Below are 71601 nucleotides of genomic sequence, written 5' to 3'. Positions count from 1 at the left end.
AGCCACCACCACTGTACAAGGTAAGGGGGGTGACGAGCCCCCAAAGGATGAGAACACGGGAGAGTGACTCCTCCCAACGGGTAAGAACATTGAACTATTCGGCTCTAAAACCAATAGACATAATTCAAATAAGCACGGGAACGGGAACTGACAATGTTTGGCTAGATTGGTTGGCGAGCGAGGCAAAGGATAAGATCGAAGGGGAATGCATTGCATGCGCGGCAGGGCGGCCACATTTGTTCATTGAGCCAGCTCCTCTCCATTTTGATGACACCTGGGGATGTCAGTGCATGATGGCACTAACCAGAGAGAACACTCCAATAAACTGTACACAACTGGCTACAATTTACCCACCAATTAGCGACAAATCCACTGTAGGACCTTTCAAACCACGGAGGGGTGCACCAAACAGGTATGTGTGCTTTAATTTCACAGGAAGATCGCGGGAATATGGGGAGATTGCGGAGGATTGGTGCAATCAGACAATTAAGGGTGATGCCTCTCAGATAGGGTCGTTAGCTAGAGCAGGACTATTTTGGTACTGTGGGCGTGGGTCACATACCAAGATGCAGGCAGGAGCAAACGGAAGGTGTGCGATGGTGAGGCTGGCGACCCCGGTGACAATGATTGGTAACAGGATGAGTATGAATAGTCCCACAACATCATCAGCTTTAACAGCCCGACGCCGGCGACACATCCAAAGGAAGAGGAGCTCAGCTAGGTTCGACCTGTCTGGAGGATCTCCTACGTATATAGATGCAATAGGAATCCCTAGGGGAGTTCCGGAGGAGTATAAATTGGCTAATCAAGTGGCGGCTGGGTTTGAGAATCTTCCAATTATTGCAGCACTCTTCCCGATTACACCGAATAAGAATGTAGACCGGATAAATTATGTGCACTATAATGTTCAAAGATTGGCAAATCTGACCAGGTATGCGGTAGAACGACTGTCAGCAACCTCTATGGTAGCAATGCAAAATAGAATGGCCTTAGACATGCTGCTGGCTGAGAAGGAGGGTGTGTGTTATATGTTTGGAGAAATGTGTTGCACCTTTATTCCCAAGAATACGGCTCCGGACGGCTCCGTAACTAAAGCCCTAGAAGGACTGAGGTCCCTCTCTTATGAATTGGCAGAAAACTCAGGTGTGGATCATGGACTTGGCTCTTGGATGTTCCAGATGTTTGGCAGATGGAAAGGGTTGATTTTTTCTATACTCACTTCTTTAGCCACTTTTACAGATGCCGTTATGATGTGTGGCTGCTGTTGTATCCCATGTATCCGAACTTTGTGTGTGCGCATGATTACTGTTGCTATAGAAAAGGGATCCACCGATCCCAAGATGATAATGCCTCTCCGGTCGGCCCCTAAGGAAGAGGTGGTGGGGAACCGGAGGCGAGATGGATGGATGTGATCTCTACTTAGAGATCAACAGGGGGACTGTTGTAAAATATCACGAATTGCATTTTATGCTATAGCTATTTTAATGAAAGTAGAGTAGTTTCATGGATAAATGTGAGAAGGGTCAACTGGGGTAAACTGGGAAACTTTATGTGAGCTTGTTTGTGAAGAGAACAGAATAACAATGTGTGATATCTGTTTGGGTTAGGGCTCTCAAGGCTGTGCACCTGTGCGCAGGCTGAGGGCCGCTTCGATATAGCCAAAATATGTGCAACGTGACTGAGCTGATGTAAACTATGTAACCATGGAAACGCCTTTTACTGTGTCTTGTGCTGAGTTTAATAAAAGAACCAACTTGAGTGGGGGAGAGAGACTCTCTCCGGGACAGCGTGATCAGCAGACGTGTCTGTGACGGAGCGGAGCCCCCCTTGTACAAGGTTGAAAAGCAACGTTGGCTTCTGGTCTCAATTTGTGGTGAACTTGGTTCGTGCGCCTGTCTGAGTACACTTCTGAAGATTTCGACGTCAACCGCTACCTTGTTTTACCATTTCATAATTATTAATACACTTTATGCACAAGTATTTTAAATATTAATTGAGCTTGATTCTTTTGTTTCTTTGTTTGTTCAATGATTTTAGACCTTTTAATACAACACTTTCTTCCATCACATTGGTTAGAAATCTAGGCTTTTTTTTCCAGGGCTTCTCTTTCTTTCACATTAACGTGTTTGTTTGCCATGTGTATAAACTGAAAGTTATTAAAAAATGAATTTAAAACTGTCCCAAACCAAATGTTGTGTTTAAGTCCTGGGAGATGATTCAGGTCTCAGCCAATTATAACAGTATGGAAATTTAAGGTGTTAGACATTTGTAATTATGAATTGAGAATTTCATGAATTAATACTGAAACTTAATTAAATCTATTTTTTGAATGACAAACATTTAGAACCAGGGTGGCCAACCAGTCAGAGCCTAAGAGCCACATTTTTTACTGTGTTACCGCAAAGAGCCACATCATACACATGGGCACACGTGAACATCACCTCATCCCTTCCTCACACACACATACCTCTGTTTAGCCAGATTTATTGTAAATGTCACACACCAACATGATAATGACAGAATTTGACTTCTACAGACATTTTCAGCAATGAACATTGCACTGTCTCACACACACAAACTCTCAGTTCAACTAAGTCCACAAACAAAAATATAACAATTACATTTTTTTTTTCTCTTACTATGCATGTTGCTTAGTGGGACTTCTGGCATTCCTTGCTTTGAACAATCCTCTTCAAATCTGGCTTATATTCAGTTGCTGCCACGCGAAGCAATTCTTTCACACGGGTGTCAGTCAGAACAGATCGATGCTTTGGTTTCACGTGTTTCAGGGTAGAAAACACAGACTCGCAGACGTATGTTGACCCAAATATTGACAGTATCTTAAGCGCAGCCCGTTTGACATTGGGGTATTTTTCCATTGGCACACTTTTCCAGAACTCAATGGCCCCTTCCCTTAAAGCAGGTTTTTGGTCCTCCTCACAAAGATCGATAATCTCCAACTCAGCTGCAGCCTCACCTGTGACTAGCGGGGCTTTCCAACAGTGCGTCTCCACATTAAAAGGGGCAACGAGGAATGCAATCTGTGCCCTTTTCAGTTGTAGATCGCGGAACCGAGTCACGAAGCTTTCATGCAGGTTTTCTCGTTTGGCTGTGCATTTTTTCCTGCCATTTTGAAGGCGAACTTGACACTAATTGTTTACTCAAAAGACCGTGTCCCTACTGAGAAGTATTTTCATCTAACGCGCATGCGCGTTTGGCGAAAGCATCGTATTGAACTCAAGCGAAGCGAACGCGCACATTAAAAAAACACATACACAAACTTTGATATGAACGTTAGAGCCGCATGAAACCAGGCAAAGAGCCGCATGCGGCTCGGGAGCCGCGGGTTGGCCAGGCCTGATTTAGAATAATTGATGCTTGACGATTTGTGATTAGCTGTTGTTTTAATTGGGTCATCACCAATGATAAAATCATTGGAAGCACAAATTGCAAATAAATCTACACATACCGTAATTTCTGGACTACAGAGCGCACCTGATTAAAAGCGGCATAATCTAATTTTAGAAAGAAAATTAATTTTGTACAAGCCGCACCGGATTATAAACCGCAGGTATCCCACGTAGTAATATGAAAAATTAGATCGAAAACATTCAGTACCGGTATATGGAGGAACATCTGGACCCAGGACAATGCTCAGTGGGACAAAGGCCGAAGTGGAGACGATCATTGAATGGTTTATTGATAATATGCATGTCTGTTGTAATCTTTGCATCTATATTGATTTATGTGGATGTTTATAGAAGTGAAACGCTAACTCAGAAGAGCAGATCCTTAAGAGAAGGGAACTATCCACGAGCCAAGCGAGACACACCACAAGAGTGCCCCGCATTGATCACATTGGAATACACGATGGGGGCCCCTACCTCTTTTCAATTTGACTTATGTGACGTTATTGACTGTCGTGGGACTTCTACCATGTGGAGAGGGTATGATGTTTACTTATGTTATGAACCGGGTCCTATTCAATTCTCATGCTCGCGCCATGGTTACACCAATGGTAAGTGGTGTTCTGATTGGAATAGTGTCCGAGTACATACAGGAATGGTGGAGCAACCAGCCCCTTTACAATATATGGGAAGCGGCCCCTATGCTAAAGCAGCTCGTAAGAAAGAGCACCTATGGAGGGAGCTAAAGCTCCAACGAGATTTCTCCCCAACAAGCAACCCACTGACGTTATCACTACACTGGGATCAGTCTCCAGTCTGGTGGGGCGCAGCTTCCCCTGTATATCTTGTGTTAGGAGTTGACATAACTGGAGATGATCCTATGGGGTTGATCAAAATACACTTAAAAGCCACCACCACTGTACAGGCTAAGGGGGGTGACGAGCCCCCAAAAGGATGAGAACGAGAGAGAGTGACTCCTCCCAACGGGTAAGAACATTGAACTATTCGGCTCTAAAACCAATAGACATAATTCAAATAAGCACGGGAACGGGAACTGACAATGTTTGGCTAGATTGGTTGGCGAGCGAGGCAAAGGATAAGATCGAAGGGGAATGCATTGCATGCGCGGCAGGGCGGCCACATTTGTTCATTGAGCCAGCTCCTCTCCATTTTGATGACACCTGGGGATGTCAGTGCATGATGGCACTAACCAGAGAGAACACTCCAATAAACTGTACATAACTGGCTACAATTTACCCACCAATTAGCGACAAATCCACTGTAGAACCTTTCAAACCACGGAGGGGTGCACCAAACAGGTATGTGTGCTTTAATTTCACAGGAAGATCGCAGGAATATGGGGAGATTGCGGAGGATTGGTGCAATCAGACAATTAAGGGTGATGCCTCTCAGATAGGGTCGTTAGCTAGAGCAGGACTATTTTGGTACTGTGGGCGGGGGTTACATACCAAGATGCAGGCAGGAGCAAACGGAAGGTGTGTGATGGTGAGGCTGGCGACCCCGGTGACAATGATTGGTAACAGGATGAGTATGAATAGTCCCACAACATCATCAGCTTAACAGCCCGAAGCCGGCGACACATCCAAAGGAAGAGGAGCTCAGCTAGGTTCCACCTGTCTGTAGGATCTTCTACGTATATAGATGCAATAGGAATCCCTAGGGGAGTTCCGGAGGAGTATAAATTGGCTAATCAAGTGGCGGCTGGGTTTGAGAATCTTCTAATTATTGCAGCACTCTTCCCAATTACACCGAATAAGAATGTAGACCGGATAAATGATGTGCACTATAATGTTCAAAGATTGGCAAATCTAACCAGGTATGCGGTAGAACGACTGTCAGCAACCTCTATGGTAGCAATGCAAAATAGAATGGCCTTAGACATGCTGCTGGCTGAGAAGGAGGGTGTGTGTTATATGTTTGGAGAAATGTGTTGCACCTTCATTCCCAAGAATACGGCTCCGGACGGCTCTGTAACTAAGGCCCTAGAAGGACTGAGGTCCCTCTCTTATGAATTGGCAGAAAACTCAGGTGTGGATCATGGACTTGGCTCTTGGATGTTCCAGATGTTTGGCAGATGGAAAGGGTTGATTTTTTCTATACTTACTTCTTTAGCCACTTTTACAGATGCTGTTATGATGTGTGTGCTGCTGTTGTATCCCATGTATCCGAACTTTGTGTGTGCGCATGATTACTGTTGCTATAGAAAAGGGATCCACCGATCCCAAGATGATAATGCCTCTCCGGTCGGCCCCTAAGGAAGAGGTGGTGGGGAACCGGAGGCGAGATGGATGGATGTGATCTCTACTTAGAGATCAACAGGGGGACTGTTGTAAAATATCACGAATTGCCTTTTATGCTATAGCTATTTTAATTAAAGTAGAGTAGTTTCATGGATAAATGTGAGAAGGGTCAACTGGGGTAAACTGGGAAACTTTATGTGAGCTTGTTTGTGAAGAGAACAGAATAACAATGTGTGATATCTGTTTGGGTTAGGGCTCTCAAGGCTGTGCACCTGTGCGCAGGCTGAGGGCCGCTTCGATATAGCCAAAATATGTGCAACGTGACTGAGCTGATGTAAACTATGTAACCATGGAAACGCCTTTTACTGTGTCTTGTGCTGAGTTTAATAAAAGAACCAACTTGAGTGGGGGAGAGAGACTCTCTCCGGGACAGCGCGATCAGCAGACGTGTCTGTGACGGAGCGGAGCCCCCCTTGTACAAGGTTGAAAAGCAACGTTGGCTTCTGGTCTCAATTTGTGGTGAACTTGGTTCGTGCGCCTGTCTGAGTACACTTCTGAAGATTTCGACGTCAACCGCTACCTTGTTTTACCATTTCATAATTATTTAATACACTTTATGCACAAGTACTTTAAATATTAATTGAGCTTGATTCTTTTGTGTCTTTGTTGTTCAATGATTTTAGACCTTTTTAATACAACACTTTCTTCCATCACATTGGTTAGAAATCTAGGCTTTTTTTTCCAGGGCTTCTCTTTCTTTCACATTAACGTGTTTGTTTGCCATGTGTATAAACTGACAGTTATTAAAAAATGAATTTAAAACTGTCCCAAACCAAATGTTGTGTTTAAGTCCTGGGAGATGATTCAGGTCTCAGCCAATTATAACAGTATGGAAATTTAAGGTGTTAGACATTTGTAATTATGAATTGAGAATTTCATGAATTAATACTGAAACTTAATTAAATCTATTTTTTAAATGACAAACATTTAGAACCAGGGTGGCCAACCAGTCAGAGCCTAAGAGCCACATTTTTTACTGTGTTACCGCAAAGAGCCACATCATACACATGGGCACACGTGAACATCACCTCATCCCTTCCTCACACACACATACCTCTGTTTAGCCAGATTTATTGTAAATGTCACACACCAACATGATAATGACAGAATTTGACTTCTACAGACATTTTCAGCAATGAACATTGCACTGTCTCACACACACAAACTCTCAGTTCAACTAAGTCCACAAACAAAAATATAACAATTACATTTTTTTTTCTCTTACTATGCATGTTGCTTAGTGGGACTTCTGGCATTCCTTGCTTTGAACAATCCTCTTCAAATCTGGCTTGTATTCAGTTGCTGCCACGCGAAGCAATTCTTTCACACGGGTGTCAGTCAGAACAGATCGATGCTTTGGTTTCACGTGTTTCAGGGTAGAAAACACAGACTCGCAGACGTATGTTGACCCAAATATTGACAGTATCTTAAGCGCAGCACGTTTGACATTGGGGTATTTTTCCATTGGCACACTTTTCCAGAACTCAATGGCCCCTTCCCTTAAAGCAGGTTTCAGTTGGTCCTCCTCACAAAGATCGATAATCTCCAACTCAGCTGCAGCCTCACCTGTGACTAGCGGGGCTTTCCAACAGTGCGTCTCCACATTAAAAGGGGCAACGAGGAATGCAATCTGTGCCCTTTTCAGTTGTAGATCGCGGAACCGAGTCACGAAGCTTTCGTGCAGGTTTTCTCGTTTGGCTGTGCATTTTTTCCTGCCATTTTGAAGGCGAACTTGACACTAATTGTTTACTCAAAAGACTGTGTCCCTACTGAGAAGTATTTTCATCTAACGCGCATGCGCGTTTGGCGAAAGCATCGTATTGAACTCAAGCGAAGCGAACGCGCACATTAAAAAAACACATACACAAACTTTGATATGAACGTTAGAGCCGCATGAAACCAGGCAAAGAGCCGCATGCGGCTCGGGAGCCGCGGGTTGGCCAGGCCTGATTTAGAATAATTGATGCTTGACGATTTGTGATTAGCTGTTGTTTTAATTGGGTCATCACCAATGATAAAATCATTGGAAGCACAAATTGCAAATAAATCTACACATACCGTAATTTCTGGACTACAGAGCGCACCTGATTAAAAGCGGCATAATCTAATTTTAGAAAGAAAATTAATTTTGTACAAGCCGCACCGGATTATAAACCGCAGGTATCCCACGTAGTAATATGAAAAATTAGATCGAAAACATTCAGTACCGGTATATGTTTTTATTACCGTAAGAGACGAGTGACTGACGAGTGAGAAACAACAGCCACTCTTTTCACTTGTATGTTTATACAGAGACCTTAAATCCAATTTTCATCACGTCAGGATTTTTTACTTTTCTTTTAATTTAATCCGCTACATAAATATATTGTATCGGTAAATGTTTTTTTTTCTAATGGTGACTATAATGCAGCTACCTTGAAATATACGTTTGTATCAGATACACACAAATTACGTTGTTTATGCTTTTTTACTCAAACAATGAACAATCTAAAACTCCCCGATGGCCCACCTCTAAAATCTTCTATTTTCATCGCGGTGGCGGTTGCTTTTGCCTTCCGTCTGATTTGTACAGCGGAAACACCGCAGCTGCCTGCTTTCTGTGTGTTGACCCAGTCTTCCAGAAAGTTTTCAAGCTCGGGTCACCTGCGATGTTTACATCTAAAAGCTTTTGTCGTCTTTTTGCTTTGGATCAGGTCTTCAGGCGGGCGTCTCCACCTTCTCGCCATTGATTACCGTAATGTATGCCAAGATTACGTGCGGCAGCTTGATTTCCTTCTTCAACCGCCAGAGTGATCGCTTTTAACTTAAAAGTCACATCATATGCTTTACTGTGACATCCATCCATTCATCCATCCATCCATTCATTCATTCATTTCATTTATTTACATTTTTATAGTTTTATATTCTATTTTTAATTGATTCTATTTCATTTCTTATTTTACTCTATTTTTATTATCTTTAACAGGTTTAATGGTGTGTAATGGTGGTGGGTCATTTTGTACAGTGCTGTATGTTTTTTTGGGATATGCTAATTTCCCTGATGGACACCCCCTAAAGGGATCAATAAAGTACTCTGATTCTGATTCTGATGATTTTCTTCTAGTATTTTCCATGTTGATGAGGGTAAGTAAAAATTACTGATTCACAATAGTTGTGATAGTGCGCCACGAAAAAAAACATAAATAAGCCGCACCGTAGAATAAGCCGCAGTGTTTAAAGTGTAGGAAAAAAGTAGCGGCTTATAGTCCGGAAATTACGGTAGTAGTTCTTTAATGTCAAAATATATGGGTTAGCTGACAGAAAATGTGATAACTATTTTAGATATGGGATAGTTTAAACACAGTTGTACACATATAGTATGTCGCCTTACCTCCATTGTCTCTCCTAACATGTAGCAAATCCTGAACAAACTCGTCAAAATAAATATTTTACTCCTGCATTCCTGAATCCTCCGGCTCTGTTCACGAATAGAAACAACTGACTGTAGTCGTAACTTATTCTGGTCAAGATTTTTGCAATCTTCATGAAGACTGCTGTAGTTCTGGATGAAAGGATAGAAACAACTGACTGTAGTCGTAACTTAGGGTCTCGTAAATGATCAAAATGTAATTAATGTACACGAAAAGGAATCTATTTAGCATGTCCCAAAGAACATCTTTCAAAAGCGCCTGAAAGACAGAGGGAAAATTTCTTAAACCTAACAGCATGACCAAATGTTCGAAATGCCCCAGGGGAGTGTTGAACACCATCTTCCAATTGTCTCCCTGGCTCCAGACAAGGTAATAGGCATTCCTTAAGTCGAGCTTAATGAAGAACTGGGCTTTGTGAAGAGTACTAAAATCAGCGTCAATTATTCCGAACTGTGATCTTGTTATGGCCCTAGTAATCAATGTATGGCCACAGGGACCTGTCCTTCTGAACAAAGAAAATCCCTGCGTCTATCTAGGAGGAAGAAGGATGGATTGTACAGGTGGATGGAAGGCAGCAGTGCACCAAGAAGCAGGTAGATACCAAAATCAAAGGAGGCAATTGGAAGGCAAGGAGAGGGCTTGCTGCTTGCTCAATGCAAGTTATGATATTCCTCAGGAACTGCTGAAAGAGCCTCTGAGAGGGTGACCACTGAAACGGGATGGGAAAAGAGAGCTGAGTGGAGGCAGTTGAAATGACAGGAGACACTCCAGCGGTTAGCATGTCTTTAGCCCAATTGAACTGAATCACCCACAGCTGTATCTGCTCACGGTGATTTTTAGAAATAATCAGAGTCAAGGGTATGGTTCTGTATGTTATATTAATGAGAGATTTCCTATCAAGGTACAAAATTGTCTCTGGTTCAGGTAATTCTACCAATGGGATGTTGGCCTGCTCTTGGTCAATGAAGCAGCCATCTGCTCTGGCATCCACCAGGAAATGTAAGTGGAGGGAATCATGTTGCCACTGGAGTGTGCCAGGAAAAAAACCCAAAATGCAGACAGAAGACAATATCCCAAAGTGAAAAGGTTTATTTACAAATATTTACAACAGTGCAATTGTGACTTGAACATTCTGTCGTGAATCGTGAGAAACCAACAATGATCCCATTTACACTGATTAGCCGCATGTGTGAAAGCAGCCAGCACAAGCCAGAAGCCAAGTCAACAACTGCTCCTTAGGAAAACACAGAGCACCAACACAGGACACAGGATCATGACACTGTAGTATGTACAACCACAAGTAAGGTACGCTGCTATTACACATTAGACAATGTGAGCGCAATGCTACAGTCTACCACAATGGAATAGCTGAAAATTGATTACTAAAAATATCTCCGATGATGTTCACATGTCAAAGAAAGGGTATTCTTATCCTTCATTATTCATTCGATTGAGATTCTTTTTGAGCATCAGACCACATTCATTTTAGAACAATTCTCCCCCTACAAGAAAATCAAAAATGGGCTCATGCTGGTTCATATTATTTAAATGTGTCTCTGTTTTTTAGTGTTGAGCAGGTGGCAAACGGTCATTTTATTGTCATTTTTAATAACTAGAGTGCAGGAAAGTAATATCAGTGCATCAAACTCAATATAAAGTTCAATAAAGCCTAGTTTAGCTACATATTCATTTGATGTGATAATTATACTATTGTTCAAATGTCATGTGATAAATAGTTTCATAGGAACAGAATTTTTTTGTGTCATATAATGGATTTGCAGACCTTCTTCTTCCAAAAATTAGATTTCAAAAGAGCTTAACAAACATGCATATAGATTTAATATGTGAAGCTCTAGGTTATGAAAAAGGATTATTTAATAACATCTCCTGCCATTATTGATTGGACATCTCAATGACAACCCTATCTTCATAAAAACCACAGATGCTTGCTTTACTAGAACAATTTTTGAAACAGGACAAAACAAGTTTAGTTTTAAGTGTAGTTTTATCCTGTTTGGGTATATCAGAGATACCCACAACAGAGAACACCTAGAATAATATGTAACCATCTGATGGGGGTCAGGCTGAAGCCACTCTAGGCACTAGTGCATCAGTTCGTTTTCTCCCCATCAATATAAATGCAAATCAATCTGCTGTGGCTGTGAGACTTACAAATTATAGCAAAAACACTGTCTGTCTAAATGTCATGAAAGGTCAACAACTCATTCAGTTTGGGTAATCGCAACAGTCCTGAAAAGGGAAAAGGGGTAGAAGATGACTGGCTGGCTGGCTGGATTTAAATAAAACAAATGAAACAAAAATCTTCTAAGAATTCTATTACTATTGTGAATTATGTATTTTCCTCATATTTTAACTAGTCATTTAAACACAACAAAACTGTTTTAGTTTGTGGATTTCAGTTAATAAAATAAAAAGATTTGTATGTAACATGTTGGGGAGATACTGTATATGTCAGTTGTACTGAATATCCCCCTTCTTTTACCCTGGTAGTCTACTTTGAGGAGCTGTAGAAATACGAGCTCTTACAGCTACACACAGCCTCTCTCTGTCTCTCTGTGTGTCTCTCGGGCTCTCCCTCCTCTCTTTGGCTCTCTCTCTTTCTCTCACTGTCCCTCTAGGTGGCTTTCCTCCAACCTCAATCACATACTTTATTCAAATAGCAGACCTTTCTCCACTCCAGGGATAATTACCTTCATTATTCTGATGATGAAGCATCACTAAAACATCCCTTTTATGTTTTATCTTCTTTGTATTTGCAGCAGCTAAAACATCCTTTGTTGCATAATGTATCAAAGTTGTTTTTAATTTTATTGTTCGGCTTCCTCTTCTGAATTACTGCCTGTGTCAAACTGCTATATATACGTCACAGAATTTCCCCCACCTTTTTTTTGGTTTTCAAGATTCAGCATCAGACATTTTCTGTGTTTCCAGGTACAGTTTAGAAATTACCTCTAACATTAGAGAAATGTAAACATTCATTCTGATTGGTGCTTTCTACACTGCCCTCTCACCTCAAGTTTCTGTTGGCCTCGATTGTTTTGTGAACTAATTCAGGACCATCAGCAGCCAGATGAGCAGCCAGGATCAACAAATTATCAAGCAATCTTTAAGATTGCTTTGAAGCCAGAATACTGTATATTGTGTATTTTAACTGTTGCCAGCAATGCACGCTTCTGGTCAGAGATCTCAAATGTTTTTCCAGGGATGTGCTGTAGTAATTTCTCAAAGCCCCAAGTGACCCTCTGCTTTCTGGTGCCTGAGATATTTACTTGGACCCTTGCCTTCTTGGTCTTTACTCTGCCCCCGTGTGTGTAGTTGGAACCTCCATGTGTGTTTCTTAAGGCTGGGCAACCCAGTTAAAGGCCATTTCCCATGCTCAGCACCAGTTTGTTGAGAATCCTAAGTGGTATCAGCTTGGCTCAACCTTGTGAATCTTCGTTAAATTTTGCTCACCCGTCCACAGCTCTGCTGGCGTCATCCGTTCCAGCTCAGCTTTGTTCAAGGATCGTCCTGGGCCAACCCTTTCTTAGTCATCCTTGTTTGGTTCTGAAGACAGCAACACATTTTGTCCAGCCTTCTTTCTTAAGTTATCAAAGAATCTCCCGAGCTAACACCAACATTCTGATGTAGTCACTAAACATATTTCCTCATGGAAAATGGCTCTGACCGTCACGGCCTCTCACTTTTCACTTTGTCTTTTCGTACTATTCTTATTCTTCTTCTGGTGGGAGGAGTGTGAGCGGAAGAGAGAGAGAGAAATTGTGCAAAAGCCTCCTTGCAAGAATTGTTTCATTCAAGGTTTGTTAGTGCGAAAGTGGGTACCCCAGGGGGAGAATTTTGTTGGCGAACCCATTTTTCAGGTGGTAGTTCCAATTAAATTCAGAAATGCAGTTTTGCAGACAGCTCATAATGCAGGGGCTGGACATTTAGGGGTAAGGAAAACATATGATAAAGTGCTCCATTATTTCTACTGGCCCAGACTAAAAAGGGATGTGTCAGCTTACATTAAAACGTGTCATATATGTCAGATCACAGGTAAGCCAAACCAGTCCATCAAGCCATCTCCTTTGTGTCCGGTACAGGCAGACAGTCAGCCTTTTGAACATCTGCTGATTGACTGTGTTGGCCCTCTGCCCAGGTCTAAGGCAGGTAGCATGTATTTGCTAACAGTGATGTGCTTAAGTACACGCTATCCTGCTGCTTACCCTTTGCGCAACATTACCACAAAATCTGTTGTCAAAGCATTGTCCCAATTCATTTCTGTATTCGGCATTCCAAAAGTCATTCAAAGTGATCAAGGGACAAATTTCACTTCACATATGTTTGCTGAAATTTTGAAACAGTTACATGTCAAACATGCTCTGTCTTCTCCATACCAACCTCAAAGCCAGGGAGCTATTGAGCGTTTTCATCAGACCCTGAAGTCCCTGTTACGCTCTTATTGTTCAGAGCTTGACCGAGATTGGGAGGAGGGGTTGCCCTGGTTAATGATGGCTGCAAGAGAGGTTTCTCAAGAAAGTACCGGGTTCAGCCCAAATGATTTGGTGTTTGGACACGCAGTGCGGGGCCCGTTGGCTGTCCTGCATGATGATTGGAAAAAAACTTCTCCACCCACAAATTTGACAGATTACGTAAATGGGTTTAGAAGACGTTTGTATGAAGTGGGAAAATTGGCAAAAGAAAACTTGGAAAGGTCCCAGAGGAAAATGAAAGGGTTATTTGACCGTAGAGTAGAAAAGCGGGTCTTTAGCCCCGGTGACCAGGTGTTGGCACTTCTTCCTCTGGTGGGTTCTCCCTTTCAGGCAAAATTTTCAGGCCCTTATACTGTTTTAAGGCAGATCTCTGATCAGAATTCAACGCCTGATCGTAGGAAGAGGTCACAGCTTTGCCATGTAAACGTGTTGAAACCTTATTACGCCCTGGTACACTGGGGGGAAAGACCAGTGGCAGTGGCAGCCTCAGTGGGAAATTCTGACCCTGTGTCTGTAGTGGTAGGGGGTGAAAAGGAGGATGTGAATGTTCCTGATGATAGTATCATGCAAGGCCATCTTAGGAACTCTGAGTCTCTTAGTACGTTAGATATGTTGTTGGATCATTTGTCTGAGTCTAGGAGGAATCAGCTAATTGAAGTGATACATTCTTTCCCTTCCTTGTTTTCGGACACTCCCTCTCGTACTCACTTAATTGAGCATGACATAGATGTAGGAGATGCTCAACCTATTCGGCAACGTTTTTATCGCGTTTCACCGAAGAAACGTGAACAGCTTGAGTCAGAGGTAAAGTACATTCAATTCAATTTCCCCACGGGGATGAATAAAGTTCATCTTAATCTTAATGTTAGAGCATGACATTGCAGTGCCCTCTAGTTCAAGTTGGGCTTCACTATGTTTGCTGGTGGTTAAACCAGATCATACTTTTAGGCCATGTGCTGATTTTCGCAAAGTGAACAAGATCACTAAACCTGACTCTTTTCCATTACCACGGATGGAGGATTGTGTAGATCAGGTTGGTTCGGCAAAATTTGTACAGTTGCTCAGTCAGGAGGAGCGGAAATGGGTTAAGCCGAGCACAGGAGTGGTGCCATTCTGGACCTTTTCCTTATGGGGGGGGGGGGGGGTGACGGCCCGCCCATGTGTCTTGTTTTGTTTGTGGGTCGTCAGTGAGACTGGTTTCACCTGTGAGCTGGGAGGAGCCAGAGGGCATAAAAGGGGCGGTTCTCCTTAGTCTCTCTCGCTCTGGCTGGGCTGCTGCCACCATACCTCATGGCCATCTCATCATTTTAGTTTGGGTTTGAATCCTTATTTCAGCACTCTTTGGGTTTCTTAATAAACATATCCAGATAATTTGATCTTTCTGTGTGCTGATTCCCTCCTTTTGTTACAACTTTGAGCCAAGTCGTAACAGGCGCCCTACCTAGTTCCATGGCCTCCAAGTGTTCAGTGCTCGAAACCGAGTCCTTCACCACAGGAACCCTAGAAAGAATCTTAGGAAAACCAGGGAATTACTGACTTGTTCTGACCCTGTCCTGCCACCTCTCCCTCAGACGGTTGTCCAGACAGATCAAGAGCAAGATGAGTGACTCAAGGTCCGGGAAGGTATCTCTGGCAGAAAGCTCGTCTCTAAATTGCTCGTTCAACCCTCTCAGAAACGTCCCCCGAGTGCATTTTCATTCCACCCATTCTCTGCTGAATATATACAGAACTAGATAGAATATTCTGTTTACCTACGATGAACCCTAAGCAAAACTAAATAGTCAGGTCTGTGCCTCACAACTCTAAACCGGATGGTCAAAAACTCTAAGCTTGGACACAAACAAGTCGTAAGAAGCCAACGCTGGAGTGCGGTGTTCAATGATTACAGTCATCCATTGTACAGCCCCACCCGGCAAAAGTCACAACAAACACCATCTTTGATTTATCCAAGGCGTAAGTGAGAGGTTGTAAATCAAACACCAATGAAAAGATCTGACGCAGATTGACATGTGTTGCCTGCTTAATAGAACTCCCAATCACCCAGGTAAGCCATAGGCATGGAAACATCCAGCACCAGCCACAAAACGGATCAACATCACCCCCTAGTGGAAAAATGTGACATAACATAATACAACAAGGAAAGCAGAAAATACAGAATCATGACACTGCGCTTAAATTTTCAACCAGGCATAAGGAGGTTCTTGATTTTCTTAAATTGAAAATATATAGGCCGGCCTTGATTGGTAAAGTTGTTTCAGCAGACCTGGAATCCCTTCCTGACCTATGTCAAATTTTATGATAGGCTGAGTATTTATTTTTTTATTATGATAGTTTTTTATTATGATTATGTTTAAACTTTTGGTCGATTTAGATGTCTTTTTTTAAAATTAGCATTGCTATTATTACTGTTAACTTCATTCGATGTTTCTATTTTAAATGTCTACTTCTTTCTCCTAAGAGACTGATCCAGAACCAAGGGTCACAGGGAAAAGGGGACATGGAAAAGCAGGCCAATGAAGCGTGTAGACCCATGCTCGAGACCCATGCATTTTAATCAGTTAATATTTTTAAATAATTATTCCCTTTAGTATCGTCACTCCCGATAGGGTATGGCTACTGATTTGCTCCCGGAACCAGCGTCTTTGATATTAGTGACTATGGCTAGAATGCTACCAGCGAAGTGTGTTGACACAGGAGAAAACCACATCGAGCACTTTTGCAAGCAATAGTGGCTGATGTAGGTTATGCTCTAAATAAAAAAAAACATGTCGGTACCGTAAAGGACTTTATAAATAGAGGAAATAAAGGAGAAACAGAAAACACATCCACAAGAGTTCTATCTACAAGACCCTATGCTGGAGATTCTTACACTCCTGCTGGTGCAGTATGTTCTGCTGAACACACAATAATAAACTAGTTATTATAAATAACTGTAAATAATTTTTATTAACCCACATTTTTTGAAAAATGTATTGATGCAAAACAACAACACCTTCTGTTGCTATTATCTTTTAGTTTTTAAAATTTCTACTTAAATGAGAGAGAGAAAAAGACATAAAAATTATTGCTTACGCTCAGGACTGGATCCATCCAGGTTTGGTCTCTGTCGACAATTTCAATGTATGTGCTTCCCTCTACTGTCTTATCTTAATAATTACAACTAGCCATTATTCATAAACAGGATTTCTTTCCATTTAAAAAAAAATACAATAACATCAACTGAAACAGGAATATGACAGTTTTTCAATCACATAAAGTAATATAACAAGCATAGAAGTCCCACTCGAGTGGCTTTTAAAACCTAACATACAGATCAAAGACTAAAAGCTCAGAGTAGCTCATAGTAACATAAAGTTACAATAAACTGGAGAAATGTTCGGACTGCAAACTGTCAATTTTCTCTGTGAATTTTTAACCTCCCCTGAAGACAAAGGTTGAATAACAGTCACAACACACACCCACACACACATATACACACACACATACACTGACATGACGCAGCGCTGCACTCCCCAAAGCCTCTCCAGAGATAAACAGTGAATAGGAACATAATGAAAAGAGTCAGGCAACAAACATTGGTGACATGTAAGTACATTCTGAAATGTCTTTATTTATGTTTATGTCTTTTTTCTGATTCTGTGAATTTATCTTGGTGCGATAACAATTTACATGTCAGTATCAAGATAGTTTGATACAACTCAGGACTTATCCAAAAGATTGTTCAAAGAATCCAACTGTTTAAACTCGATCGTAAATGTGACTCATATTCGACTCATATTCGGCTTTTATTGACACACTTTGCATGAGGTAATTTCTTACTGACTGGTGCTACAATTGTTTAACAGCAACAGCAAAAGAAAACCAATCTTATTGCTCCATTTGAAAGTCTTTTGAATCTTACGTCTACCCCAACTTCCTGTTCAGTCAAATTGAAACTCTGTGTTTTGCTCCTTTTCTTCTGAGCATTATTCTTTTACCAGGATCCTAACTAGACATTTTTCTGTGATCTTGAAAATTTTCATTGAAAAGTAAACCATAGCAGTTAAATTTTTAACTATTGGTTAGAAATGATGATGTTATAAATTGACTTTGACCATGATCTTAGATATAGCACTGAAATGGAAACAGTCAGCATGATAGTTTCAAGATAGTCACAAGGATGGTATGCTTTTGTTGGTAAATGTACTAGACTAGTACTAGTATGTAGTTCTAAACATGTCAACTACTTGGTGCTCATGTATACTAGTTGAGATTTGTGTGCAAATTTCTCCTCAAATTCTCCCTATCAATTAAGGAGTTGATACGGAAAGTCGCTTAAGTAAATTCAGATTAGAATTATGTCTGGTTTCAAAATTGATCCGAGATGATTTGGGTTAAATTGTGCAAGCATCTAAGAAGAAGCAAAGTAACGGATTTTTTCCCCAGGTCTACTTTTGTGCAGTGCTGCAATACCAGTGATGACACATGCGTCATCACCAGAAACCACATCCATCTTATTAACAACGCTACACAAAGGAAGAGCTACACCAGAGAATAATGTCAGAGCCAACAGCCGAGCTACCACCACTATCTCACAAAATAGGGCTTCATCCAGCAGTATGACCAGCATGCTGGCCAAAGTCTCTTTTGACACCCCCTCCTCTGCTGTACCACCTCCTGCTACCACTCAGAGTATATCATCTACCACAAACACCCCCACCACCACTTTTCAGAACACTAGCAGCAAGTCCAACATCACTGCAATCAAACCCAGTCCCCCCAACAGCACCACAGTTGAGACCACCACTACCAACACCACCAGTCTTAACAATGGCAGCACCACCACCATCAGTCTTAACAATGGCACCACCACCACCACCAGTCTTAACAATGGCAGCACCACCACCATCAGTCTTAACAATGGCACCACCACCACCACCAGTCTTCTCATTGGTACCACCAGCAGTTTCCTAAATTCCACCAACACCACCAGCCCCATGACACCAATCACCTCAACAGCTAGGGGTCCAAAAACCACGCAACTGACGACCATGGGAGAGGGAAGGGAAAAGTCGGAGCCGCTAAGCTCAGGTTATTTCCTTCATTTTCACTTTTTAATCAGGCATTGCTGTCCCAAAAAAATCCAGAATTCAGTCTATGGTTCATGTTTAAAACTGTCTCATATCACATGTTGTCACATGATAAATAAGGCTTCCAAACCTTACTAGTTCTCACTGTACTATGAGTTCTATTAAACTACATTTATGTTTTTTCAGACACGATAAGGCAGACTAGAAGTGCTTTGCTATTAATATGTATTTCAATATGTTCTCTTTAACTTCTCATGATCATATAAACTATTTAGTTGATGTGTTGTAATCTAATCTTATCTGTTTCCCTCCCTGTGTGTGTGACCTTCCCTCACCGCCTGGATTTAAACCCACGTCCTCTTCTTTTCTAATTCAGGTGCTCGGATGTTCTCATCTCTTAATGTTTACGTGTGTGTTTGTCCTGGTGTTAGTGATTTAATCTGCCTCTTCTGACTGATCACTCTTTACAAAATAAAGCCCTTCACAAATCACTGGTATTTTTCTCTTTAGTTTGTATTAATCTCCTTCAAATTGCTCAGTAAATTAAAATGGAAATTATGAAGTGCTGAAGAAATTATGATGGCTGATATATGAAATATTAATGTGGAAACATCTTTTTTAAAAATATCCATCATTCTCTTTCCAGGAAGTATTGCAGCAATTTGTTTCATGTTCATTGTGGTCTTCATCCTGATGTTATCTGGGCTATACACCTACAAGATCAGGTGAGTTTGAGCTCAGATTCTCTCAACATGCAATTACTGAGGTTCAAATGCTGTCCAAAGGTATGAAAGCAATACTAACAAAACATTCCAATCACTGGAATGCCAATCATTAACCCACAAATGAGAAGTCAACTCAGAAGTCAACTCACAATGTGGCTCAGTGGTCAATGTGGTCTCAATGTGCATGCGTGCGCACTTCCTGAAAGCTATGGGCTTTCTTTTGGTCTGACCCTGGACAGTCTTCTGGGAGATTGCCACGTAGACTTGAACTAGGGCATCAGTCAGCTCCTGGACCAGTGCAGCAGTCATGGTCTGACTGGGTTGGGGATATCTTTGGTTACCAAGGATATGTCTTCCCAGACCAGAGTTTGAGCTAACACTCCCAGTCAATGCAACTTTCAGTAGCATTGCTGGAGACAGGCTCCAGATGCAGTACACACAAATGAAATCTTTTAAAGGCAAAACAGTTGGGCAGAGAGTAAATCTGACCAAAAAGTAATCCATAGGGAAATATTGTAACTCTTGGAATCCACAGATTTAGTGAAACCAGGATCTGGGAATTGGGAAACATAACCAGGAGAGGAGCAGGCAGATGGAAGGTCAGTCAGAAAACAATGTAATTACCAGGACAAAGGTGAAACTGGCAGGTCAGGAACAGGCAGTGTCTAACCAGGGAAAAACAGTCTAAAAGAATGCTGGAATTTCAGTCATGGAGCATAAAACAATCTGGCAAGAGGTGTGTGTAAGACAGGGGGTTTAGATACCTGGGAACCACTTATGTTTCCCAATTCCCAGATCCTGGTTTCACTAAATCTGTGGATTCCAAGAGTTACAATATTTCCCTATGGATTACAGGGGTGCAAGACTGAGCTGATAAAGATGGAAGAAGAACTAGGTGTACAAGACTGTGCCAACTGAAATGAAGCCGACTGACAGAAAGTCAGTGGACTCCTGCATGATAGAGACGAGTACAGACCACAATGGGATCAGACGTTATGTGTTCTCTTTACTGTGGAGCCATGTAAAGCCTTTGCTTTTACTTCACTTTTTACAACTTTTCTAATACTTTTCCATGTTCAGATCATAACCTGGAGTTTTGTTTCTTCCTCCTTTCAGACGGGTTACGTATGGGCGTCTTCGGGATGATCACGGCTCTTTTGCTAACTTTACCAACCCCATCTATGACCCTTGAATTTTTTGGAATCCAACCTTGAAAGTGATATGGTAAAATGATCAGCCCGCAGGGATGAACATGTTTATGTTCCTCTGTTAAGTTCAGTACAATCACTAATCAGCAAATTTTGGGGCAACACCAACAGTTGCTTCGGTTGGTTGTGCAAAAACCTCTAACTGGAAAAAACATCTGTCATATTACATTGTTATTACATTTCTATTAATGTGACTATTATCTTTCTAGTAATAAAGCCTCGTACATGTTCTGTGTATATATATTCTTACCAAGGAAAACATTTATCAGCATTTATCTGTTTTCACATCACACACACATGGGTTGACCTTTGAACTCTGGCAATAATTAGATAAAGAGAACCTTTTAGAGAGGAGGCATGAATAAAAAACATATGTTGTCATCAGTCAGATTTAGGTTGACCCTCTAATCCGAATCACACTGGATCACAGAGATTTTGTTGTTGAATAATATTAAAAGAATATTGTCTTTCATATTGCCACACGACTCCAGCAGATCTACCTTTTTCTGATTGTTATTGTCATTGCTGGTATATGTATACTGTTGGTCTGGCTTCCGTGAAGAAATGAGACAGTTGTGATGCTTTGACACAATTTGATGTTTTGATGAGCGAAACTTAAAATTAGATAAAAGTTTTAATAAAATAATGCGATAACACATGAGTTTTTATTCAGTCAAACGTCTATGGTTCTTGAAGGAGTATATCTGTGGTGGTCTGGTCTATTTTCCTTGGTTTTCCTGGTGTTTCCATGCCCTTTGTGTTCTATTTCTCTCTCTGTGTGGAATTTTGGACATTGGCAGCAGACGCCCAATGGAATGACTCAGATCTCAAGGCTTTGTTTTCTAAGGGGCTAAACGAGCGACTAAAGGGTGAATTGGCCACCCAAGATGAATCCGTTGATTTTCACTCCCTCGTTTCCCTTCCAGGTAAGATATACAATCACGTTTGCGAGAGTGCATTCCACCAAGGTATACGATGAGGGCGGAGTCTCGACACAATCGCTAATCGTCCGCCCTAGTTCAGTCAGGTAATTCAGTTCAACCCTCAACTCGGCTTGCTGAGGAGGAGGAGCCAATGCAACTGGGACAAGCTAAACTAAGACCACAGGAGTTACTCTGCAGGATTCGAGCTGGTGAGTGCCCCTACTTTGGGTATTATTGCTACCTGCCCCAGCCACCCCAAAGGGACAGCTTATCAGTGAGCATGTGGGTCCTAACAAGCCAGAAGTTCAGTGATTCATTTTCCCCCTCTGATTCAGGTCTTGGTCAAGGACTCTCTGTGCATACAAAACACAGCTCTTCCCCTGCAATTTATCATCGATTCAGATGCTGAGGACAATTTGATTTAGGACCTTGCAAAACAGCTTGAAAAGGCTTGAAAAGGTGGACAAACTTGTTCTTGCCCTCGCTTTAAATGGCAAGAGCTTCAAATGAGGAACATCACATTTTTCAGAACAAAAGAACAACTTTCTCTGCCACCTATGACTGTGCCATTGTCCTGCTCCCTGGGGCAGGGAGCATCCCACTCTCCTCCAGCCAATTATACAGCCTGTCCTGGCCAGAGCGAGAAGCAATGGAGAAATATATCATGGAGTCCCTTGCTGCAGGAATCGTTTGCCCATATTTCTCACTTCTGGGGGCTGGATTCTGTTTTGTGGTAAAGAAAGACAAGATTCTCAGACTGTTCATTGATTTCCAGGGCCCAAATGACATCATGGTTAAGAATACGCACCCTCTATCTTTAATCAATACTGCGTTTGAGTCTATAGAGGGTGTGGAATACTTACCATATAATGCGGATATGGAAAGATGCTGAGTGGAAGACCACCTTTAATACCCCTTTAGGTCACTTTAAGTCGTGCCTTTTGGCCTCACAAATGCTCCCACTGTCTTCCAAGGCCTGATTACAATGTTCTCTGGGATTTTTTGAACAGATTTGTTTTTGTTTACTTTGATGACATTTTGATTTTCGCTAGATCTCTTGAGAAGCAAATTTCTGATGTCCACCAAGTACTTGCTGGGGAAAAAAAGCTTTTTTAAGGCTAAGAAATGTTAACAAAGACTCATTTTTAGGCTTTATTATTCAGGGCAAGACAGTCATAGTGGACCCAGAGAAGATCCGGACAGTGAAGGAATTCCTGGTGTTTGCCAATTTCTATTGATGCTTTATCCAGGATTACAGTAAGGTTGCCTCACCGCTCGCCAGACTGACTTCTTCCTATGTAGTGTCCTGTTGGTCTCCTGAGGTAGACACTGCTTTTTTGTGTGGTGCTTGTAGTGATTGTATTAACCCAACCCTAGAAATCACTTGATGTTCTGATTCTGGGGTCAGAGTAGTGTTATCACAGTTCAATAAATATTTGCATCCCTGTGCCTTGTCATCTATCCCACACTGAATGGAACTATGATGTGGGCAACTAGGAGCTGTTAGCCATCAAGCTAGCCTTGGAACAGTGGAGGCACTTGCTTGAAGGGATGGAACAGCCGTTCATTGTCTGGATGGACCACAAAAACTAGCCTAAATCTGTTCCGCCAAGAGCCTACTAAGATGATACTTCTGGTGTCCCTCTCTGGATCAGGACTCTCTGGAATATGTGGTGGCCTGTACAACCAGTAAACCCTCTCATAAAGCTTCTCCATCCTCTGCCCATCCCCGGTTGCCCCTGGTCACACATAGATCTGGATTTCGCCACTGATCTCACTGTCACAGCTCCATCCCCCCAGTTCCCTCCTGTTCCTCTGCCTCAGTAATTTTCCGCTCTCCCTGCCTCTGCTCCACTCTACCTGCCAGCCACTGACATCAGCTCAACTCCACTCACCTGCAAGTACAGCTGCAGGTTATTCCCAATCAGCCCTGCTTATAAGCCTCCCCTGCACTCTCACTCTTTGTCAGATTATTCTTCAGCATTTCCATGCAAGACTCTCCAGCACTTCTTACCTGCCTGACCTCCTGTTGCCGAACCTGTTTGCCTCTGACCTGCCTGCACCGCCCGTCTCCCGGTAAACTCACCAGCCTTCTGTCCCTGACCACGACTTCTGATAATTTTATCATTTTTCTTTTAATAAAAAGTGAAAACGGGTCCCACAGACCCGAACACCACACAGTTAAATTTGACCAGGCTGTCCAGATCTGCATATACCTATGAACATTGTGTCAAATAGGGGTCAACAGTTCATCTCCCAGGTGTATAAGGCTTTCTGTAAGGCCTTGGGAGCTACGGCTAGCTTGTCCTCAGAATTTCACCCTCAGAATAATTGTCAAGCTAAGCAGCAAACCAGGGTCTGCATCAGTCTGAATCATCTTCCACAGCCTGCATCTACTCTGGGTGGAATATGCCCTCAAATCTCTCCAGCTCAGCAACAGGGTTATCTCCTTTTGAAGCTTTCCTCAGCTACCATTTGGCAGTCCCTTCCGTGCCGAGTGTTCGGCAAGACTTCTACCTCATCCTTGAATGCACCAGGGAATCCAGTCAGTGATCTGTAGATAAGCTACTTGGCTCTCCCTCTCATTCTCTGCCAGGCGGTCAGTGAATCATTCGTGGCAAATTTGATATCGGCTTCTGCATTCTTCTTTCCAAAAAGTGCTGAAACTGCTGATTTTGAGAAGGGAATGAAATCAGAGTTGTCATTGTTGTCTGACTGTTGATTTAAAGTCTTACACTGGACCAGGCAGGGGAATTTCACATCAGTCAAAGAAAAAATACTTTTGTAGGAACGGTACCATGGTGATCTATCCAGAGTGTATTTCCTATTACATGTACTCCACATTACACTGTGAATTGTTTTCCCTTCATTTGAATCATAATCTCTCAGACTGATGTTGGAGCTGTTTCTCTCTGTATGTGCACCAGCACAGGCAGCAGATTCGACATCTCTCTTCCTAACGAATTCTAACAGGACTTATGAGTTTACAAATCACATTGGGCTCTCGCTCACCTCCAGTCAGCCCCTTTTGATTGATTTGGCAATGTCCTGTTTTGTATGGATGCTTTAATGTAAAAATGGGGGCAGGGAACTGATACTTAATTGTTCCCTGTGTTGTGGTGCAGTTAGAAAGAGCTTGTTTGAAAATGCACTTGGATTCAGCACAATGTCTTTGCCTCTTTACCACAAAAGGCCAGAGAGTGTTTATTAGCAGGAAGCCTTAATAACAGACCCATCATTATTGTCCTCCTGCTGTAACTCCCTCCTTCCTTTTCCTTAAACCTTTATCCATGAAAATCCCCTCCACTGTCCTTGGTCTCTGCATTTATCTCCATTTGTATGTCCCTTTAATAACCTTAACCACAATAAAAAAAAATTAAAAAGAGGTTATTAAGCACACAAGCAATTTGCAACCCCTGCCCTTGTTGCAAATCATGTGACCATTGAGCTGCAAGGCAGCAATGTCTCAAAAATGACTCTTTGTCAATATATTCAGAGCCACTGCTCCATGTTCTCGGCACCCAGACCCCTCAAGGTCATCTTAGTCTGACTCATCACTGTTGCCAAAAGCAAGCTGACTGTTTGAGAAGCTGCTCCCTGTGACTGGTTTCCACAGCCGATGTCATTACTCAACATTATAGCTGCAGTCAGATTTAAAAAAAAAAAAAAAAAAAAACAATTCAGACATTCATTCTGATTTGTACCAAAAAAAAAAAGTATTTACAACTAAGAATGCTGAACAAAAAAATCTATGTCACAAACAGGTCACTCTTAGCAAAAGTTGAAGGTAGTAACTCTAATTTATCCCACCAATATGTTACCTATGGGAGCCTCTATGACAGAGCAGCAGCACTAATAACAGTGTTTAGGCAGTCCAGCTGCAGTATAATTGTGTGTGTGTGTGTGTGTGTGTGTGTGTGTGTGTGTGTGTGTGTGTGTGTGTGTGTGTGTGTGTGTGTAAAATGACTCCCAGAAGGTGAGATCATTTTTCAGACAACCACAGCTCCACATACTGTAGATAACTGCAGTTTACTTTAACTGATGAAGTGAGAAATGTGGCAGAAAAGGATCTGGCAGTGATGCCAAGATAATCCCAGTATAGAAGATGTAAACTGCAGTACAAACACCAGCCTCTTTCCCCACCGAGGTCCGTTTACACGGTGACAGAAAGGAAGCAGCTCTTTCCTCTACGAAGCTCAACAGTTGAAAACCGCAGCCTGATAACATTCAGCACAAACTGACTGAAACACAAAATAATTATAAGAATAAGGATGTACAGCTAATGTGGAGCTATGTGCTGAACTCACTTCTTTAAAACGTGTTTTTTTATGTGCCTACTGGGCAAAATCAAGTTATTGGTTAAATATTCAAGAGCATTTTAATTGACAACATGAAAATAAAAGCTTCTATAATGTCTTTGGTTTTTCATGTATGAACTTTAAGAGACTTTAAGAGTTGATGAGACAGAGAAGGACCGAAACTAAATGACACTACACTGGCTCCAACAGAAAGCCTGCAAAGGTTTCAACCTCTGTTTCACAGAGGCTTTGCAATTTAATTCACACATTTTTATGACTGAAATGCAGAGTGACAAAGTATATTTGAGGGGGGGAAATGGCTTTATACTCTCCTACAGAACTTGACATCATTTCATGGCATTACACTCACAAACTGCATGGATTTATCTAACAATAATTGTTGCTCTAAATTGTAATGCATGTATTTTGATAGCATTACTTACATGATTTTGCAATATCCGTTGGAATTGTGAAAGAATTTGCAAAATGCTCAAGTAACTACATTAATGCTCGTGCGCCAGGGTTCTTATACCAGTAGATGGCACTACAAACAAGGGTTTAATATGTGGTAGTGTGACTTTCTAACCCACTGTCATATCTTCTGATTTGAAAATAAAAGTGGAAAATGATTTATCTCAATTTAGCATAGCAAAAGAATCATAGCAGTGACATTTTGCATGAGTCTATGCATGAGAATATGATTCCTCAACTTGAGAATTTGAGAAGCATGAGAAATTTTCAGACAAAAGTGGTTTCTTCCTTGTTATCTTGATATTCCTCCCTTCACCTCCTTCTCCAGATGTAATGATGTGGGTTTTTTATTCTGGAAACAACTCCTTTTTCCCTTTTTGAATCTTTAATTCGACCACTGATACACTAAGTGATTATTTTTTTTCTTGGACTCAGGGACAGTGAATAACTTATAATATCCAATTTTAAAGCTGTTTAAAGAAAAGAACTGTTAAACTTTCGGGGCCATTTCGGGTTTCTTCAATGGAACCGCAGCAGCGCCCCTGTGTGGTCTAGACGGTCCCTGCATCCTCATTTGGTTTGTTGGTTTGCATGCTTGTTATCATTGTGATTTTCATAAATTTTCTGTGTAGTTCAACAGCAATAAAGGGTCCTTGATGTAGGGACAGGAAGAGGATGGACAGACTGGTAAGGAGGGCCAGCTCTGTCCTGGACTCAGTGGAGGTGGTGGGAAATGGGAGGATGATGGCTAATCTGTCATCCATGTTGAACAACATATCCCACCCCCTACAGGACACCCTGACAGCACTGAGCAGCTCCTTCAGTAAGCAGCTGCTCAACCCTCGCTGTGTGAAGGAGAGGTATCGCAGATCTTTCCTGCCAGCTGCTGTCAGACTGCACAATAAACATAATGCCCGCTAACACAATCTGAATATGATATATTCTGAGATGTATATTGTATTGGTATGTATATCGATGTGTATGTTGTATATTGTATACAGTCTCTGTACCATGTACAGGTATACAAGGGCCAATTATCCATTTATCTTGGATTATTGTATATATACATCCTTTTTTGTATATCTTACCCCAAATTTTTTTAAATTATTTTATGTTACTTTTTCTTTTGCTGTTGCTGTTGCGCTGTAAATTTTCCTGTGTGGGACAAATAAAGGAAATCTGAATCTGAATCGCTGGTCACTGTGGCGCCTTCAAGACCAGTTGTATCTGCAGCTGCCATTAATTGCATCCTCCAGGATGGAACATCCATCCCTGCTGTGGCTTCAGAGCAAGCCTGGCTGGGAACATCATGTGTTGTCCTATTATTATGGCATCACATCTGACTGTTCAGAAGATGACTGTTGCTCAAATCCAGGTCTGAGTGGAGACCTCCATCATCTCAGCAGTAGCATCCTTAGACACCACTGATCCACAGAATTTGGATTATGGTCTGTAATAATTTTTGGTTTTATTTTGTTTTCAATCAATCAATGAAGAACTTCACAGAATGGGGGGGGGGGTATCTCAGTCTGTTGAGGACTATGCTGAGAAGCAGAGGGTTCTTGGTTTGAGACCCAGTTCAGGCAAGAACATGGAAGCTGTTCTGCTATGAGAAGGTGCTACAACACCTTTGGAGCAATGCTGAGGTTCCCAATGCTGAGGTTCCCTACCGAACCCTCAACTGCTGACAGCCCTGTGATGAGCTGGGATGGGCTCCAATCCACCCCCACCCCCACCCCCACCCCACCAAATAAATAAATAAAGCAAATAAAACTTCAGTGAATATTTTTTTTTAAAGTCTTGCTGCTTCTAAGACTTGGAGGAACCTTTTTTTTTTTTCCAGTTTTGGTGTGAGGATGAGTTTCATTTCTTGTCTTGAATTTCTTGTCTCGCCATGCACTAAGATGAGGCCTTGCTCACCTCACCTGTGGTGACTGAGTGGATGTTGATCCTAAGGTTTTGGCATGATTGTCGTCACAAATGTGTGTCATGATTACAGGATGTGGGAGGCTTCAGAGTGAAGTAACACAGCAGTGTAGAAAAACACAGGTCTAATCAGGGTGTTGCTCCACTCTGACTCGCTGTAAAATCCCACAGATTGTTGAGTCCCACCAACCAAGCCTGTATGTTTGTTCACGGCTCTGTTGTGTCAGTCACATTTCTGATGAAGACCTCTCCATTTCCTACACCAGCAAACTCATCTCTTTACCTTTTACTCCATTATGAATATGATTTGCCAATAAAACAATGTAAGAAACTTTTAATTGTGTGCACTGATCTGTGAAGTTGGTTAAATTCTTGCTCCTCCCCACCACTTGGGGAAAACAAGTCTTGCTCAATGCACACCCCCAGGCTCCCATCCTATCAGAGCCCAGCACTTCTGCACTGGGAAACTATATGAGCAGCGTCTAGGTACAGATGGAGGTCAAACATCCTTGTGCACTTTTCCAGAGTGCTCACACAATCCTGCTGACTATATTCACACAGGGATTCGGCACTTGCTGCAGCCTAAATCTGGTAAGATTTAAACTGGAAAGGTAAAAGTGTAAAGTCCCAGATGTGCAGGAGGCAACCTGGAGACTAACGTCTGTATACACATAGATGGACATCTCCGCGTGTATCTTTAAATAATGCAAATGAGGGAAAAATGCCCGGATGTCTTTTTAATCTCAGACTGGTTCCAGCCTGTTTGCAGTATTAATGTGTGAATCTTTCCTCCTGTGAATATTTGTGAAGTGTTTAATGTGTGCTCATAAGACAGGCGGGGATGCTCCGGCCTCTGTCTTGAAACGCTTTGTGATATTTTCAAAGACTTTTCCTGAAATGTAAAACCATTTTTGTGTCTCTTCACTCCCATTCAGTCTGGACCACAGATGGAACTTCTTAAAATAACTTTCTTCGTTGTGTTCCTCACAACAGCGTCAGCTACACCGGTAAGACAACTACAATACATGTTGGTCTCTTTTGATCTGTGTGTGTTTGTGTGTGTCTGTGTGTGTTTGTGTGTGTCTGTGTGTGTGTGTGTGTGCATGTGTATGTGTATGTGTATGTGTGTGCGTATGTGTGTGTGTGTGTATATGTGTATGTGTGTGTGGGGGCACATAAAGCTAACACGGTCCCCATTTTTGCTGTTTATAGAATATTTATGTCAAAATTCCTTTAATTGTGAAACTTCTTTAAATTGCAAATCAAGATAACTAAGAAATAAGTCAAGTTCATTGATTATGTCAAAAATTCAGTCAAAATTCCTTGACTGTTTTGTGTTAGCAGGATTAGGCAGCAGGGAAGCTAAAATCACTATAGCTCCATTTCTCTTGTCATTTTCATTTTAACTGCTGCATTTTAATCTAAACTTCTCCTTAGTCTTTACATTATAATGGGGTGATCTCATTAGAATCGTGGGTCAGGTTAACTTATGACTCATTTCTGATAGATTTTCATAGTTAGCACTATTGAGTATGGGATTTAAGTTGTAGCTCAAGCAGCATCAATGGACAACTGAAAATATCTGATGAGTGTATAGAGGTGTCACACTTATCATTTGGTTCGTTTCCATCCCCAGTGGAGCAGAAGTCACCGTCTAGGTGGGCCCAACAGAGACTGGAGATACTTACTGCAGAAATGGTTGTGGTTGATGAAGTGTGATTCCAGTGACTCCTCAGAGAACTCCTCTGAAGAGGTGACCTCTCCAACCCCAACAGCTGTGACCACCACTCAAATCACATCCACAAGCTCAACAGGCTCCATCAGCACCGTGAGCACCACAGGAATTGGCAGCACTCTCAGCACTGGGCTAGCCTCAATAAGTACAAGTGAGCCCAGTACGACACCAGAGGCACCAATAACCAGCACATCTGCGGCCACGTCGACTTCTACGGCTCTTACTGGGGGAACAACAACAACCCCCAGAGGAGATACTAGATAGCAACATTAATGTCTTAATCAGATGCTGTTCTTCACTAAACAGATTCATATGAAATAATTGGGGATACTTTAAACACACATCTCTGGTGAGAATGTATTACTGTATGACTGGCAAATAAATGAGTTTGCATCTTTATGGAAGAAATGTTCTGATTCTATATGAGACAATAAAGGACAGAAAAATAAAAACATGATTGTTTTAATTAAAGCCCAACTCCACCATGATTAACATGAATCAAAAGGAAGATACCTGAGGATTTTAGCTGCAGAACATTGTGTTGATCGGTTCATGGAACAGGATGAGTACTGGTACAGTTGCTTTGCCCATGTTAATTGTACTGAGGGAACATGTTTTTAGTTCCCAAATAGTCGTGCATATACGAGGGATGGCGATGCAAACCAGATGCCACAGTCACTCAGTATTCATTAATGGATTGCATCATTTCTTTCTTTCACAAACGTCATCACACAATGTCTGTGTACAACACAAACATCAGAAAGCTCAGCAGATGGTATGGATGGTACTTTATAGGCTGCCTTAATGCTTCAAACACCATAAAATAGTGTCCATTTGTTGATCGGCTTTTTAATAAAAAGGTAGAATCTCTGTTTGGGTTTTCTGGAGGAAGCAAGTAATCATTTCTGGGGTTGTCAGAAAAGAATAGAAAAGAAAAAATATATACATATATCATGTATCACAGCTCAGATAACTATACATTGTAATGAATAAATACAATAACATACATGCCACTTGGTTTTACCTTTGGCAGCATCCTTAGCAACCAACATTACAACGGCAGACATAAAAGATTCCAGATCAAATAAAAGAATTGAAAAAAATGTAATGTACTGTATATTTCTGGCTAGAAATATCATTGAAACAGCTTTTTTATGTCCTACATATCTGAAACTAATGCACTTTTCCACTGAGAATGAAAGGAAAGTTTTATTTTGAGAAGCCCACTGCGAGCAGTCAGGTGACCTGCACGGATCAGCATTAAAAAGTGATCAGTTTGCAATTTTCACTCCCTAATTTTGAGACATACATTTTGTATTGTGGACAAATGTAGGTAGGTCACATTTTGACGTGAGGCTGGGATTTATAACCCTTCAAAATTTGCATCAAAATATGAAACCGAAATTTAAATAAGAGAAACATGTTTCAGTTAAAAATAGACAATAGTTTGATTATTTTAAAAACTTTTTGGCCTGGAAAAAAAGATGTGGCTGCTTTTGGAGATATCAGTGCTAGCCACTGCGCCGCCACACCACCCCTGGGCTGACGTTTAAAGTTGTCCTTATGCTTAACTTAGCGCTACCTTGAGGCGCAGTGTGATTATTACAATGTATGTTGCCTGTTGAGGTAACGCACAGGCCGCACTGTGCAACAACGGCATGAAGCATTTAAGCCAGGCCTTCACAGGGTGTCACATTTGGACTTCAATAAGGAACTTTGGCAGGAAAAAAAGCCACTTCCAACATCTGGAGAAAATAAATTCTACAATTATATGTTCCATGGGGTTTCCGGGATGTAATGATACACTTGTGTTGTAAAGTATTTAAGACAAAACACAGAGAGAGAGAGAGAGAGAGTGAGAGAGAGAGAGAGAGAGAGAGAGAGAGAGAGAGAGAGAGAGAGAGAGACCATTCGTGGTGTGACTCAGCTACTATTGCAAAAGTCCCAGGTTTGATAGTTGGTGTTTACATGTTGAAATGCTTTAAAGGAGCTGAAAGCAAGTTAGTGGCTGAAGCTGTTACTGCAACTCACATTCAGTCCAGGAGAAATGAGCAAATTGGGCATTGAACTACAAATTCTTCTTAGGTTTCAGCCTCCTCCATATGTCAAGGGCACACGGATCCAGTTTTTGGGAATCATAACACAGCCAGCCTTTTAGGTTTAGTAAGGTCAGACATTGGTGATCCCACACCTTTGTAGCTGACAATCTGGATGTGGAAGCCCTACTGACTCCTTGATTGGATGGTGGACGGTGGAGCTAGTCAAATCAAATCAAATCAAATCAATCTTTATTTATATAGCATCTTATACAATCAAAATTGTTTCAAGGCGCTTTCCAGAATCCCAGGGCCTAACCCCAGACAGGTAACAGTGGCAAGGAAAAACTCCCCTTTAACAGGAAGAAACCTTGAGCAGGACTCATGTAGGGGGACCCTCCTGCTGATGGCCGGCTGGGTAAAGAGAGAGGAGAGGAGAGGAGAGGAGAGGAGAGGAGAGGAGAGGAGAGGAGAGGAGAGGAGAGGAGAGGAGAGGAGAGGAGAGAAGGAGAAGGAGAAGGAGAAGGAGAAGGAGAAGGAAAAGGAGGGGGAGAGGAGAGGAGAGGAGAGGAGAGGAGAGGAGAGGAGAGGAGAGGAGGGAGAGGAGAGGAGAGGAGAGGGAGAAGGAGAAGGAGAAGGAGAGGAAAAGGAGGGGGAGAGGAGAGGGAGGAGAGGAGAGGAGAGGAGAGGAGAGGAGAGGAGAGGAGAGGAGAGGCACAGAAACACACACAAAAATACACTATACAAACGGGTCAGCGGGGCCGGAGGTCATCATACAGCTCCGAAGGTGGCGATACCTGTAAATGAATAGTGGGGGGGGGGAGCAGAAAAACTACACAGGAATCAGCATAACTAGTCTGCTTGATGAGGAGGAGGAAAGGAGAGGAAAGGAGAGGAGAGGAGAGGAAACCATGACCCAGTGGGGGGGGTGACAGAGGCCTGTCAGGTGATCATGTTTCCGGACCCCGGCAGCCTTGGCCTATAACAGCACAGCTAAGATGTTAACCTAATGATTAGACGACCCCCTAAGTATAATAATTTGTCTATCTTTGATAGTAACTGGAACTACAGAATTAGTAACAATAAGCCTTTTCAAAGAGGTAGCTAGTAGTTGAAAATAATGTGATTCCTTAACGTCTCGACCATAAAATTCAATTACACTGATTTGATGTGAAGTTTCATTAATTATTTAAAACATCAATTGAAGAGCCTTCAAATTTTTTTCATACTTAATGACTGCTCCATGATCAAGCTCCTGGGTGGATCTACGTATTGATCGGCGCCTTCCTGTCTATACCTGGACACAATAAATGGCTCTGACGCATGAAAGTGTAGCAATCACACAGTTCGGTCATCCTCTAAGTCTTTAATAAAGAAGCTCAGCTCAGATGTGGTGCCAATGAAGGTCGAGCGGTTGCTAACAAGACAAAATGTGGTGAGTTCATCCTGTTCACACATGCCAGCAGGGTAGATGGTGAGATATGATTACAGACAGACAGGCAGACAGACAGGAATGTTGTCTTAATTACATTTACATAATAGATATTAACCAGAGCTTTAAATCAATAATGTCTGAGTCACTGAACAGCTCTCACATACACACACACACACACACACACACACACACACACACACAGACACATGCACACAGACATGCACACACAGCTGCATTATTATGGAAAAAAACTTTATTTTTTAAGGGTACAGTATGATACATTGCAGTAAACACCACTGGACAGACATGTAGTCAAGACAACTACACATAAATAAGGCTGTGTGTGTGTGTGTGTGTGTGTGTGTGTGTGTGTGTGTGTGTGTGTGTGTGTGAGCGTGAGCATGAGTGACAGAGCTAAGCCAAATAAGCCATATTTCTATCATTTCCTCTGGTAGAAGTGCCGACACCATACAGATGTTGATGGTTATTGTTTAAATGCAGGGTTGAGCTGGTGCAGATGTCAGGACTTTTATTTCTGCCCCTGAACGTCTGTCATTAGGGCACCAAGCTCCTGGCGCAGGTATCAGCAGAGTTAAACTCTTATAAAACATCATGTACATGGTTAAACATTTGTTTTAATGGAGATCAACCATGGGACTATTAGTGGATGTATTTTAAAGGCCTTTTACTTAAATAGAATAGCATATTTCTGTGCATCCTCTGATCCATAATTCGCTGTCCCTCTGTGGACCTTAGGGGGGGGAAATGGAATGCTCGGGGTTTATTTAGCAGTGAGGAGTGCTGGCACATCAGTGGTTTTATCCAGTCCAGCTCCATCCTCATCAGAATCACTCTGAGTGCTGTTGCTCTCGTCTGAGGTGCTGTCAGCGGTGGACTCCTCACTGCTCTCCTCAGGCTCTGAGTTATGGCTGCTGCTGCTGCTGTCACTAACAGAACTGCTGCTTGCCTCATTCTCCTCTTCATCTGGGTTGCTGGAGCTGCCACTCTCATTGTTGCTCGCGCTATCTCCTTCCTCAGGCAAGGGGCCCTGGTCCTGAGAGATGCTCGAGGAGATGTCCATGCCCTGGTTGTCCATCTCAGGGGTGCTTGTATCCTCTTCCAGGAGATCAGACTGGACCTGAAGAGTCTGGAAGTGTCAGAGAAAATAGTTCAATTCCTACTTTAACATTTGCCAAAGCAGGAAGAACAAAGTAAAGCTAGAGATGAACTTATGACTTGAAAGATCATTCTTCTGGAAGTTCAGTGTTGTTTTTTTTATTTGTGTAAAAGTAGTAACAGTAGTGCTGCTACTAGTAGCCACTACAAATGTGGCCATGGTTACAATATATTACAATATAGTGAGCTAAATTATTACATTTTTAAAGTGGAGGAAACGCATCAACTTACACTGACCTGTACCTTGTATACCTGCATTGACTTCTCCACCTCATTGCCATGGTTCATGTCATAGCTCGTCTTCTTTTCTGCGTCAACATACTCGTAGGGCTTGTATGGTCCAGAAACCTTGTGATAGGACTTATCCTCAATGTAGAGGATGGACTTGTAGTCGTCAGGGTAGCCTCCCATGCTGTCTCCACGTCCGTTATCTGTGACTATGGTGGGGAGGATGGGCTCCTGTGTGGTTTCAGTCACGGGTTCCTCTGTGAAGACTTCAGGGCTGGCTGTGGTAGGAGCTGGTGTGGAGGGCTCATCCGAGTCTGAGCTGTCGGAATCATCTTCATCCTCCTTAGAATCAATCAATCAATCAATCAATCAATCAATCAATCAATCAATCAATCAAGCAAGCAATCAATCAATCTTTATTTATATAGCGTCTTATACAATCAAAATTGTTTCAAGGCGCTTTCCAGAATCCCAGGGCCTAACCCCAGACAAGAAACAGTGGCAAGGAAAAACTCCCTTTAACAGGAAGAAACCTTGAGCAGCACCAGGCTCATGTAGGGGGACCCTTCTGCTGATGGAGAGGAGAGGAGAGGAGAGAGAGGAGAGGAGAGAGGAGAGGAGAGGAGAGGAGAGAGGAGAGGAGAGGAGAGGAGAGGCACAGAAACACACACAGAAATCCACTATACAGTGGGTCAGCAGGGCCGGAGGTCATCATGCAGCTCCGAAGGCGGCGATACCTGTAAATGAATAGAGGGGAGGGGGGAGAGAAGCAGAAAAACTACACAGAAATCAGCATAACTAGTCTGCTTGATGAGGAGGAGGAAAGGAGAGGAAAGGAGAGGAGAGGAAACCATGACCCAGTGGGGTGACAGAGGCCTGTCAGGTGATCATGTTTCCGGACCCCGGCAGCCTTGGCCTATAACAGCATAGCTAAGATGTGACCTAATAATTAGACGACCCCCTAAGTATGGTAATGTGTCTGTCTATAATAGTAACTGGAACTACAGAATTAGTAACAATAAGCTTTTTCAAAGAGGTAGTCTGATCTTAAAAGTAGCGATGGAGTCAGCCTCCCGTACCTGGACAGGGAACTGGTTCCATAGCAGGGGGGCCTAGTAGCTAAATGCTTGGCCCCCCATTCTACTCCTAGAAACTCTGGGAACCACAAGTAGACCAGCAGTCTGAGAGCAGAGTGGTCTATTGGGCTGATAAGGTGTCACTAGCTCCTCCAGGTAGGATGGAGCTAGGCCTCTGAGGACCTTGTAGGTCAAAAGAAGGGTTTTAAAAATTATTCTAAATTTAACGGGCAGCCAATGAAGAGACGCCATTATAGGAGTTTTGTGATCTCTTTTGTCAATATCTGTCAGAACTCTGGCTGCAGCATTTTGGATCAACTGGAGGCTTCTTAAAGAGTTGTTTGGACACCCTGATAATAAAGAATTACAATAGTCCAGCCTGGAAGTACCAAAAGCATGAATTCACTTTTCAGCATCATGCCGCGTCAGTAGCTTCCTAATCTTTGTGATGTTCCTCAGGTGAAAAAAGGCACTTCTAGAGACTAATTTAATGTGTGAGTTGAAGGAGAGATTTTGATCAAAAGTTACTCCTAGATTCCTCACAGAGAGACTAGATGTTAATGAGATACCATCTAGAGTGATCATATGATCTAATCTATCCCTGAGAGGTTCAGGACCAACCACCATGACCTCAGTTTTTCCTGGAAATTTGAAGACATCCAGGACTTTATGTCTTTAAGACAGGTCTGGAGCTTCACTATTTTCTCTGTCTCCTCTGATTTCATGGATAAATAAAGCTGAGTGTCATCAGCATAACAATGAAAATTTATCCCATGCTGCCGAATAATGTTCCCTAAGGGAAGCATGTACAAGGTGAAGAGATTGGTCCAAGTACAGAACCTTGAGGAACTCCATGGCTAACCCTACTGTATGAGGAGGGAACACCATGGACATGAGCAAACTGGTATCTATTGGATAAATATGATCTAAACCAGTCTAGTGCTGTCCCTTTAATCCCAATCACATGTTCCAGTCTCTGTAACAGGATGCTGTGATCAACTGTATCAAAAGCAGCACTGAGATCCAGCAGAACCAGCATATCTGGTTATCTGCTGGAGGAAACCAACCGACTCAATTAATGAAATGAAGCCATTTCTAAAGATGTCATTTACAACGTCTACATGGATATTAAAGTCTCCAATGATAATGACTTTGTCTGTTCTAAGGACCAAGTCAGATAAGAAATCAGAGAACTCAGACAGGAACTCTGAATGTGGCCCAGCAGGGGGCCGATATACAACTACAAACAGAAGTGGCTTTTCTGCCTTCCAGTTCAGATGGGTGATGCCAAGAGTCAGGCTTTCAAATGAACTGCCATGTTTTTGTCTAGGATTAATTAATAACTTGGAGTGATAGATTGCTGCCACTCCCCCTCCTTGACCAGTAACACGAGGAATATGATAATTAAGATGGGTAGGAGGAGTAGATTCATTTAAGCTCACATACTCCTCCTGAAGCCAGGTTAGTAAGACAAAATAAATCAATGTGATGATCCGCTATCAGGTCGTGTACTAACAGGTATTTACACAAAATAGATCTAATATTTAACAGTCCACACTTAATTGTGATATTAGTTTCTCCACCTTGTGCTTTATTATTAATTTTAATAAGATTATGGTGATTGACTGCTCCCCTGTTCTGTGCTTGGTGAACTTTTAATCGTGGAACAGAGACTACCTCTATAGTGTTAAATATGTTATTGTAGGTGGATGAGGGTTCTATGGAAGCAGCAGAGAGGTGTATAAGACTACAACTCTGCATCCTGGTCTGGACCCTGGATTGTCAGGTCACTTTGGGTCTAATAAAATTAGCCAAATTACTAGAAAGATTCCTGGTGACATTGAAAAAAATGTTCTGAATCCACGGCAACACACACAAATGTATCAGTAAATCAGTCAGTGTTTTCTGTGGTTTGACTCACACTCTCATCATCATCCTCATCGCTGCCCTCACTGCCATTGCTGTCGACAGATGGTGCAGCCGAAGAGAAGGTGTCTGTCATGTCAGATTTGGCCTCTTCGGGAGCCTGTGCCACTACCTGCCGCCAAAACCACAAACAGTTACAAACACAGCAGATCTGCAGGACACCCTATAAACATACTTGACAGCTCTCACCTCATCTTCTTCCGTCTCTGTGCTCTCATCTGCAGCTGCCACATTCTAGGATTCAAAAATGTGTGTGTGTCAAAACTCTGTTATGCCAGTTCAATATCTTATCTTTGCAATGTAATAACTGGAGTAGACACATTGTTGTGGTGGTGCTGTAGGCAATAAATGAAAGGAAAAATCCAGAAAGTCTATGAAAAGAAGGACTATTGGAATATTTTACCTGCAGAGGTTTTGCACTGTTGATACTGCCTGAAACTGCAGGCCGTCGCTTCTGTGGAGAAGGTCATTAACAGCAAATAGGAATTTCTCTCTCTCGCTCCCCCCCCCCCACCTCATACTCACCACTTCCTCAGCGCTCTCTGAACTGTCTGATACTTTTCTTGCCTACAGGACAAATATTTGTGCACAGCAGATTAATGTGAGAAAGCCTAAATAACACAGTGTAAATGTCACTGAATACAAGATACATGATGCGACCGAGATAAAGGACTGACCGGCCGACAGAAGACTGTGGCGAAGAGCAGAAGAAAAACAAGGGCCACTCTCATTTTCACAGCTTGGTGTGTCTGTATGTAAAAAACAGACACATATTTCCTGAAGTTAGTTTAATCCCTACAAGAACAAGGCAAACTCATTTTGTGAAAAGTTCATACTTTTTCTAAAATACTCTTTGCTTTGGTCAAATTCCCTCCTTAAAATGGAGGCTCCATGATCACAGGTCTGTGGTGCGTTTAGAGACTATGGTATGTCACAGGAAGTCATTCAAGCCTTAATTACAGACATAAACGAGTGGTTCTGCTCTGCTTCAGGACTGTGTGCTATAACACAGTTATTATTGGAGTTTGAGAAAATCTCATAGTTTGGTGTTTCCTCAACAACTTTTTGTCAGGTTTGAAGTTCATTTAAGACACTATATTACGTTTTTCTTGCTGATGATTTAAATTCTATAGTCAGATTGAAAAATAACAAAGATCCAACGCACCTTCACTGTCCCCTGGTGGTCACATGTAGTAATATCTGTATGACTTTGCTCTCAGATTAATCAGGTAATGAGCTTTGAATAATATTGTGACATTAGTGAACGATGATCACATGGCATTTTCATGTTATTTTTGTTTTTATCAGGCTCAAAACAGATGTTTCAATGTATTTTTACCTCATCTTGGAATGTTTTCTTTTTCTGTTCTTGCAGTGGGAGGACTCAACTCGCCTCCGAGTCTGCTCCTCTCTTTAATGATGGACTCTCCTTATACTGTGTAATTCAGCAGGTTATTACTGGAAAACCACAGCAGAGCTGAAACATTACTCCTATGAAGATGCTTATTCTGATTTTAGTACATCAGTCTAAATGAGAACAGATGTGGGATTTATAGAGTGTCATATTTTTAAGGATTCAAAGACCTAAACCCCCATAATTGCAAAGCAACAGTATAAAGGTTAAATGTGTAAAAGGGAAATATATTAATTTAATCTACAGTTGACTGAGTGGAATTAATTACACTCTCTAAACAGATTTTTCAAATGTCATTTTTATGGTTTCATTTTCAGGGTTTTCAAAAATATTTAAATCAGAAACAAACAAAAAATCTACTGACTGAATTAGATTTATGCCCAGGTTTGTATGTTATTTGATGAGAATGATATTTTTCCTACTTTATTGTTGTTCTATTTACACAAGATAGCAGAAATTAACAGTTTAGATGCACTTTGGTTTGACTTCAGATTCACAGTCACAGTCCTGAACAAGCAAAAACAAGCAATCTCGTTTAGGTGTGTATGTGTGTGTGTGTGTGTGTGTGTGTGTGTGTGTGTGTAGGTAGAAGTTAGTCTTTCCAGCCATGTGACCCATCCAGACAGATTCCTGACGCTGACACAAATCTGCAAATGAAATTCAGACTCTTCTTCCCTTCCAGCCAATCAGAGGCAGTGTTCTGCCCCCACAAAGCTTTAAAAAAAGAACTCATAATTAACTCCAATAAACTATGGAGATTCTTTGGTATACTGTATCTTTAAGCTGTCATCTGGGTTTTGCCACAATTTAGATTCAACAAAGATTCAATATGGAAATGAAGCAAAATCAACTCAAAGGCAGGTGGAAATCTTGTGGGAAGCAAATGATGCTGTCAGCATTTAAATAATTGGACTTTTGATTTCTTTTAAACTGGCTAAAAATATATAAGCTGTAAGACAAACCTCACATATGCATTAATCTGCTGCAGGCTGCTGGTTTGAATATTTCTACTAGAAACTTTGCAGAATTTATTCTCTTAGAGCCTCTATCAGAACTCCATCCCAGTTGTACTGGGATAAAGTCCATTTGATGAGGTGTAACAGGCCTTATTTCTTTGGCCTTTCTAATATGAGCAGATTTTCGTGCTGGAAACTGTTTCTGTAGAACATCCAAGGTCACTGTGAAATAAAAATGTTATGGTAACAAATAACTCATTTCATTTTCCAGTTTCAGATACACAAAAGCAGGCTGTTAGAAGTTTCTGCATAAGTTCGATCTCATTTAATTTATTGAAGCAATTTAAACGAATGCGAACACCAAACCCCAGCACATGTAGCACATCTGTCATTACATTCCTGTATTTCTGACCTTGTTTTCCAGCTCCAGAATATCAGCAGGTCTGCAGAAAGTGATGGATGTGAACTCTCCCTTGGGTTTTAACTCCTTGGGTTTCTTGGATATTGCTGGTCCACTCAGTAATGATGATGATGATGATGCTGAAAGATCGGCTCCTTGGTCGGCTTATGAAGCCTCCAGACTTCAGCAGCAGCCAATCAGCTGGGAGTCTGTGATGTAATGTGGTTAACCGCTCCTGTGGCCCCACTTTCCTCTCTCCCACTCTTCCTGTGGTTGCTGCTGTCCTGGGGTGGGGGCAAATGCACAGTCACAGTCACAGTCACAGTCACTCACACACACTGCACAGGCAAAGACATGGATAAAGATTTCCAGCCAAGACTGATGCATGTGTGTGTATTTCTTTGCCTCTAAATCAAAACACACATGCTGGCTGTTGAGTTAATTTGAGAACAAGTAGTAACGAGTTCCAGGAAAAAAGCAGAACATGGCGGCGAGTGGGATGACTGGGATTCAAGTCATCTGACTGAGGTCTCTTGGGATAATTGAGAATGTGTCTGCAAATCCAGACTGATTTGTCTTAAAGTGTGAAAGGAGGGGAGAGACATGTTTTTGTCTGTCTGTGTTAACAATTATAATTTGAAGACAGACCCACTTTTTCTCTCTCGTGTGTTCACTTGTGCACCCTGCATACCATACTCAGCTAAATGTACATGTGTGGATTAACGTTGCTTCCATGGTAAAGCACTTTTCGTGTATTTTGACGCCACACATTTTGTTGTGTGAGATGAATAATTCTCACCTTCCAGTTTTATGCTCTATGTTTAGCAGATCTGCTTCTCCACCATATCACTCCTGCGCAACACTAAATGGTTTACAGTTGCCTCATCTCTAGATTTGTCTACATATGTGATGTAATGTGCATTTACAGTCACAACAGCATCTTACAGTGGTCAAAACCTCTCAAGATAACAAGGAATGAGGAATCTGATCCGAGGCGGGAAAATTCATCTATAGGATCATCGGATTAATCTAAAGACCACAATGATACCAGATTTTAAAAAAAATAAATTCATATAAAAGCTTGTGGTGTTAATGTGAAGAACATAAACGTCACAAACCAGTGTCACAGCCTGCACCATGTTAATCAGTTGTGCGTGCCAGGTTATTTGTGTGCTCATGCTCATCCATGCTTTCTCCGGTGATATTCTTTGGACCGGTTTCCTGTCCTACTTCCGTCCTGCTCATTCTTCTGTTTGACCAAGTCTTTGCTGCTCCCTGCTCATTCCTGTTGGCCTGAGTTCTTCTCATCCTGGAACGAGTTCATCTCTGAGGTTGTGGGTCGTGCTTCTGCCTCTGACAACCAGAGCACTTCAGCTCATTTAGTTATTTGTTCAGCTTTTTACCTTTCGGGGTCACGGGGAGGGGACACATATGAGCAAATACATTGCTCACCCTTGGATGGGCCACCAGCTCGCCACAGGACCCTAAGTGAGCATTTGCGTATTCGTTACCTTGCTCAAAGGTACCACGGCAGTGATTTGGCTCCTATTCATTTGCATTATTAATTTACTTAATGTATCTATTTATACTTGATGTAGCTATCTATTTATCTTGGATTGTTATAAATATTATATTATATATTATATATAAATATATATACAGTATAATATATTATATATATATATTTTATATTCTTATTTCATTTTTTTTCCTCTGCATGTTTTTGCTGCTGGTGCACTGTAAGTTTCCCGTGGTGGGACAAATAAAGAAATCTGAATCTGAATCTGTTTTTAGTATGAAGTTGATTTAATGAAAAATTCTGTAGTTTTTGATTTCCTGTAAAAACTAAAGGGGTTCATATGGGTCCATTTCCACTGACATTCCCCACATAACCTATTCCCACATTTTAAATGCATCGAGACAAGATCCTGACAGTTGGACAGTTAAATGCCTGAGGATGTCTGACTCATGTGCTGCACAAGATTTATGATGCACAACCAGTCAAACTGAAAGGCAGGGCCACGTAGAAGTTGATTTCCATACATCTCAGACATTTTTGGCAGTAATAATTCCTTCAGTGACACCTCAAAGTTGACAACGCTTTAATTTACCACTAATTAACGTTCCCTTGCACCATGTCACTGATGATCAGTCTTGAATCTTGCATATAGTGCAGCCAATCCTCTGACTGCTCAGACATGTTGGACTCTGACAGATTGATGAGGTTTTTGGGCCTCAAACATACAATTAGTCTCAGTCACATGACGGCATCATTCTCCTGCAGAAACAAAAAGTACTGCAAAAACCAAGGAACCCAGAGAATGTTTGTCTGAAATCCAAAGATCTCACCGTCTTGATGAATTCTGATTTTTATGTGTTTAACTGTACACTCACTATCTTAAACTACAGAAAAATACACTTTCTGATCCAAGAGCAGTTATATTATAGTGACACCTCAAGTTAGGACAAAACAAGAAAAAAGAACCCAAAAATGAAGAAGTGTGAAGGAGTGAAGTAAGCTCAAAATAGCTCTAGTAAGGAGTTTCTATTAACAGCAACTAACATAGTGGTGCCGCCGAGGCGACCACGGAGCTATTACTTTCAATTTTAGACTCTTAACAGTATGTAAATTGTATCAATTTACATTTACTTTTGTTGCTTTTGTTGCTTTTTGTGTCTTGGTTGACGTTGTTTTCTTTTGGACGACCTGGTCGCCATTTATTCGCTTGTCTGTGTGAGGTGTGCGTGTGCGCTCGTCGCATCTGATTGTTTATCATTGTAAATTTAATTGTCCTCTTTTCTTTGGACAGGTGCTGCGGGCCACGGCGGGGACCCAACCCCTGGTGGAGGGCGTTTTTATCACACCTCTCGTGTGTAGTTTTGTTTGTAGTAGCACGGGTGTTTTTAGTTTGTTTATCTCCCCTAATTGAGTTTCACCTGCCGGTGGGGCCCCAGCCCTGTCCACCCCCTTTCGTTTGACTTTTGTACAGCTGAGTTATTTTGGTGTTGAGTTGGATTTAATAAAATTGTACTGCCTAACCCTCAATCCTGTCTCTGCCTCTGGAACCGAACCATATCTGCGCGTGCCTGTTTCCGGTTAATTCCTGGGGTGAAATTCCCCAGGTGGCGTTGTCATTGACCGTTCCAGCTCTCCCCACCCCGCCACACATAGCAGAGACAATCTGGCACTGAGTGTGTGTGAGGCTGGAGAATATATACTGGTAGGTGAACTGATTGATGAGTGAGGGCAGGTGTGTGATCAGTGACTGGGAGCAGGTGTGGTGATCAGAGGGTGTGGTGCGAGCAGGGCAGTGGAAAAGAACTGAGTCCATGGGCTGGAGCAGAGTGTGACATAAAGATTGATTTGATTTGATGTAAGACCCAGTCACCATTTACCATTTAGGTGCTTGTGGAATGTCATTGAAGCATTGCTTACTGACTGGCAAAACCAGGTTAATTACTGCCAGTGGATGTGGTAAAAAAAAAGAGGTAAAATTAATAGACCAGTCAGACCTGCCATGGATGTTTAAAGCATGACTGTACCAACATGGCTTCCTTACCAAGATCTTGGGGCCACTCCTCTATAACGTGCCAAGATCAATATTTGAGAACTTGGAAGAAAGGTCAAGGGCTACCAAGGTCAGTCTTGAATGGGTTAATTTCTGGCACTCTTCCTTCCCCCTGCCATCACCGGGGGAAAGGAGGGGTGATGAGAGAAATGTCTCAGGAGATGAGGTCTTCCAGAATGGTGGGAATGAGGCAACGGGGTGCTTGGACGGAAGGGTACTATCCGATCGAGAGGAATGTGACCTGTGTAAGGCTGAGCCACAGCAGATGAAACTCCTCATCCAGGGTGTATATAATGTTGATCTCAGCCCATCAAACCTAGAGGTGTGGGGAAAAGTGTAGATACCCGCACATCCACTTTCCCACAGGTGTGTAACCCTAGCACATTCTGATTAGTTAACCTAAGTTACTGAAAGAAGGAAAGCGTACGCAGAGACATGATCCTGTCCTGAAGGCATTGCTGAAGCCATTGCTGTACGTTGGCGAAGCCTTTCCACCCCTCCAAGCAAACCATTACCTTCATCAAGGCGGGGTTGCAGTCAAAACCAGGTGCAAAAACATCTGCTGGCATCTTGGCAGCTCTTATTGAACCCTGAGCAGCCACTCAAGTTCCCCAACCAAACTGTGACACCCAGATCAGATATCGTTGTCCTGGCTGAGTCCACCAGACCTGTTGTTCCATTGGAGCTAGTGGTCCCTTGGGACGATTGTTTTGAAGAGCCCTTTGGAAGGAAACTCACCAAGTAAGAAGGCCTCATTGGCATTTGCCAATGAACCTGATAGGAGGGCAAGATTTCTCCCAGTAGAGGACAGAATCAGGGGCTTCGTAGCCCAATGACTTTTCAGAGCTTCCAGTAGGATGGGCATCGATGGAGAGAAGAAGAGAAAATCCATCAGCAAAACCACCAAAGCGGCAGAGAGAGCCTGGAGGTGACTGTGGCTCAAGACAGGAGAAGCATGGGGGGCAGAAAAGCCATCAATACAATTAACATTTGACTTGGTTATCCTATCGTTGTACCAGTCAGTTTAAGAGAGGAAGCAGGAAGTTATGGCTTTGCTGCTTTATTTTCTATCTTAGCAAATATGGTACATGCAAAGCTCTGGAAGCCAACAATATCAAACTTCTATTAATTGTTAAATGATTAATTGCATGTTTCATAAATAACACTATAATTTTTTTTTACCCTGAGATCACAACAACTGGTTTAGAGACTTCATAACACCAAACAGTTACTGGTGTACATTTTGTCAGAGCCTTTGGGAAACACAATCACAAACATACACACACACACGCACAGTCAGTCATTTTCCAGTATGACTTGGCTGCCACCGACTTCCTGTATCTAGTTAGTTTACAGAGTGTCACTTCCTGGAAAGAGCAAAAAGTTTCCATGGAACGACACAGTTGTCATTGTAGGTGTTGTATGTGCACTACACACACACACACACACGCACACACACACATACACAAATAAACACACACACACATAAACAATAGTGATTCTTTTTTTAAATTCCGATGACATGATTCAAGTTTGCTTCCTGGAGGGCTTCACACTGCAGGGTTCACCCAGCATATGAAATGACATAAAAGCATCAAAGAACACAAAGTGAAAATAAATGGTTCCAGTTGTTTCATTGATTACACCTTGAGATGTATTTTCCCTTCTATGATTGATGTGCATTATTATTTATACTATGTTTAACAGAATACCAATAGAATATAAATTGCTAACCTGGAAATCATTCATATGGTTTCATGATTAACATGTTTAGCTGCAGTTAAACATCCTGTGTGCAGAATAGTAACTGTGGAAACAAGATTAGTGACTGTGGAAACAAGATTTTGATCCATTTCTGTCAGCTGTTGCTTATTTCTGATGAATGTTGTGGGAGGCAGACTCATCCAGGATAGACAGGACCTGCCCTGAAAGCTATTCACCCTCATCCATCCACCTTTGTTGTGGTTGTTAGGCCAGTTGATAAAAGTGTTGCACTCCAATTTAGTTGGGCTACATAAAGAGAAACAATGTTGTGTTTCAGAAGTCTCCTGTGAAAAGGTTTAGTTGTAGATGAGTGGATGAGCCCTGTAACTCAAAACAAACCCAAACCAGAAGTTGGTAACAAACCTAAGTCAAAAGTGGAACAGAATTAACAAAAATACATTTTACTGGGAACAGTTTAGTTGTGCCAGAAGGGCAGCAGTGGAGAAGCTGCCTGTTCATAGTGAGGAATGTTGTTGTGATTGGGAGTATTTTTGTCCAGTAAGGAATCATTTAGATTCCTCTTTACACTATGCAGAAAGCAGTCAGCCAATCACAAGTTGGCCAGGAGTTGAATGCAACTCATTGAATTTTGGCTTGTGACTTAGAAGGTGGCTGGTTGTTAATGCAAAACAGGCTGGCTTGAATATTTTAGAACCTGCTGAGCTAGTTGAATTTAACCCACAACCATCTCTAAACCATCAGGGTTTACAGAGAATAGTCCAAAAAGAGGAAATATCGGGAGATGCAGTTTTGTGGATAAAAGTGCCTTGTGGATGTGAGAGATCAGATGGGCAGACAGGTTTAGATGGTAGTATTGCAGCAGTAACTTAGATAACCACTGTTTACAACTAAGGAGTGGAGAATGCTATCTTTTAACCTTGAACCTTGAAGGAGCTGGGCTACAGCAGCAGGACACCACATTTCCTGGTCCGATAAGTCTATTTCAGCTGCAACCTTCAGTTGGTTGTTTCAGAATTTGGTGTAAATAACATAAAAGCCTGGATCCATCCTGTCTGGTATCAAAGGTTCAGGCTGGTGCTGCTGGTGTAATGGTGTGGGATATTTCTTGGCACTCTTTGGGCCCCTCAGTACCTTGGTTAAATGCTGCAGCCTCCCTGAGTGTTGCTGCTGACCATCTCCATCCCTTTGTGACCACAGTGGACCATCTTCTGATGGCTACTTCCAGCAGGATGATGCACCCTGTCACACAGCTCAGATCATCTTGAACTGGTTTCTGGACCAGGACAATGGGTTGACTGTACTCCAGTTGCCTCTAAAGTCAACAGATCTCACTCCAGTAGATCACCTTAAGGATGTGGTGGAAGAGGAGAATTAAGGCAGTTGTGAAGGCAAAATGGGGTCTAACCTTTTACGAGCATGGTGGACCTAATAAAGAGCCAGTGAGGGTATTTACTGATGAAACTTCCATCCATCCATCCATCCTCTACCGCTTATCCGGGGTCGGGTCGCGAGGCAGCAGCCCAAGAAGAGAAGCCGAGACTTCCCTTTACCCAGCTACGTCTTCCAGCTCGTCCAGGGGGATCCCCAGGCGTTCCCAGACCAGTCAAGAGACATAGTCTCTCCAACGTGTCCTGGGTCTTCCCGGGGCCTCCTACCGGAGGGACATGCCCTGAGAACCTCACCAGGGAGGCGTCCAGGGGGCATCCTAACTAGATGCCCAAGCCATCTCATCTGGCTCCTCTCAACGCGGAGGAGCAGCGGCTCTACTCCGAGCTCCTCCCGGATGGCAGAGCGTCTCACCCTATCTCTAAGGGAGAGCCCAGCCACCCTACAGAGGAAACTCATTTCGGCCGCTTGTACCCATGATCTTGTTCTTTCGGTCATTACCCAACGCTCATGACTATAGGTGAGGGTGGGAACGAAGATCGACCAGTAAATCGAGAGCTTCGCCTTTTGGCTCAGCTCTCTCTTCACTACAATGTGGTGCAGTGTCCGCATTACTGCGGACGCGGCACCGATCCGCCTGTCGATCTCCTGCTCCATTCTTCCCTCACTCAGGAACAAGACCCCGAGGTACTTGAACTCCTCCACTTGGGGCAGGATTTCCTCCTTGACCTGGAGAAGGCACTCCACCTTTTTCCGGTTGAGAACCATGGCCTTGGATTTGGAGGTGCTGATTTTCATCCCAGCCGCTTCACACGCGGTGGCGAACCGATCCAGTGATCGTTGGAGGTCACGGGCCGATCATGCCAACAGGACTACATCATCTCCAAAGAGCAGAGACCCGATCCTGAGGTCACAAAACCGGACCCCCTGAACACCATGACTGCACCTAGCAATTCTGTCCATAAAAGTCACGAACAGAATCGGTGACAAAGGGCAGCCCTGGCAGAGACCAACCCTCACCGGAAACGAGTTTGACTTTGTGAGGATGAAGTTTTGATCACCCGCGCTGTTCGTTCACTAGACTCAGAGTAACCACGCAAACAACTGGAGTCCTTTGCAAAGGGGGAGCCGAGCAGCAGTTCAAGCTTCCTCTGTCAACTCCGTCCGTCTGCTGCTCGCTCACCTCTTTTATTGGTGCAAACAGAATGGGTGTCTAAACAGGATATCGTAATTCATTGTCTTCTGACATCTTTACAAACTTCTCTAATCCTGACCAACAGGATACATCTGAGTGCTGAGCTTGATAGTAAGCAGCTTCAGCACTTTTACGACACTCTCATGTTCTTCCTTTCCTATCAACATTCCTCAAACACTCAAAGTCTACATACATTAGCATTTAAAGATAATACTAATAACAACAATAACAATAATCCTTCTCACATTTCCCTCCTGCTTATCGTTAAATGCGTCTAGATTTTCATCATCAGTATTACATCTTACATTTTCATGAAATTTCAATGCATTACGTCATTTTCCTAGAAACACATTTCTTACACTCAGAATTCAACATGTATACAGCTTAAGACATCTTGAACATTTCTTTTACATCTTGTATTACATTGATCCATTCTTCTTCCGATTCCTCTTCATCGTCATCCAGTAGAGATTGTTCTTCCACCTGCAGCAAAGTACTAGTAACAACTGATCCCACGAGCCGGCCAATGCAACCCCGGACAAGAGGTACTAGCCTCTTTCTGTCCCTGATTACCTCCCTCCTGTCGGAAGTTCCAAAGGCCAAAACTCACGAGTCCTGCCGTCACAGCACTCACCACAATTAGGAAGAACAACTTCATTTCCTTTTAGAGCTTCTTCACAGGTTCCGACGGGATTCAGCCGTTGCTGGACCTATACAGGCCGTCAGCCGTTTACGGAGAGTCCGCCACTGCTCCCTCGCCTTCACCTGGAAGAATTTTCTGTTTCTTACAATGGGAAAGGTGTATCCACGACAGTTTCCCGTCCACTCGAACTGCAGTCTTTGTGGTCAGCTGTACTTGATAAGGACCTTCCCATCTAGGCGTGTTCCACCTCTTCCGCACAAACTTCTTCACCCACACGTAGTCGCCCGGTTGAATGGGTTCCTGGGGGGTGGAATCTGTGGAAGACACAGGACTAGGCAGAACATTTACAGTATTCACACTTCGGTTGAGTAACACTTTTTTCAGATAATCTGCTATTGTTTCCTCAACATGTTCTAACTCATTTGTTGTTGCAAAGTATGGTAGGCAATAAGGCCGCCCATATAATGCTTCAAAAGGTGTGATGCCTTGTTTCTTGTGTGGTGTTATGTGCATCCATAATTTCACCAGGTCGAGACAAAACATCCAGTTCTTTCCTGTCTCGTCCATACACTTCTTCAGTCTGTTCTTAATAGTACCGTTGACTCTTTCAACCAACCCTGCACTCTGAGGGTGGTATGCGCAGTGATTCTTCAAATCAATTTCCAAAGTTACTCCTACAGTTTTCACTACCTCATTTACAAAATGGCTTCCATTGTCGCTCCAGATGACCTTCGGGATGCCAAACCTGGGAATGATTCTCTACATAGGACTTTTGCCACTGTCAGTGCATCTGCTTTTGCTGTGGGGAAAATTTCCACCCACCTAGTAAATCCATCTAACACTACTAGACAATATTGTTTACCTTCACATGGTGTTAGCTGAATAAAATCTAGAAAAACTGTGTGAAATGGATGATTTGGCAATGGTGTAGTGCCTGCAGGGGCCTTAAGGGCTCCCTGTGGGCTGTGTTTTACACAAATAACACATTGTGAACAAAAAAAATATCAGTATGTATGAAGTCCTATAGTGTAATAATGTTCATTAACCATCTGTACCATCCCTCCTGTTGAGACATGGCATGGCCCATGGCTCACTAATGCTGCCCATTTATGCATATTCCGGGGAAGGATTGGTTTGTTTCCTATGGTTAATAGTCCTTTATCATCCAGTTTGGCTCCTCGCTTCTTCCACGTGGCCTTTTCCTTTTCTGGAGCACTTTGTTGCATTTCTTTCAGAATATCATTATCTGCAGGTTCTAGGCTAAATGATTCTTCCTCACCATTATCAAGAAGTGTGTTGTTATTTGCTGCAGCCTTTGCGGCTTTGTCAGCAAAGGCATTGCCTTGTGAAACTGCGTCTGTGTTGTTAGTGTGTGGTGCATTTACATACAGCTATTTTACGTGGCTGCTGTACTGCAGCTAATAACTTTTTTAACAGTTCTGCATGCATGACCGGTTTGCCCGTCGAAGTTTTCATCCCTCTTAAATTCCATTGTTGAGCAAACACAAACAACGTGGAAAATGCATATTGACTATCTGTGTAGATGGTAACATCTTGTCCTTTGCTTAATTCACGTGTGAGTGCGACAAGTTCTGCAGCTTGAGCAGAATAGGAGGAGGGAAGTGGTTTCGCCTCCACCACCTCAGTTGCTGTGACTACTGCATAGCAGCAGTTCTAGTGCGTCCACAGTCATCCTTTCTCGATGATCCATCCACAAAGAGTATCCGTCCTGTAGTCAACGCGACATCACTAAGATCTGGTCGCGGCAGGACCGTAATGGAGACCTCATCCAGGCAGTTGTGCTGGTGTCCCTCTTCTGCGGTGGGTAGCAGCGTCGCTGGGTTTAAGGTTGTGCAGCGACGAATCGTCAGATTCGGCTGAGACAGCAACACTGCCATGCAGGAAAGATGACGTGCGGGCGACAGGAACGCTATCTTACTTTGTAGCAGCAGTATTGACACTGCATGTGGAACTAGCAAAGTTAGCTCATGATATAGCACCACTCCTGCGGAGGCTTTTACTGCCTCAGACGCTGCCACCACTGCTTTAACGCATGGCGGGAGTGCACAAGCTACGGGATCTAGCTTGTGGGAGTAGTAGGCCACTGGCTGCCTCTTATCTCCGTGCTTCTGCAATAAAACTGAAGTCATAAAGTCACCCTTGCAATCCACGACCTGCTCAAAAGGCTTCTGATAGTCTGGCAGCTTTACAAGGGCCTGTTTTATGTACACAAATGCTTCTTCAGTTTCAGGGGTCCATGTTAACACATCAGTCATTGCTAAGGGATTATCATACATCAATGCTTGTAAAGGGGCAGTTATTTTCGCATAATCTAAGATCCATGATCTGCAAAAATTCACTAGTCCTAAGAATGACATCATCTGCTTCTTTGTTTTTGGTTTTGGAGCATCAAGTACTGCTGTTTTCCTCGACTCAAGAATAGCTTCCATTATGTGTCAAAACATGGCCCAGATAAACCACTTCCTGCTTCACCAGTTGCAGTTTGCTTTTGCTTAATTTATGGCCTTGAGAGGCTAGCCAGTGCAGCAATGCTAGCGTGTCTGACCAACAATCTGCCTCTGTTTTTGATGCCATGAGGATGTCATCCACGTAGACGAGGATTTGACTTCCACACGGAGGTTTAAACTTAGCTAATGATGACATCATTACTTGAGAGAAGATTGTGGGACTCTCACAGTAGCCCTGAGGTAACCTTGTCCAGGTATCTCCGTCCTTGAAACGTAAATGCAAACCAAAACTGGCTGTCTGGATGTACTGGTACAGAGAAAAATGCATTGGATACATCTATCACTGTGTACCACTGATGTTCAGGGTTTAAGTCATTCAGCAGAGTGTATGGATCTGCGACTAAGGGAGACCTAGGGACCACTGCAGCGTTTACAGCTTGCAGGTCCTGCACCATCCGCCAGCCGGTAGATGGTGGTGACTTCCTTACTGGAAATAGGGGTGTATTTACAGGAGACTCAGGACACTCTCTGATGACTCCTGCTTTAAGCAGTGAGTTAAATATCGGAACAATACCCTCCTGTGCATCAGTCTTAAGGGGATATTGTCTCTGAAATGGTCTATAATCTGATTTAGGAATTATTTTTACAGGTTCTGCTCCTTTTATAAGACCTACATCTGCAGGTCCTTCCGACCATAATTCAGGGGGAAGCTCTTTCAGCTTCTCCTCTTCCTCCTGCGTGAGGAAGATGTCTTCTTCTCATGAACTCTGGTCTGTGAGGTGCGTTGCTGGATGTGTCAGCAACCATGTTTTAAGGGGAATACGCCACACCTGGAACTGATCATTAAAATCAACCTCACCCTTAGGCCTATAGGGCAGGCTGCTCCAGTGTTTTACGTCACTTCCCAAGTCTTGCCATCTTTTCTTAAGCGGTTTAGCAATAGAAACATGTGGTACAGAACCTGACACTTTGAATAGCGCTGCTGCTTCGGCGGAAAGGCTTCCTGCCGTGCAGACAGCTGTCTGACCACACACATATAGGTGCATAATTACAATCATTTGTGGATCTTTAAGTTTAGCAAACTTCTCTGCATAGCTTGATGTGTCGTGTGAGTCTGATTTACAGATCTCACCAATGCGCTCCACGTGCATGGTTACATGCAGGTCAGTTTGATTGTGGAGCTGGGCTTCAGGCTGTAAGTATGACAGAGCTTTACCATATAACATAGTGATTGGGTCAGAGAATGGAGGGGGCTGCTTTTCAGGAATGTTGAGTGACCAGTATTTACTGCACGTCTCTCCTTCCCTTACCCACAGATTAACCATTCTATCTACAGACCACATTCCTTTGGCTGTGGTACGAATCATCAACTGAAGCTGAGAGATAAGATCTCTTCCTAATAGATTTACGGGACATGTGGTGGAGATCACGAAAGGGGCTTTAAGTGTGATTCCACTTACAGGGTCACAAACATCTACAGGAACTGACATTCTTTCTTTAGTTACGACACCATTTGCTGATCTCACAAAAATCTGTGTAGAAGTTGGCTTTAGGGCTATTGGATCTCTAATTACTGATTTACCTGCGCCCGTGTCTACTAAAAATGTTAAAGAATTGCCTAACACGGTCAGTTGTATTTCTGGTTTGCCTTCAGCAAACAGGAAGATGGTTTCTAAATCTAAAACATCTTCTAGGTCATCTTTTTCAAATTGATCAAATTTTGTGCCCTGATTTGTTTTAATTTTTGTGACATCTTTCTCCAGTTCTAGTCATTGTTGAGGTGTATTAGAACCTTGCTGCCATCCTCTATTATATCTCTGGTCACGTTGTTTCTTCTGCAATCACGTTCCCAGTGTCCATAATTTTTACAATAATGACACTGATCATTTTCACGGGAATTGCCTCCTCCTCCCCTTCCGCCTCGGCCTCGCCCACGCCCTCGGCCTCGGCTTGGGAAAGGATTGGCATTGAAAAACATGCCTGTTAACTGATTCTTACTCTTTTGGCATTGTCTTTCAGCATGCATAGCATGTTGTTCATAGCGGCCTAGGTTACAAATTCCGAAATCAACTAACTGTCTCTCTACCCAGGTTTTTATCTCTGATTTTGATCCCCCATGTATAGCTTGCTTTAACTGCTGTTGGTAGGGACCTTCTGGATCTTCCGCATACGGAATTCCACTATTCTTCCGGAACACATCTTTCATTCTCATGCTATAGTCTTCAAAACCTTCGTCAGTCTTTTGTCTTGTGGCCGTAATGGCGCTGTAGTCAGCTCGTCTGGTAAAAGTAGTTCGCATGCGCTCGTACAGTCTGTCAAGTCTGTCATTTAGTTCTTGGCTGTCAGGCTGCCATGGTTGTTGAGTGGCTGGATCCACTGGGACCCAATCTCCTCTAACAGTGCCCCATTTCTTGCCATTAACGCACATGAGGACTTGCTGGGTTTCAGTACCGTTAGTATGATAACTTCTTAGTAACTGTCTTATGTCTTGGATGCACAACTCTACGTCCATTTGGGGCAAGGTTATGTCATCACAAGCTTTTTTACAGTCTTCTGGAGTCCAGGTTCTATACACCAAGATAGTAGGATCTTGACCCTGCACACCGGCTTGTGGATTTGCAACCTGGATCAATGGGTACATCTGCACAGTGTTGTCCTGCATGTGGTAATTTCTGTACTGGGCTCCCGATGGAGAGGGGCCCAAAAAAGGATTAGTGTTTGAAGCAAGGGGGGCTATAGCTCCGGGCGGGTCCAATGGGACCGCCTGAGGGGGAGCTAGTGGAACAGGAGGTGGAGGAACATACGGGGGAGGCACATTTATCAATTGACTCCTGCATCCTGTTTCGTTGTCCTCCGCCCTCACGTACGCACTCAGCGATGGGTATAAGAAGTTCTCATTTTTCTCTTCTTTCTCTCTTTTCCGTTTCTCTTTTTCTTGATTTTGTTTTTCTCTTCTATATTTTGATTCAGTGAGCCAGAGGTGACATTGTGTCAACCCCACATTTACTTTTGGATGCTTCTTTCCATATTCTATTAAATCTTCTTTTAATTTTATAATATTGCCTGGCCTGTCTAAGTTACCATCCCAATCGAACTTAGTCATCCACAGCTGAACATATGAGCATGAACCTGGATATTTGTCTTCCATGTGTTTACATGATGCTGGGATTTCGAATTCAGCACCTTTTGTGGAATGTTGGTTGCCCATGTTTGCACTTTATTTATCAGTTTTTATGTATTTGAATGGAGACGCCTGATCTCCCGACTGAACAACCCTCAATCCCTACAGGATATCTAGTTCAGTCCCTCCGCTGTGGCCTTATAACCCCTCTTTTTTAATCAGGAGACTATACACCAAGCTTCTACCTCCGAGGAGGCGGGTGTATCTTGCCTCTGCTTCTCTCCTGATGACCAGGCAGGTAATACCGCGGTATATTCCGTGTAGCGCTTTTTGTGTCTTATACTCACTCCGTTGCTTCTATGGTTTCTCTCTGAGTTGTTTTGGTGCCTTCTTCCCGTCACTGGAGATGGTCGCCCTGGGAGGGACGAAGACCGGCCTTCCGTCAACTCGTGATGAAAGGTCTTTCGATTCGGATGTCTTTTTGACTCCGGCTGCGCAGACTTCGGCGTTCGGTCGTCCCACGGCGCTCCTCTCCAGGTCTTGGGATCCGGCTCGAAGGACCAAATTTTGTGAGGATGAAGTTTTGATCACCCGCGCTGTTCGTTCACTAGACTCAGAGTAACCACGCAAACAACTGGAGTCCTTTGCAAGGGGGAGCCGAGCAGCAGTTCAAGCTTCCTCTGTCAACTCCGTCCGTCTGCTGCTCGCTCACCTCTTTTATTGGTGCAAACAGAATGGGTGTCTAAACAGGATATCGTAATTCATTGTCTTCTGACATCTTTACAAACTTCTCTAATCCTGACCAACAGGATACATCTGAGTGCTGAGCTTGATAGTAAGCAGCTTCAGCACTTTTACGACACTCTCATGTTCTTCCTTTCCTATCAACATTCCTCAAACACTCAAAGTCTACATACATTAGCATTTAAAGATAATACTAATAACAACAATAACAATAATCCTTCTCACAACTTACTGCCAGCAATGCGGATCAAACTCTGACACCGATCGAACAGGGAGCGGACGGCCCATATCAGGGGGCCCGACACCCCATACTCTCAGAGGACCCCCTATAGTTGGAACACACACTCCGGTCCCTCTGGGACTACCACCCCAGTCTGCCAATCCAGCAGCACCGCCCACAATGTCCACGCCATGTTGCAGAGTCGAGTCAACCATGACACCCCTACAACATCCAGAGCCTTAAAAAAACTCTGGGCAGATCTCATCCACCCCTGGGGCCTTGCCACCGAGGAGTTTTTTGACTACCTAGGCAACTTCAGCCCCGGAGATATGAAGGCCTGTCCCCAGGTCCCCAGGCCCTGCTTCCTCACTGGAAGGCGCGTTGGTGGGATTGAGGAGGTCCTCGAAGTATTCCTTCCACCGATCCACAACATCCTGAGTTGAAGTCAGCAGCACACCATCGCCACTATACACAGTGTTGACAGTGCTCTGCTTTCCCTTCCTCAGATGCCAGATGGTGGTCCAGAACCTTTTCGAAGCCGTCCGGAAGTCGTTCTCCATGGCCTCACCGAACTCTTCCCATGCCCAGGTCTTTGCTTCGGCAACCGCTGTAGCTGCACTCCGCTTGGCCTGCCAGTACCTATCTGCTGCCTCAGGAGTACCACAGGCCAGTAAGGCCCAATACAACTCCTTCTTCAGCCTAACAGCATCCCTCACCGCTGGTATCCACCAGTGAGTTCGGGCATTGCCGCCACGACAGCACCAACCACCTTGCGGCCACAGCACTGGTCAGCCGCCTCAACAATGGAGGCACGGAACATGGTCCACTCGGACTCAATGTCCCCCGCCTCCCCCGGGACATGGTCAAAGCTCTCCTGGAGGTGTGAGTTGAAGCTCCTTCTGACGGGAAACTCTGCCATGGGGTTCCCAGCAGACCCTCACAATACGTTTGGGTCGGCCAGGTCTGTCCAGCATCCTTCCCCACCATCGGAGCCCACTCACAACCAGGTGGTGATCAGTTGACAGCTCTGCCCCTCTCTTCACCCGACTGTCCAGAACATACGGCTGCAAATCCGATGACACGACCACAAAATCAATTATCGATCTGCGGCCTAAGGCGTCCTGGTGCCAAGTGCACATGTGGATGCCTTTATGCCTGAACAAGGCGTTTGTTATGGGCAATCTGAGACGAGCACAGAAGTCCAATAACAAAATGCCATTCGGGTTCAGATCAGGAGAGCCATTCTTCCCAATCACACTTCTCCAGGTCACACTGTCGTTGCCAACTTGAGCATTGAAGTCACCCAGGGGGACGAGGGAGCCCCCAGAAGGAGCACTCTCCAGCACTCCCTCTCAGGACTCCAAAAAGGGTGGATACGCTGAACTGCTGTTAGGACCATAGGCACAAACAACAGTCAGGATCCATCCCCCCACCCGAAGGCGAAGGGAGGCTACCCTCTCATTCACCGGGGTAAACTCCAATATACAAGCACTGAGCTGGGGAGCAACGAGAATTGCCACCCCTGCCCGTCGGCTCTCACCATCAGCAACTCCAGAGTGGTAGAGAGTCCAACCCTTCTCGAGAAGACTGGTTCCAGAGCCCTTGCTGTGCGTCGAGGTGAGGCCGACTATATCTAGTTGGAACTTCTCAACCTCGTGCACCAGCTCAGGCTCCTTTCCCACCAAAGAGATGACATTCCATATCCCTAGAGCCAGTTTATTCAGCCGGGGATCAGACTGCCAAGGTCCCTGCCTTCGGCTGCTACCCAACACACAATGCACCCAACCCCCTTGGCCCCTCCTGCAGGTGGTGGCCCCACCCACTTGTATTATTAAAGTATTCCTATGATCTCTACCTATTCTCTCCTCTACCTGTCCTCCCCCTTCTCCTCTCTCTCTACCCAGCCACCCCATCAGCAGGAGGGTCCCCTTACATGAGCCTGATCCTGCTCAAGGTTTCTTCCTCTTAAAGGGGAGTATTTCCTTGCCACTGTTGCTTGTTGTAGGGTCAGGCCCTGGGATTGTGTAATGTTACCTAGAAACAATTTTGAGTGTAACAGACACTATATAAATAAAGATTGATTGATTGATTGATTGATTGATTGATTGATTGATTGATTGTTTGACAATAAAAGCTCCAAGCAGTTTTCAGATTTAACAACATATATGTAAATGTAAAAGTATTATTTTTATTGTATCTATATAATCGCTAATCTTTGGTTTCCAGATTGTTGTTTGAAGCTTCACTCTGAAACTGCAGCAGGGCCACAGTCACTAATTAGACAGGCTTCTTTTTTTTGGCAGGATTTGGATAATGAAACTAGGCCAAGGGGAATTTCTGACAATTTCTGTCATCATCATAGCAGACATGGATGCAAGCTTTGCCTATATTTCACTTAGTCCTTACTTGACTGATATATCAGCATGTGTTTATAGACGATGAACATGTGTGTTTATACACAGCAAGTGTTGTGACTATTCACCGGGATGTGTTATTGTAGGACTCTGGAGTAACAGCACAAATACAATGAACCGTGCCTACTGTACAAACTGTAGCTACCAACAGACAGAGGCTCACTAATCTACAAAAATCTAGACCCCAGAGGACCTGTGTGTCAATGTCACATGCACAGACATTCCTTTTTCCACTTACAACAAAGCTGAGTGAAGGAGAATGAACATCCTACTGAATAATATAAAACCATTAAGAATTGAGGTCATCCAAATATTTAGATTTTTCTTTCTTGGTTGTGTGATGGTCAGTTGTGAGAATTTTCACAGTAAAATCGTAATTCCTTTATTCCCATTGTAAAGTGTCATGTTTCTTTGCCTTGAGCTTGAACTTTCCAAATGGCACATTTTCCTTCCATTTCAATCATGTTGTTGAAGCAGTGCTCTTACTTTTGTGCACTTTAAATAACAGTAATTTAACTATGAAAGTTTATAATTAAAGTTTAAATCAGAAAAGACATAATTTTTATACACAGGGAGAAGCAGCAAGCAGGGTAAGACTTACAGGCTTCAAGTATATGTTCATCTTGGGTTCCCTATAAGGATTTGGGTGGTTTCCAAATAATTTCTTGAAGCATGTCTCTTAACAATGTAACAGTGTTGTAAGGGACAGCATGCTTATATAGGTGTGTGATGGTGGATGGAATATAAAGAGGTACACCGCAGTGTAAGGCTCAATAATCCAGTCAACCGCTAATGTGTTAGCCCACCATAAACAGAAAAATGTCAGGGAGGACTGTTTGTTTAGGCCTCCAGCTCAGACCAAATTATTATGTCATTCATAGTATCCTCAATATAGTTTAGGTGGGGCTGCATTTAAACCATATGCCCACAGTCTGTGTAAATATGACCATTATGATACCTGTTCTGGTTTATATTGGCAATAACTTTAGCTTGTCATTTTTCTCACTGGAGGGAATTTGGCTCCTGAAGTTTTTACATCATATCAACATATCTGCAATACAACAGGGCATGCTGGACCATGTCTACACTGACGTATGAGACTGCCTCTGGCCAACAACCCACAGTTCTGTGTTTCTAGACCTGATACACAGACAGAGAAGCAGACTGACCATGTGAGTACTCAAATGTTGTTGGACTCCACGGCTTCCTGTAGGGCTGTGCAGACATGCTCAAAGACGCAGGCATATAAGGGGATTCCTCCATCCACAACACCGTACATGCCTCACGTATCGTCAAATCCACAAACCCGAAATCCCCTGGTGGAACAATCAGGTCAAGCACATGCTGCATGCCTGTACTCATTTACATCAGATGACAAGATGGAATACAAATGCTTAAAATACAAGTTGAAGAAAACAATCAAAGAAGGTGAACAGCAGTAGTAACAGAAGCTTGGGGGATACTGGGGGATACAACCAGGTTAGTTTTGTTTTCAGGACAGGCAGGGTTGTGGTTGTGGCTCTGTGCTGCAGGTTCCACCACATCTACAGCGGATCTTGTCAACGTCACCCTCTGCCTTTGACTAGTTTCTCTAGCCACTCTCCACCACTCTTTGCCAGTTCATTGAGAACCCTGTAACCATTTGGCTTGCTCATATTTCATATTTCTTGGAACGGTGTTTGGCGTTGTTATCTTTTACCATTCAAGCTAGTGCCCAAGTGAGCGGGAAACCCACTGCTAAGATATTGGGTGAAACTCTGGTTTTATTGACAGTGACACTTCTGTGTAAAGTAATAGTGCCACACTGGCTGGGTGTCCTGCCAAGAAGACATTGATGATGTTTGACTCATGCATGATGGTGTGTTTATGCTTCATGTTTGTCTTGGTCATTGGTCAATGTTTAGTGGTAGTTTGCTTACCATTAATATATAACAAGCGGCAACGTAGACGCAGCCATAAATTTAGACTCCTGCATGTTTAATAGGAAAAGAAAAAGTTGTTCATATAAAAAATAAGTGTAATTTAGTTATATATATATATATATATATATATATATATATATATATATATATATATATATATATATATATATATATATATATTAGTTATATACTGTATATATATTAGTTATATATATCAGCTGAATGACTAAATCTCAATGTTTTTTAATCATAACTGACAAAAAGCCAAGCTGATAGTTTCATGTGTATATTTGTGCAAGGGTGTGGCCACAGAACTGATGAACAAAGATATTTTAGTCTGAGGATGGACGAATGTGGTGATATTGTGGTGGCCATCTGTGATTGGACCAGACTCACTGGAAATTTTAAAAAAAAGAGAGAAAGAAAGGGTAGGAAAACACACAAGGAAAAAGTTCATTCAGACAGAAGATTGAAATAGAGGCACAGAAAAACCTTTTTTTAGTTCTTTACATCTACATGACTGAAGTTAAGGCAATCAGGGAGGAGTGGAAAGAAAATCCAGAGAAAAGAAAAGCTCAAATAAAAATGAAATTAGACACAGGAGCAGTTAAACTAGACAAAACAGAAGATGCCATTATTCCTCTTTTGGTCATGACCACCTGCCTGCCTCCAACCTTCATCAAGAACAATTTGGACCCATCTAAAACTATTGCAATATTTTTTTATTATTTATGGCCATGGACATGAGCAATAATACAATATGTTGCTCTTTTAACCAGCTTATTCAGCCCCAAAGTGTCTCGATTGGTCATAAAAAGGTTCCTTTCTTAATGGGGCCATAGCTCTACTGTGCAGCTTGCTGCTTCAAATTGTGTGTTTATTTTAAAGCTGGATGAGGATGCCAGTTTTCTTATTGTGTGTGATGTCCTCTTCCAAGAAGGTGGCTCAGGCATGAATCACCTCAAAAAAAAAAACAGCAGCCTTTTTCCGCAGTTGAAAAAAAAAGTGGCTTTGGTCTTATTTTCAGCTCTGCAGCATTTTGAAGTGTACATCAGATCCATCTACCTACCCCTGTCCTTCTTTTCTCTGAACACAAGCTCCCAGGTTGGCAGCCAAGACGACACCTTTTTTGTGACGGCTGACTTTTTAGTGTTGTGTCTCATTGTGCATCTTGTATTTTACGCAAAATTGAGCTTGAATGTGGGACCTTCTGCCGAAAGATAGTTTGTTTGCTTTGGAACATAAAGACAACATAAAGGACCCAAACACAAAATTCAAATTAGCTCAAAAGAACTCAGTCTGTGTTATTACAATCAAAACTAGCTGGGACAGTTCTCCTCCTGTTGAGTGGGCAGAAGAGAGCTGTCCAGGTAGAGGACTATCACCTTTCTCTGGATTTAACCTTATGCAGAAGGGATGTGTTTACTTTGAAAGCAGCTCATCCACAATGCCAAAGTTTCCCGCTGGTGTGCCCTAAAGCTCAGTTGTCATTTCAGCTCTATTTGTTATTTCTGTAGATGCATCAGGCAATAATGTACCTGTATTTAATGCCAAACATCATTTTCATGGTGATAATACAGTCATATTTTGCAATGGTGCCACCTTGCACTTTGGCGCCACGATGCACTACACTTGACCTGTGAGCTGCCCTTCTCTGCCTCTGATTGGCCATGGAAGCAAAGATGAGGGGAATGTTCCTACCCCACACTAGTCTGCCACCATGTAAAAGTATACAGGTTAGGTTGTTGTGCAGCGGTTGAACACTGACTTCAACTGGCCTTGAAATGTCATCGTACACTTTTATTGTTTGACTCCCTAGGAGAGTGTTCCTGAAGGTGTTTATAAGTGTGCGAGAGGATTAGGAGGCTCAGATGATGCTCTGAGATTGGCCACTTTCTCTTTCACCCTTCCTGCTCCCAATAATTATCTAGCTTCTGTATGTTTGCGTATTTCTTATAGAGGAAGAGAATTTCACCTTCAGCCAACAATGTTATAGTTGAGCTCAAGTGTGACCTGTGAACTCAACAACTTTTATAACAATGTTAAAAAATATCAGTGTAAATGTTGGAAGTCTGAAAGTCTTGCATCATGACAGTCATTAGCATGTAAAAACAACTTTATTCTCCTCTGGTAAATGTTTGCTTTGTTCTGTGGGTTCTTTTCTCACCAGAGTTTTCATGCAAATGACAGAAATGATATGATAAATGATAATGCAATAAATTCTTTTTCATAGTCGGAGGCAAAATCCAGACATTGATTTTATTTTTGACCAAACCCAAGGAGACCAAGGGTGTGATATGATACGGTCTATTGAAAATGCAATTAAAGACAATTAAATAAATGTGAGATGTAGAAGATAAATAGGAACAGACTAATAGTACCAGCTGAATTTTGCTTCTTTGATAGAGTCGATGCAACAGAAATGCATAAATAACAGTTTGCATCCCAGGGAAGAGGATATGTGAAATTATCCTATGCGACTAAAAGGCATACATTTTTTTTTAAAAACAAACCCAAAAAAAAGGCATCTAATAACCTTGTCACTTCCAAAGCAAGTTAAACTTCTCTCATTGTCCAAACTTCATATGACATATCAAAGTGAATGGATCTGATCTATTGTGTCTTTGATTAGCACCAAAAGCAGTTGTTTATTTTATTTGTTCATGTAACCAAAGTGAGCACTTGATTAAAGAAAACAAGAGCTCTTTTTTGACCCTGTTTGGGTCAGACAGCTGGAAGTCTGGTTACACCCTATAGTGGCCATCTCATTGCAGGGCACTATGTACGCATTTCAGGGTTCGGTACCTTGCCCAATGTTCTTCGGTAGTGTTCTGAAAGTGTCTTGGCACCCAAATGCTACAACAACATTTTCCAAGCATTGTTCGCACTGAAGCTTGAATCGAGAACCCTCCATTTGCCAACCAAGTCCCCCCTGTACAAACAGAGCCACAACTACCATAGTGCGCACAATTTAGTAAAAAAAACATGTTTTATCAACTCGTGTGTGTTTTTTATTAACACAAATTAATTACACAAGTTAATTAAAGCAAACTTTGCAACAGTCCAAATACTGTACTGTATGAAATAGCTCTCAAAGCTGCTTCTTTGCCATATGCATGTTTATTTATAGACTCTGAATGGCTATTATTCTCTCAATATTAGTGCAAACAATAATGCAAAGCTCTGTAATTGGTCAGATAACCAGCAAAGCACTATGTTCAGTTGTGTCCCCCACCGTAACAAAAAACCTGGATCATTTAAGATTAAGATTAAGATGTACTTTATTCATCCCCGTGAGGAAATTGAATTGTAGTAGCAACCTATACAAAGTATAGAAACAGAATAAATAAATACAGATAAGATTAGAACGTTATAAGCATATATACAGCATACATTATAAGTATATATATATAATATATATACATAATATAATATATACATAAATATAGAATAAAATAGAAATAAAATTACAACATAAACATTACACAATTATTGTTATTGGCTGGGTTAGGATGAGTTATACAGTTTAATGGCGGACGGCAGGAATGACTTCCTGTACCGTACTTTAGAGCAGCGAGGCTGCAGGAGTCTGCTGCTGAAGCTGCTTCTCAGTTTGTCCACTGTGTTATGGAGGGGGTGGGAGGGACTGTCCATGATTGTCCACAGTTTCAACACCATCCTGTCCCTCACCACCAAGTCCAAGTTTGCAAGTTTAAATCCAACAACAGACCCTGCCTTTTTGATGAGTTTGTTGAGTCTGTTGGCATCCTTTGCTTTAATGCCTGCACCCCAGCACACCACAGCAAAGAAGATGGTGCTAGCAATGACAGACTGATAGAACATGTGGAGCATCCTGCTGCAAACACTGAAGGACCTGGGTCTCCTGAGGAAATAGAGTCTGCTCATGGCCTTCTTGTAGACAGCATCGGTGTTTGTGGACCACTCCAGTTTATTGTCCAGCTGAACACCCAGGAACCGGTAAAATGAGACTATTTCCACATCCTTCCCACTAATGCAGACTGGGGAGGGAGGGGACTTGCTTTTTCTGAAATCCACCACCATCTCCTTCGTCTTGGTCACATTGAGCTGCAGAAGGTTTAACGGTCAACAACGGAGGAGCACTTAGATCAGCACATAGATCTTTTTTTATTCAGAAACAGTTTCAGTTTACAAAGGAATAATGCGCCAAGTAATCCAGGAAATAATTGCACAGTTTGATAACACTCAGGGATGAAAACATTCTAGGACCTCAAAAAACGGTGACAAGCAGGGACTTGGTCAAACAGAAGAAAAAGCAGTGTTGCAGGATGGGAACATGCTGGGGTCAAAACTAGGAAATCATTCCAAGGAACAACGGTGAGGAGTCAGGCACGAGCAGCAATCTGGTAAAAAGCAAGTGCCAGGTCGGGGGTTTAAATAGTTGAGGTCCAAGCAGGGTTGTTAGATTGGGCTAATTATGATATAGCAGACTGTGACAATGTATTTATATATTTTATCATTCATATTTTTTTATATATCTGTCTGTGGACCTGCTGAAATATAAATTATAACAATAAGAGATCATCAAATTTTATACTGTCCGGTTCTACATCATCAAACACAGAAAATCCCACTTCCAATGAAGGTAGGATACAATAAACAGAACATAATGATTCCATTTCAACCTGTATTTAATTGAACACACTACAAAGACAAGATGATGAATGTTCAAACTGATAAATTTGCTCTCATTTTCAATTTGATGCCTGCAACAATTTCCAAAACAACAGGGACAGGGGCAACTAAAGTCTGCAATAGTTGAGGAATGCTTAAAACACACACACAAACACACACACATACGTGTTTGACACATTCTACAGTTGAACGGGTGGGAAAATATCTGTATGTGAGCAGCAAGACCAGAAAACGTCGATCGCGCCAGCGACATATTGTTTAGATTATTAGCATATAGGCTCAGGAGCACTTCAATCAACCAACCAACCAATCAATGACTTCAATCAATCAATCAATCAATCAATCAATCAATCAATCAATCAATAAATAAATAAATAAATAAATCAATCAATCAATCAATCAATCAACAATCAATCAATCAATCAATCAGGAGAGGAGAGGAGAGGAGAGGAGGAGAGGAGAGGAGAGGAGAGGAGAGGAGGAAACCATGACCCAGTGGGGTGACAGAGGCCTGTCAGGTGATCATGCCTCGGCCTATAGCAGCCTATTAAGATGTTAACCTAATAATTAGACGACCCCCTAAATGCAAAGCCGTCAATCAACAACACGCGAAATGTTGCTGCGTTCATCGGGCCAAAGCTCATCTGAGAGGGACTGAGTGACGTTTAAAATTGTTTTTGGAAATGGAGGATGACTCCTCCTGGCCAAAGAGGACAAAGAGGCAGAGAACAGTGACCCAGTGTTTAACAATGGGAGAATATTTTCCAAAAACAATGATCTTGTTTCAGTTTGAACATTGATTTGTCTTTGTAGCGTATTCAATTGAATTAAGGATAAAAAGGATTTGCAAATCATTTTATTCTGTTTTTATTTATGTTTTACACAACATCCAAAATTAATTTACATTGGGGTTTTTGTTTAGTGTATTTGCATGCTCTGGCCTAGGCAACCTCACACAATGGTTGAGGGTCTGAATGAGGGTCAGGTTTCCTGTGATGGATGGTGATCTGTTCCAGCGTGCACTGCTGACCTCATCCTGTCTGCCATAGAGACCTCTGTTCTGGGAAATGAGAGTAAAGCCACAGACAGTTGTGACTGATTCTGCTGTAAACCATTCACCCCACTCTGGTTTACGTACAGTCCCGTGGTCTGGAAGCTTTAGAACATTCTCAGAACTGGAATCATAAGTGAAATTTAAAAACAACCAAAGCACATGCACAACTACATGCTCATATGGAGATTTCGTCATTTGCCACTGACCTCTATGACAGTTGTAAATCAGCCTTTGACCAACAGTCAGCACCTTCCAACCAAGCACTATTTTTGATTTTCCCGAAACTCAGCCGCTGGTTGTTTGAGGCAGCCATCAGCACATCGGTACTCGAACCCTTTATGGTGTTTGTGCTACTTCAAACGATGAGCCTATTTGTGAACATTTTTATGTGGCATCTATTCTCAACCTGTGGATCTACAGCTCAGATATGAAGGCATTAAGAGAATCTAGTGAAGCAGGAAAGCACTTTAGCCTAAACCTTGTCACTCCAGTTACGACAGCTGGGGCTCTTCAGCCCAGTCACCATGCACAGTGTTCATGGCATTTTAGTTTTATTTCCTGGAGTTTTATAAGCAAAGACAATTCTAACAATATGTTGTATGTACATGACATTAAACTGACATGTGGCTGCAAGCTTGTGTAAGAAAGTTTCCAGATGTTGAACATGAGCATTGTTTTAACACTACGGTGTCTTCGGTTGTTCGTTTTACCTATTTTGTTCGACTCTTACCTGTCAGATGAGACCGTGTGTGTGAGGGTGAAGTTTTAGTCACCTGTGCTGTTTGTCACTAGACTCAGATCAACCACGCAAACAACAGGAGTTCCTTGCAAGGGAGAGCTGAGCAGCAGTTCAAGTTTCCTCTGTCAACTCTGCTCTTCTGCTGCTCGCTTGCTTCTTTTATTGGTGCAAACAGAATATGTGTCGAAACAGGATTTCATAACTCCTTGTCTTCTGACATCTTCTCCCATCTTAACAAACTTCTCTTATTTTGACAAACAGGATACATCTGGGTGCTGAGCTTGGTTGTAAGCAGCTTCAGCACTTTTACAAAACATTCTCATGTTCTTCTTTTCCTGTCAACATTCCTCAAACACTCAAAATCTACATACCATAGCATTTAAAGATAATAGTAATGACAATAATTCTTCTCACATGTGTCTTCCCTATAATCCTCTGGCCGCTATGTGAAACTGAATGTAGTTTTAAACCCTGTGCATGCTGGGTTCATTCATTATGTTCCTGAATCTAACACCCAGATTACCTTTTCTCATACTTTTGTTTTCTATTTTGCGATTCTACTTGACATGATGAATAATCCAGAACCATAGATTACACCTTATAAAAGAGACCAAACATGCATTGTTGAGTTGGACTGATTATTTGAAACAATGCTCATAGTCCAAAAATGTTAACCTTTATCCCTTGCTTATCAGGGGCTAGGAGAATAGAACTGCAATTACTTTGTTGTTCTTTATACAATAAAATCATTTGGATTTTATATCAAACAAATAAAGCCGCTTCTTAAGTTGCGTTGGCTGTGTACAAGTCAACGTACATGCACGTGCCAAAGTGAGCATTTTTTTTTTTTAACAGGTCGTCTTCTACATGTGTGAACAGAAAATTGCATGTTTACACAGGTGTGTGTTTCAGCTCTAATTACAAATGTATTTGCTGGAGGTCCTGAATAAATGCCAACGTGGCTCATTGTGCATGCGACCTGCAGTAAGTACAGAGTACCAGTGGTGCCTGGCACTCCCATCCCCTGCAGCTGCCAAGAGGGCCTTTTTCTGTGGGTGGGAATCAGCTTACATGGGCGCTGCTCTGCCTCTGTGGCATGAAACATGCCGCTGCGGACATAGCTAACCAACAGTAACCTTATTTTTCTTGCTGTGTCGGTCTGTTTATGTTATACTTTGGGAATGTTTCTTTTGAAACAGAGAAAAAAAGCATGAAGAAAAGCAGAGAAATCAGTAGATATGTTGCTGATGTTTACTATAATTTTTTTTTAAAAGTGTAAAATAAAGAAAGATCACTTGAGATCTTAAAACTAAAATGCTGATTACTATGATATCCTGACATGTGCAAAACTCCTCATATGTGATTTTTACATCTGTGTATTTTGTTCTGTCAGTTTTATTAATTTTAATTCCTGTATTTTCCGGACTATATGTCGCATATTTCATAGGTTGGTCCTGCGACTTATACTCCGGACCGACTTATGAAAAAATAATAATAAAATAAAATAAAATCTCTTCCTCGCCCTCCTGGGCGGTGCCTCTTTTCCTTCCTTCAGGGTCCTCTACCAGAGACCTGAGAGTCTGAGGGTTCTGCACAGGATCTTAGCTGTTCCTAGGACTGTGCTCTTCTGGACAGAGATCTCTGATGTGGTTCCTGGTATCTGTTGGAGCCATCTACCGTATTTTCACGACTATAAGGCGCACCAAAAAGACTGAGATTTTCTCAAAAATCGACGGTGCGCCTTATAATATGGTGCGCCTTGTGTGTGGACTGAGTTCCAAAATCTGCTGTGTGCCTTTGGTAGGTGCACTACAGTAAACGCTCCGCCCATCGATTAGTGGCACACCTATGAGTAAGGACCCCCTAAAATGGCGCCGGTCAAGCGACACGCATATGAGGCTTACTTTAAACTGCAGGCCATCGAATATGCGGCTGAAAATTGCAATCGAGCAGCTGCAAGACATTTTAATGTAAATGAGTCCATGGTCAGAAAGTGGAGAAAGTGAACTGCGGCAAGTGAGGAAGACGAAGCTGAGTTTCCGCGGGAACAAAGCAAGGTGGCCCGAGCTGGAAGACCGAGTGGAACAGTTGGTTGTGGAACAGCGAACAACTGGAACTACTGTCACCATTCGACAAAAGGCCAAAGCGATTGCTGAAGAAATGGACATTGAGCACTTCCAAGGAGGTCCGTCTTGGTGTTTTCACTTTATGAGGAGGCGGCATCTCTCCATCCGCACAAGGACAACTGTTGCGCAGTGGCTGCCCATTATGCATTTTGGGCTGGTGCGACTTATACTCCGGAGCAACGTTGATTTGCTATGATTGAGAGATCTGCCCAGTACTGCCCAAGCATGTATGTGTGGGATGAATTCTGGCCTATATTATTTGCATTGCTATGTGAGAAAACACATTGAACATCATGCTGCATTTTCCACATAGCTTTATTTTTACACATTTTAAAATTTCAGCATTGAAAGGTTTGGCAAATAAAATAAATTAAAAGAGGTGAGTGGCATATTGTGTTTAATGTCTCTGGTAAAAGTGAAAATTATAAAATAAATTAAAATAACAACACATTTTGAGAAAAGTCATATGCATCTGAAGAGGTGTCCCACAGGCATCACTAGTGTCCTCGTTCTGCCTCACAGGCTGTTTGACATCACTGACAAGGGAGGTAAAGCTCAAGAGAAGGTGATGAAGGTCAGAGTCTGTCTGAATCTGTGTTTAACTTTACGATCTTGCATTTGCTTTAGACAGGGTATGTATATTAAATTAAATGACATTAAATGTCTTGTTTCTCTTTTTTTAGATTTTGCCATCTGGATCAAGAGTTGTTTTGTCTTTTAATCCAGATTTTTTTTTTTTATTATATTCCTCTTTCCAGAGCATTCATTTTACAGTTGTGCTAACTGTTGCTTATAAAAGTTTTATGAGTGGATACAATGTCTGCTCATTTTATTTGATCTTATTCTGCTCCTTCTATTGTAATTGCATCTTATTTAAAAAGGTCTTTGTTTAAGCAAAGCTTGTAAAAGATATTTTTGTCCTCTTTGGCAAATGTGAAATGTAACACACGGGGACCAACTCTCTCATGAGGTTTGATGGACCCATTTGGTCCCACAAAATGGGTCTTAGAATGGTTGTATTTTTTTTATCCTAATATTTATTTGTTCTTTATGATTATTCTGCTTTCTTTTGGGGGCATCTCTAGCTTTACTGATGAAGCTCTAACTATGTCTCTTTTACCACTAGATGGGAACATTGCACACTGAATGTTTCTGGTCCCCTTCAGAAACCCTTGTCTCCACATGCTGCAGAGGGAAGCATGGTCAGACTCAGGTTGAAACTGGACAGCGAGATACAGGACAAACCATGGATCAAAAGCTTGGTGTAATTCTTTAAACCATCTGGGCCAGGAAGAGAAAACATGCATTTATTTTATACTTAATAAATGTTTTTTTGTTCAATTATCAAAATATATAATCAATCTTTTGTATCTTATGTAACTATGAAAAAAGAGGAAATAAACCATAAGTCCCACTTTTGTGCTGAATACAGTTAGATTTATTTATTCCTTGGTCCATATTATTTCTTTTAGAAAAGTTATACTTAATGTAAAGTCACAGAAGAGTTATTGTTGTTCTGCATTTGTGTGTTTTAAATGTTCATTTTTGTATCCTTGTATCCCTGTGCAGCTCTATCATAAACGAATAGAGGAATATCTTATCTTGTGTTATTTTACTACACTGTGTAAATGCATGAAGTCATGTGTTTTCAATATTGTCCATTAAAATAACGCACTTGATGTACCTGAGCCAAGATTTCAGCCAACTTTCTTCTTCTTATAGTAGAGTTAGTCATTGAGTTCTACAAGGTTCTCTAATTGAACCAATCCTTTTCACTTTGTAATTGCTTAAGAAATATAATTTAGCAATATAGAATACATTTTCACTGCTGTGCTGAAAACACTGAGCTTTATTTATCTATGAAAATACAGAGGAAATGGAGCAGTTCCTAAAACCCCAGGTTTATATTAAAGAACCCAAATTTTATACAAGTGGTGATGGTTTTTGGTCCTAAAGACCTCAGGAATTGGTTGGTCACATCATTACCCTGGGTAGTGTCTCTTTAGCCTCTAATTTGTCTTGGAGGAATCTTGGATGCACCTTTGATAAGATCTAGCCTTAAACTCACAAATTAAAATGATCTCTAGTAGAGCATTTTTAATTTGCAACCTTTGTAGTTTAGTTGAATGTTGAGTCAGAATGATGCTGATAGGCATGCATGGGTTACTTCCAATTTTGAAGCTTTCAAAAGCATCTTTTTGTGCACATCTGACCTCATTGAAGACACGTCTATGGGTGTTCCTTTGGACATCATGATAATATGACAGTACTCCTAAACTGATCAGCTAAAAAATGTAAAGTTGTTCATGTGCAAATGTTTTACTGGTGTTTACAGTAAGGCGTTAAGAGGCAATAGAAAGCCTGTTGAAACCATCACCCAAACAACCAAAAGGAAGACATGAGTCAGAGACAGGGTGAGAGCTGACACAATTGGCTGCTGTGGTTGATTGAGCTTCCTGTCAGAGCGATAATAATAGCTGTGTGTGCTCCTCTCTGTGGAAGTGTGGGAGGAGTGCAAAGTGACACGTGGGATGGCTGCTCACTACTGTCACTATACGGGGAACAGCAATATCCCCTTCAACACACATGTTGTGTTACTGCAGCTATTTTTGATGGTTTGGTATCCTATGTGCTGATGAGGTTTGTTAAGGGCTTTTTTGTAAATGTCAGGCATTGGTTCAAACATGTCACGCAAGGCACCAGTGCTATATTTTCACTGCACAAAAAACAAAGGGCTTCGTAAATATAATATTTACAGTTTTCTTTCTTGACTAGTTTTATGTTGTGTGGTTGAGGGTAGGGTGTTGGAGCCTATCCCAGCTTCATACCGCCAAAGGCAGCTTACACCCCTGGACAAGTCGCCAGTTAATCCCAACCCCCACCCCCCCTCCCGGGGGGTTGGTGTCTTTCTCAAGGGTGCTCACTATAGCATCCAAGTGCTTCTTCTGCTACCAGCGCACCTTACAAC

The 71601-nt window shown here is 42.3% G+C and overlaps 3 protein-coding genes and 1 long non-coding RNA gene across 6 annotated transcripts; 3 read left to right on the top strand and 1 right to left on the bottom strand.

The window, feature by feature from the left end:
* The first annotated feature begins 16728 nt into the window (after positions 1 to 16728).
* Positions 16729 to 21294, top strand: parm1 (prostate androgen-regulated mucin-like protein 1). 2 transcript variants are annotated; one of them, XR_008947712.1, is made up of 5 exons: positions 16729 to 17216; positions 18057 to 18701; positions 19347 to 19425; positions 19961 to 20204; positions 20281 to 20529. XR_008947712.1 is itself a non-coding variant. In XM_057019233.1 (4 exons), exons 1-4 carry the CDS (start codon positions 17183 to 17185, stop codon positions 20615 to 20617), a joined length of 834 nt encoding a protein of 277 aa, XP_056875213.1. In that variant the 5' UTR covers positions 16752 to 17182; the 3' UTR covers positions 20618 to 21294. The 2 variants fall into 2 exon arrangements, 1 of the variants encoding a protein (XP_056875213.1); XM_057019233.1 differs by lacking the exons at positions 19961 to 20204; positions 20281 to 20529 and adding an exon at positions 20542 to 21294 and having other exon boundaries at positions 16752 to 17216.
* A 7402-nt stretch (positions 21295 to 28696) lies between these two features.
* LOC130517395 (uncharacterized) lies at positions 28697 to 30261 on the top strand. Its single transcript, XM_057019234.1, has 3 exons — positions 28697 to 28842; positions 29187 to 29258; positions 29888 to 30261. Exons 1-3 carry the CDS (start codon positions 28744 to 28746, stop codon positions 30248 to 30250), a joined length of 534 nt encoding a protein of 177 aa, XP_056875214.1. The 5' UTR covers positions 28697 to 28743; the 3' UTR covers positions 30251 to 30261.
* A 3431-nt stretch (positions 30262 to 33692) lies between these two features.
* spp1 (secreted phosphoprotein 1) lies at positions 33693 to 40885 on the bottom strand. 2 transcript variants are annotated; one of them, XM_057019561.1, is made up of 8 exons: positions 40646 to 40885; positions 38541 to 38612; positions 38389 to 38430; positions 38267 to 38317; positions 38053 to 38097; positions 37859 to 37975; positions 34877 to 35203; positions 33693 to 34604 (listed from the first exon to the last, which is right to left on the bottom strand). In XM_057019561.1, the coding sequence occupies exons 2-8, from the start codon at positions 38592 to 38594 to the stop codon at positions 34239 to 34241; spliced, it is 1002 nt and encodes a 333-aa protein (XP_056875541.1). In that variant the 5' UTR covers positions 38595 to 38612; positions 40646 to 40885; the 3' UTR covers positions 33693 to 34238. The 2 variants fall into 2 exon arrangements, with proteins under 2 accessions (XP_056875541.1, XP_056875540.1); XM_057019560.1 differs by having other exon boundaries at positions 34871 to 35203; positions 40646 to 40883.
* A 2309-nt stretch (positions 40886 to 43194) lies between these two features.
* On the top strand, positions 43195 to 43679 carry LOC130517348 (uncharacterized). Its single transcript, XR_008947704.1, has 2 exons — positions 43195 to 43254; positions 43444 to 43679. It is a non-coding gene; the product is annotated as an uncharacterized LOC130517348 (long non-coding RNA).
* Positions 43680 to 71601: the final 27922 nt, after the last annotated feature.

Source organism: Takifugu flavidus, chromosome 20, assembly GCF_003711565.1.
Source record: "Takifugu flavidus isolate HTHZ2018 chromosome 20, ASM371156v2, whole genome shotgun sequence".
NCBI lineage: Eukaryota > Metazoa > Chordata > Actinopteri > Tetraodontiformes > Tetraodontidae > Takifugu > Takifugu flavidus.
This window is presented reverse-complemented; position numbering and strand designations above follow the sequence as displayed.

Excerpts from the sequence above, each read along its gene's own strand:
- parm1 (XM_057019233.1), top strand. The coding sequence starts at position 17,183 with ATGAAAAGAGTCAGGCAACAAACATTGGTGACAT. Across the intron at positions 17,217-18,056 it reads GCAACAAACATTGGTGACAT|GTCTACTTTTGTGCAGTGCT; the intron begins GTAAGTACATTC and ends TTTTTTCCCCAG. Across the intron at positions 19,426-20,541 it reads CTATACACCTACAAGATCAG|ACGGGTTACGTATGGGCGTC; the intron begins GTGAGTTTGAGC and ends TCCTCCTTTCAG.
- LOC130517395 (XM_057019234.1), top strand. The coding sequence starts at position 28,744 with ATGGAGGTCAAACATCCTTGTGCACTTTTCCAGAGTGCTCACACAATC. Across the intron at positions 28,843-29,186 it reads CTTGCTGCAGCCTAAATCTG|TCTGGACCACAGATGGAACT; the intron begins GTAAGATTTAAA and ends ACTCCCATTCAG. Across the intron at positions 29,259-29,887 it reads CAACAGCGTCAGCTACACCG|TGGAGCAGAAGTCACCGTCT; the intron begins GTAAGACAACTA and ends TTCCATCCCCAG.
- spp1 (XM_057019560.1), bottom strand. The coding sequence starts at position 38,594 with ATGAGAGTGGCCCTTGTTTTTCTTCTGCTCTTCGCCACAGTCTTCTGT. Across the intron at positions 38,431-38,540 it reads CCACAGTCTTCTGTCGGCCG|GCAAGAAAAGTATCAGACAG; the intron begins GTCAGTCCTTTA and ends TTTGTCCTGTAG. Across the intron at positions 38,318-38,388 it reads CAGAGAGCGCTGAGGAAGTG|AAGCGACGGCCTGCAGTTTC; the intron begins GTGAGTATGAGG and ends CCTTCTCCACAG.